The 71,334-nt window shown below is 49.2% G+C and overlaps 1 protein-coding gene across 5 annotated transcripts; it reads right to left on the minus strand.

Annotated features, from left to right (window-relative positions):
- Positions 1–12,452: 12,452 nt before the first annotated feature.
- On the minus strand, positions 12,453–39,279 carry Ankdd1a (ankyrin repeat and death domain containing 1A). Of its 5 annotated transcripts, none has more exons than XM_076576526.1 (15): positions 38,600–39,279; positions 33,451–33,554; positions 31,194–31,292; positions 28,933–29,031; positions 24,523–24,627; positions 23,719–23,817; positions 22,707–22,805; positions 21,656–21,754; positions 21,256–21,354; positions 19,695–19,793; positions 19,098–19,196; positions 17,704–17,799; positions 16,956–17,160; positions 15,487–15,618; positions 12,453–13,522 (listed from the first exon to the last, which is right to left on the minus strand). In XM_076576526.1, exons 2-15 carry the CDS (start codon positions 33,496–33,498, stop codon positions 13,461–13,463), a joined length of 1,440 nt encoding a protein of 479 aa, XP_076432641.1. In that variant the 5' UTR covers positions 33,499–33,554; positions 38,600–39,279; the 3' UTR covers positions 12,453–13,460. The 5 variants fall into 5 exon arrangements, with proteins under 5 accessions (XP_076432641.1, XP_015853501.1, XP_015853502.2 ...); XM_015998015.3 differs by lacking the exon at positions 38,600–39,279 and adding an exon at positions 37,212–37,426; XM_015998016.3 differs by lacking the exon at positions 38,600–39,279 and having other exon boundaries at positions 19,695–19,790; positions 33,451–34,282.
- Positions 39,280–71,334: the final 32,055 nt, after the last annotated feature.

Here is a 71,334-nt window from a genome sequence, read left to right on the forward strand (position 1 = left end):
AAGGCTAACTTTGAACTCCTGATCCTCCTGCCTCCAACTTCCAAGTGCTGGGATTAACAAATGTCATCCTGAAAGATCACCTGACTCCTGATAGAAATGTTTTTAATACAGGGAGAAAACAGTTTAATAAACTGCCTTCATCTATTGATCCAACTTAAAAAATTCCCAAGCTGTGGCCGGGCTTTGGTGGCCCATGCCTTTAATCCCAGCACTCAGGAGTCAGAGGCAGGCAGATCTCTGTGAGTTTGAGGACAGCCTGGTCTACAGAGTGAGTTCTAGGACAGACTCCAAAACTACACAGAGAAACCCTGTCTCAAAAACAAACAAACAAACAAAAAAGCCAATCTGTGGCTAGCCTTACCTATCTCCCCTCACTTTTCCAAACACATTCCTACTCTGGATTACTATAAAGCCTTTTCTGATACCATATAATTTCTACATGTACTTTCAAGAGATAAAACAGGTTGAGGGGCTGGAGAGATGGTTCAGTGATTAAGAACAACACTGGCTGCTCTTCCAGAGGACCCGGATTCAATTCCCAGCACCCACATGGCGGCTCACAATGGTAAATCTAGTTCCAGAGTATCTGACTAGCTCACACAGACACACATGTGGGCCAAACACCAAGGCACATTTAAAAAAAAAAAAAAATGTCATTTGAGAAGCCAGAGAGATGGCTCAGTGGGTAAGAATGCTTCCTGTACAACCATGAGGACCTGAGTTCGGGTCCCCAGTGCCCACACAGGCCTGCAGCCTCAACACTGAGTGCAGGGCATCCTCTGGCCTCTGCACCCCCTACACACACACACAGGCATGCATATGTGTATACACACTGGTCACACACAGTTTTTTTTTTATATATATAATACAGGTTAAAATGTCTGTATATGTAAGAGATTGTATTCAAATCACATATTAGCTATAATCAACATTTTGTAAATAAGGTATGGAATATTATCCATATAAAGCTAGAAGAAATTAACACTTTAACTATAATCATAAAGATGATCTTGGGCCAGCAAGATGGTTCAGCAGGCAAAGCCCCTGTCGCACAGCCTGATGACCTGCCTTCGGTCCCTGGAACCCGCCGTGGAAGAAGACAGGCAATGCCTGCAAGTTGTCCTCTGCCTCCCACATGTGTGACATCACGTGTGCACACCCACATTCATACACATATAATAAATAAGCTGGGGGGCGGGAGAGCTGGTTCAGCGGTTAAGAGCACTGGCTGCTCTTCCAAAGGACCTGGGTTCAGTTCCCAGCTCCTGCATGGCGGTTCACAGCTGTCTGTAACTCCAGTTCCAGGACATCTGGCACCTTCACACATATGTACACGCGGGCAAAACACCAATGCACATTAAAAATAAAAAAGCTGGCATGGTGGCATCATCTTTAGCACAGCAGAAGCAGGCAGATGTGTGACTGAGGCCTTCTAGTCTACAGAGTGAGTTCCAGACTCATAATGAGACCCTCTCTAATAAAAACCAAGGCTCATTAAATAAACTATCTACAAGAAATTGAAAAATTGTAAACAAAACAAAACACAAAAAAACCAAGGTTCTTGACAGGCAAGATGGCTGCTTCAAAGCAACAGGTTTACAGCTGTGTACTGAGGTGAATGACGGCAGGTGACCTGAAATTCACTCCACTCCCCGTGACCCACCCACAGGGTGCTGTAGCTGGGAGCCATCTTGAGGGGGAACGTACTATCTCAATTTGGACTGCATTGGAGGTCAGAAATACATGCACTTTCTCATCTGTGGGACCCTACAAACTCTCCACAGCTTAGTAGATGGCTGCCTCACAAACCAGGGCTGCCTTGGAGTTGTAATCAGCACACGCTGAGAACGCTGTGTGGTGGGGAGCTGGCGGTGTGATGCTGAGCGGAGTAGAGGGTGCCATCCATAAGAACCAGGGGATTCTGAGACTGGGGACATGACTAATCACCTGTGGTTTTGTGCGGGTTCCAAGACCAGGAACTTATCTCCAAGCGCCTCTCACCAGGGCACCCGTGACGCCTGCTGCCAGCGGTGCAGAGAAGGAACTCAGTTTTCATCACTCCCCACCTACAGAGGTGTGCTGGAATGCCGCTCTGGCTCTGGCTGTAACCCCGCCTCCAAAGTCTACAGCCTAAGAAGGTCTGGAGAGAAACCCCCTCCTTGGCCATACATGCCTTGCCTCCCTTTTATGCATGCATCACAGCTCCAGCTGTGACCCATCAATTGGATCTCTGGTGGCCACAACAAATGAAGAAATTGGCAGGAGAAGAGCTCCAGTCCTCCCCCACCTCCCCCGACTCCCCATCCCCCCCATCCCAGGTGTGCATTGCCGTGGGAGCTGAGGACCCCACCCTTTGTCTGATTACCACTAATAAAAATGTCTCGGAGGTGGAACTGATCCTTACCCCTGCCTCTCCTTGTGAAGTATCTGTCCCCAAACCGGTAGCTAATTCAGTGGAAACGTGTCCTTGGTCACCCACCGCTGGAGCAGCCTTGGGAGATCCCCATCACTCAGTAGAGCCCACCACCCTGTTGTAGGAACAACCACAGAGTGCACCCCCACACTACCTACACCACACCTGCTTGAGCTGCCTCAGTGAATTCACTCGTGGTGCACAGTAGGCCTATTCAACTTGATACTGTATGAACTGTGTCCAGACTCACTAATCATAGCTAAAGCTTCAGGGAGATTACATTACGATGTCCAGCTGGAAATAAACAACACTGTAACAGACTGATAACCCCAAACACCTTTATAAGAGAGCCACTTACTAAGAACACCACTAAGGTGTAGTTGGTTGTTATTTTTTTCTTTACTCTTTGGGGGCTGGCCACCACAGAGACTTATTCTTACTTACAAATGCCTGGCCTTAGCTTGTCTTGTTTCTAGCCAGCTTTTCTAACTTAAATTATCCCATCTCTCTTTAACTACATTTTGCCTCTGAGCTTTTTAACTTTCTTTATTCTATATATCTTTTTTTCCTTCTTACTCTATGGCTGGCTGTGTGGCTGGGTGGTTGGCCCCTGGTGTCCTCCTCTCTTCCTTTTCTTGCTCCTCGCTCTTCACTAGATTTCACCTCCTATCCATTTTCTCTGCCTGGCAGCCCCGCCTATCCCCCTCTCCTGCCCTGCTATTGGCCGTTCAGCTCTTTATTAGACCAATCCGGTGTTTTAGACAGGCACAGTAACACAGCTTTGCAGAGAGAAACAAACGCAACATAAAAGAATGCAACACATCTTTGCATCATTAAACAAATGTTCCACAGCATAAAAGAATGCAACACATCTTAAACTAGTATTCCTCAACCAAAGAATGAATAAAGTGGTAATTTACACAGTGGAGTATTACTCAGCTATTAAAAACAATGACATCAGGAGAATGGATGGAACTAGAAAAAAATCATCCTGAGTGAGGTAACCCAGACCCAGAAAGAGAAACACAGTATGTACTCACTCACAAGTGGATAATAGTTGTAAAGTAATATCCATCAATCTACAGACCCAGAGAGACTAGGTAACAAGGAGGGGCCCAAGGGGGGACAGACACATGGATCTCTCTAGAAAGGGGAAATAGAAGAGATCTCCCGGGTGGACAGGGGGCAGGTGAGGATGAGAACTTGGAGGATCCGGTTAAGAAGTGGACAGGGAGAGAAAGAGATGACTGGAAAGTGGGGGAGGGGGCATTTGGGGGTCAGGTAGTGAAACCCGATGCAAGGGAAACTCCCACAAATCTACGAGGATGACCCCGCTAACACTCTTAGCAATAGTGGGTACGTACGTAGCCTGAACTGGCCCTCTTCTGTGATCAGATTGGTGATTATCCCAATTGTCATCAGAGAGGCTTCATCCAGTAACTGATGGAAACAGATGCAGAGACCCACAGCCAGACAAGGCTGAGCTCAGGAAATCCTGCTGAAGAGAGGGAGGAAGGATGTAGGAGCCAGAGGGGTCAAGGGCATCACAAGAAACCCACAGAAACAACTAACTTAGCTCACAGGAACTCACAGAGTCTGAACCAACAACCAGGGAGCCTGCATGGGACCGACCTAGGCCCTCTACATATATGTGACAGTTGCGTAGCTTGGTCTTCTTGTGGGACTCTGTGGGAGCAGAGGCTGTTCCTCATGCTTTGGCTGGCTCTTGGGAACCTATTCCTCATACTCGATTGCCTTGCCCAGCCCTAATACAAGGGGAGGTCTTACTGCAACTTGATAATGTCATGCTTTGATAATACCTATGGGAGGCCTGCCCCTTTCTGAACTGAAAGAGGAGTGAGTGGGTTGAGGTGGGGGCGGGGGCAGAGGGGAGGTAGGGAGGTAGAATGGGAGGAGAAGAGGGAAGGGAGAATTCGGTTGGGATGTAAAATAAATAAATCAATTAAAAAAAAAAAAAAGAATGCCACTAAGGGGCAATGAGATGACTCAGTGGATAAAGGCGCTTGCAGCCAAGCCTTACAACCCGAGTTCAATCCCTGGAGCCCCCATGGAAGAAGAGAACCAAACTGCAGCAGGCTGTCCTCAGACCTCTACATAATTTGCTGTAGCCCACACTTGCATATCCACACTTAAACCCCCACACAAAAATCAGTGTTAAAGGCCAATGAGACGGCTCAGTAAATAAAGAGCTTGCCGTTAAACCTGGACCTGAGTTCGAGTCCCAGAATCTACATGGTGAAAAGGAGGGAGCCAGGAGCCAGTTCCTATAAAGTGTCCTCTGAGTTCCACACACACAGACCACGGTTAGAGCACATGAAGACAGAGAGAGAGAGAGAGAGAGAGAGAGAGAGAGAGAGAGAGAGAGAGAATAAAATGTAATACATCTTAAAGAATATTGAAGGCCTGGCAGCAGCGCACACCTTTAATCCCAGGACTCGGGAGGCAGAGCCAGGCGGATCTCTATGAGTTCGAGGCCAGCCTGGTCTACAGAGCGAGATCCAGGACAGGCACCAAACGGTGTGGCTGGTGTGCCGACATGACCTCTGTCAAGCCTGAAGCCACAGCGCTTCCTCTGACTAAGGGTTTGACACCTCTTGTGAGCACCAAGCCACAAAGGCGGGGTTTGGCATTTTAACTGGTTGCACCTAGAGCCCCAGGCAGGCCTCACAGTTTCTCTGTGCCTCAATTTCCCCAACCACACATGGAGCTGCTGTGAGCCGTCGTCACACAGCCAGAAAACGAAGGGACCGCCGGGCTGCCCCGTGCTTCCTTTCCAAATCCTCCCAGCATGAGTCCACTCCCCCTAACAACTTTTCCTACCTGCTCTTACACTGGGGAGCAGCTGCAAGCTGCCATTTCCAGTCCTGACTGGTTTGGGCACTGGCATGTAATGATTTTTCAGGCCTGTCGTCGAGGCTAGCCTTCTACTGGAGCCTCAGACTCCTCCAGCCAAAACTACCATCATTTCTCAAAACGCCTGTCAAACCTGCCCCACCCCTTCCCTCAGGCATCACGGAGCCTCTGAAACTCCCACCCAGACCAGACTGCGAGGCTCAGAGTGAAGCCAATGCTTAGGTGAAATTCGGTGCATGAGATTTGAAAGGAAGATGGATGGGCCAGGAGGCAGACTCTGAAGGGGCCAACAGTGGGAAGCCAACCCCCCCCACCCCCCCACCCCCCCACCCCTGGCACTCTACACTGCCAGGCTGAGCCCTTCCTTGAAGAACAGGGGTCTAAGTAGCACGTTCCCACACCTACCACATGCCCAGACTCTCAGAGATCTGCCGACCACCCTCCAGACTTCCTGCCACAGGCCAAGACTTGGCATTTCCTGCCCAAACTACCACAGTGGCCCCCTCACTGGCTGCCCCACCCCCTCCAGCCTCCATGCCATCCCCAGACTGGTCTGATTTTGCCACTTGCTGGAGAAAACAACTGGAACAACAAATGTGAAATAATATTGTAGAAATAAGGCCAGTTTCTGAAATTCTAAAATAGGGCTCTTGGTCTGGACAGATGGCTCAGCTGTTAAGAACACTGTCTGCTCTTCCAAAGGACCAGGGTTTGATTCCCAGCACCCAAGGGACAGTGCACAACCTTAACTCCATTCTAGGGGATCCAATGCCCTCTTCTGGCCTTTGTGGGCAATGCATGTACATAGTAAACAAACAGGCAAAACACCCATACACATAAAGGTTAAAAACTAAAATTTTATATATGAATTTTCACTATTTACTGAAAAATTGCAGAGGAAAAACATTTAAAAAGCAACTTCAGTCATACCATGCCTTCACCCCAGTTCAAGGAGTTATATAGATGTTCTTCAATATATGATATGACCCCCAGGATTGTCCCCACCTTCCATAAATTACCTATCTTGAGACCCCTGGGAAAAAGATACCCAACTGTAAATATGTAAACATATAGCATATACTTGAATAAATTGCATTTTGTGCTTGCACATATTTTAAAAATACATGTGTATTTTTTACTGTATTTGTGTTGTAATGAATTTGTATTATATGCATATATATTAGACTCCCCCCCCCCAGGTTGCTAGAACCCAGGACCTTTGCACATGCTAGGCAAGCACTTTACCTCTGAGGTGCAAACCCAGCCAGAAAAAGATTTAAATACTTTTGAGGAGTGAAGTGAGACAGGGTTTCTTTGTGTAGCCCAGGCTGTCCTGGAACTCAGAGATCCACCTGCCCCTGCCTCCCAAGAGCTAGGATTCAAGGCGTGCGCCGCCGCCGCCGCCAAGCTAAATACATATTTTTAAAACAAGAAAAGTCACAGTTAGAAGGTGACCAGCAGTCTGAGGCAGATTAGCATTTGTTCCCCAGGAGGGAGAGAAAAGTCACAAAAGGACAATTTCCTCCCTGCCGGCTGTGTTTCCTGGTCATAGGCACAGAATCCAAAGATCGCATGAGCTTAACAGCCTGTTGGACCCCAGCCTGACACAGAGGGGAGGGGGCACCGGACTTCACCGAGTGAACTACAGACAGAGATGGCTGCAGAATTATCCCCAAGTTCCACCTGGGCAGGGCCCCAGTTTCCCCTTTCCAGACAGCCGACTTCCTGCCTCCCCTGGCCCCAGGCCACGTAACTGCAGATCGGAGAGGTCATTCTAGCTTGCCTCCTTGCCTCTTGCCGGTTCACAGCCACAAAGCTCTTTTCGGAAAAACTAAGAGTCTTGATTTCGGCTTCTGTGTCTCTTGTGGAGCAGGTTCAGTATCAGCCGTCCTCCGGTCCTGGGGCTGGGGGTGATGGTGGGGTGGCTCAGTCTGTGAAGTGCTGCTCCCCGAGAAGGACTCCTGGGGTGGCAGGTCCGCTCAAGCTCCCATCCCACTTGGTTTTTGTAAGTTTTAAGTTTATTTTGTGGCTTTGGGAATCGAACCTGGGCCCTTGTGCTCTGCCAGCGAGATACATCCCAAGTGCATGGGGCTTTTTTGAGTCGGGGTCTAAACTGGCCTGAAATTCCTGACCCTCCAGCTTGCTCTGCCTCTCAGGTGCTGGGACTACAGGTGTGCTCTCCCGTGCCCTGCCAAGTTTTCAGTTATGGAGGAGGAAATGGATTCCCAGCATGCCTCCTGTGGCTCTCATGTCTTTCCTCTCCTCTCCGATCCTGCGTTCCAGACACATGATGGACTCCCGGATGAACCTGTCTCCCCACCCCCGTGGCCCTGCACAGACCTCAAGCACCCTTAGCTCTGTCTGTCCTTCCGTCTGTCCTTCCTGCCCCATCTGTCCCTGAGCCCCCACTTTCAGCTCCTCTGTGGGTGTCTCAGATACCCCGTCCTACTTTCCCCAAGGTGGAAGAAATCTGATCATTCTTTGCCCCCACCCACTACAGGATAGAGACTTTAAGAATTTTTGTCTCAAGAAAAAAATACGCGAAACTCATTTAATAAACTTCATCCAGATCTGTCATCTCATTCCTGTGCAGTGTGAAATATCTTTCCCAAATAAAATAGGTGGTTGCTGTGAGATGGGTCTCTTTGAAACCCCAGGCCTTCAGAGATCCTCTCCCACAGCCTCCAGAGTAGCTGGGACCATACCTGTGCTTCACCAAGCACAGTTTCTGGTTTGTTTTTTTTTATGAGACAGGGTCTTACTATGTTGCCCAGGTTGGACTTGAACTCCTGTTCTACTGGTCACCTTTATCACTGACAAAGCACATACAACAGGAGAAAAGATCTCAGCTCACGGTTTCGGTCCGTAGCTCTCGTTCCAGTTGCTGCTGGCCTGCGGTGGGACAGAGCGTTACCCAGAAGGTGTGCGGAAGAGAGCAGGGAGAGGAAGGAGGGGCCCGGAGTCCTTATGTCTTCCAAGGGCGTGCACCTACTGATGTAACTTCTATCAGTCCACACCACTAAAGGTTCCTAACCATCCCCGAGTGCCATCAGCTGGGACCAAACTGTCACCACGAGCTCTTAGTGGCCACAGCTGTGTCACATGCAGACAAGCCCACACAGATCCAAACTGCAGCACCTGAGCTCAGGCAAGCCCTGGCCTGGGCTTCCCAAGGAGCTGAGACTGTAGGTGTGTGACCTCCTACCTGTCCCAAGTGGCTGGGTTTAAAGCCTCTTTTTCTTTTCGTTATTTTTAAAGATTTGTATTATTTTTAATTATGTGTCTGTGTGTGGGTACATGCACATGAGTGCAGAGGCTCTCAAAGACCAGAGACTTTGGACCCCCGAGGGACAGCCACAGGGGGCTGTGAGTGATGGGACGTGGGACACAGGCACTGGGGGCTGAACTCTGGTCCCCTGGAAGAGCAGCAAGCATTCCTTTTTTTTTTTTTTCCGTTGTTTTTTTGGTGGGTTTTTTGTTGTTGTTGTTGTTTTTCAAGACAGGGTCTCTCGGTGTAGTTTTGGTGCCTGTCTTGGATCTCTCTCTGTAGAACAGGCTGGCCTCGAACTCACAGAGATCCACCTGGCTCTGCCTCCCTAGTGCTGGGATTAAAGGCATATGCCACCACTGCCCAGCTGTGATGAATTTTAATATGGAGCTATGAACTCAATAAATCATTTCTCCCTTAAATCAATTTTTTTTTTTTTTTTTTTTTTTTTGGTTTTTCGAGACAGGGTTTCTCTGTGTAGCTTTGCGCCTTTCCTGGAACTCACTTGGTAGCCCAGGCTGGCCTCGAACTCACAGGGATCCGCCTGCCTCTGCCTCCCGAGTGCTGGGATTAAAGGCGTGCGCCACCACCGCCCGGCCCTTAAATCAATTTTGTCCAGGTATTTTATCACAACAACAGGAAAAGAAACTAAGATATTAATAAATCCATATTTATTGACAGTCATTGGGAATATTTTGTAGATATTTTATATTATGTAATGAATATTTTTTTCATAAAACAGTAGTGAGAAAATGAAATAGCCATATGCAGAAGTCTAAACATTGAATTCTTATATAGAAAAGTTTAATACAATAGTTTAAAGGACTGAATATAAAACCAAAATTATAAAGCTTTTTTTTTTTTCTCAAGACAGGGTTTCTCTGTGTAGTTTTGGTGCCTGTCCTGGATCTCGCTCTGCAGACCAGGTTGATCTCGAACTCACAGAGATCCGCCTGGCTCTGCCTTCCGAGTGCTGGGATTGAAGGTGTGCGCCACCGCCGCCCAGCCTGATGCTCCTCTCTTTCTTTCTTTGTTTCTTCCTTCCTTCATTTATTTGTTTGCTTGCTTGGGGTTTTTTTTGTTTTGTTTTGTTTTTTGAGACAAGATTTCTCTGTGTAGCCCTAGCTGTCCAGAACTCACTCTGTAGACCATGTTAACTCTAACTCTGAAATCTACCTGCTTCTGCCTCCTGAATGCTAGGATTAAAGGCATGCACCACCACTGTTAATATTCTGATCAGACCCTTGAAATCCCACCCCCTTGGTGCTTGCCTTGCATTCTGATGTAAAAGCCTCATTCTGAGGAAAAACTCCTCCTCTTCCTCTTCCTCTCCCTCTCCCTCTCCCTCTCCCTCTCCCTCTCTCTCTCTCTCCCTCTCTCCCTCTCTCCCTCTCTCCCTCTCTCCCTCTCCTATCTTTCTCTTTGTCTCTCTATTATAATAAACTCTCCACGTGGATGCAGCCTCTGGGTTGTGAATTACTGGCCCCCACTGCCACCACCATGCCCACATGGTGGTGCATCTGCCCAGCCAGTCGCTACATTGGCCCAGCCTGTTTCCATGCATGCGCGGGATACCCTTGCCTCCCCCCTCACCCCCGACCTCCGTGCAATAATTCATAATAACCACTGCCTGCCTTTTTTTTTTTTTTTTCCAGATAAAGTCTCATGTAGCTCAGTCTGGCTTCAAACTCACTATGTTGCTGAGCCCACCACCACACCTGGCTCAAGCCAGAGATGGCACCAAAGATTTCGTGAATGGTAAGCCAGCATTCTACCTACTAAGCCACATCACCAGCCTGTACTAAACATTACTAACTAAAGTCCATAGCTTGCATCAGGGCTGACAGTGCTGTATGTCTCGTGGGTTTTGAATACTGTTCAATGTCATGTATCCACTATTACCAGGAAGAACAGCTTCCTCATCCCAACAGTACTCTGGATGCCATCTACTGATCCTTCCTCCTCACCGAGCCCCAGTTACTACTGACCTTTATACTGTCCATCATTTAACCTTTGCCAGAATGCCACATTCTTTGATGCACCTGCACGCTTTGAAAGTTAAAACAGGTGGTGCAGGCCTTTAATCTCAGCACTCAGGAAGTCAGAGGCAGGCAGATCTCTGTGAGTTCGAGGCCAGCCTGGTCTACAGAGTGAGATCCAGGACAGCCAGGACTGTTTCACAGAGAAACCCTGTCTCGAAAACATAAAAACAACAACACAAAAGAAAAACTGGATAAAGCTGAAAATTCCGTTCCTCGGCCTTACCCACTGTACAGTGCTCAGCAGCCACAATAGCAACTGGTCCATCCTGGGCGTGCAGCTGTGAAGCATCCCTGCCAATGCAGCCATTCCACTTCTCACGGGACTATTAAAGATGAGGTGAGAGGCTGAGAGATGGCGCAGCAGTGAAGGGTGCTTTGTGGCTCTTGTAGAGGATCTGGGTTCAGTTCCCAGTATCCACAGCGTGGATCATGACCTCTGTAACTCCAGTTTCAGGGAATCTGATGCCTCTTCTGGCCTCCTGGGGCACCAGGTACAGATGTGGTGTGCATACGTACAAGCATGCAAATCATACACATAAAATAAAAATTTTAAATCTAAAAAGAAAAACTGAAGAGAGAGGAGATAGGGGTCTAGCCAGATAGCTCAGAGGGTGGAAGTGTTTGCCATCAAGTATGATGTGCTGTGGAGTAATCCTTCTGTACACTGTGGGAATATATGTCGCTACGATTGGTTTAATAAACAAGCTGACTGGCCGATAGCTGAACAGGATAAAGTTAGGTGGGAAAGCCAAACTGAGAATGATGGGATGAGGAAGGGCGGAGTCAGAGGAGTTGCCAGCCACAAGGAGACTGAGTCAGACACACAAAATGGGTTAGATGTAAAAGCCACAAGCCTCAGGGAAGCACATAGATTAATAGAAGTGGGTTAAGTTGTAAGAGCTAGTTAGTAACAAGCCTGAGCTATTGACAGAGCATTGTAATTAATATTAAGTCTCAGTGTGTTTATTTGAGAGCGGCTGTGGGTCAGGAAAACTCTGCCTACACTGATGACCTGAGTTCAAGCCCAGGACCCACAAGGTCAAGGGAGAAAATTGACTCTGGCAGGCTGTCCTCTGACCTCCATTGACTAACAGGCTGTCCTCTGACCTCCAAAGGTGTGACACACACAATAAGTAAGTAACTGTGTGGCAGGGGCAGGTTTAGTGGTGCATACCTTGTAATCCCAGTATTTGGGAGGCTGAGGTGGGAGGTTCTCAAGCTTGAGGCTGGCTCGGGCTACCCAGAGAGACCCTATCTAAAACACAAACAAATGCTGAGGGTGTTAACTCAGTAGTATAGCATGCATTTAGCACATGTGAGACCCTGCGTTCAGTCTCCAGCCCCAAAGAAACACAATAGAATGACAATTAAAATGTCTAAATGTAATCTGTGATCCCGGACCAGATATTAGTGCCGGAGATGACAAAACATTTACAAAATTTGAATGTGGTCGGGGATTAATGAATAATTTGTAAACATTGTTAGTGTCTTAATTTTTTAAAAGAAGATTTCATGTGTATGAGTGTGTACCTGAACACACATACACCCAGAGTTGTGCATGCATGTACACACACACACACACACACACACACACACACACACACACCCCACATACAGGCAGTAATGTTGGAGGCCAGAAGAGGGCGTCAGATCTCCTGGAGTCAGAGTTAGAGATAGTTGTGAGCTGCCATGTGGGTGCTGGGATCCGAACCCAGGGTCCTCTGCAAGAACAAGGGCTCTCAACCACTGAGCCACCTCTCCAGCCTCTGACTTCCTGATTTTACAAAAGCACATGGTAGTTGTGTAAGAGCAAACGTTTACAGAAGCTTCATGCAGAACACTTGAACATTCTCAGTACTGTTTTGCAACTTTTGTAAGTCTGAAATGATTTCAAGATAAAAAAAACATTTAAAAATTATATATCCAATTATTCAAGTAGAGGGAAGAAAAGGAAGTATATGAACTGTCAACATATACAAACGGACTTATAAATACAAACAGCTATGGGATCAGCATGGCAGTTTCTGTCTGTGTGGCACTGGAGATTAGTGAGTTGTCCTTAATGACTTAAGGACAATCCAGTTTGAAGGTGATGAATGAAGCCCTTCCTGCAGGCTGGGGTTGGAGGAATGCAGGTTTCATACCACTTGATTTGTGGTATGACCTGGACAAGGGGCTTCTCCTCCCTGGACCTCAGTGCCCTAGCTGTAAAGACACCCCTTGCACCTCAAGGGGGTGCTTCATGATAATCTAAGATAATGGAAGAGAAAGTGAGCTGAGAGGCCTGGGAGACAGCTCAGTCTCTATACTTGCCATGCAACATAAGGACCCGAGTTTGACCCTCAGAACCCACACAAAAACCAGGGCATGGTGACACACACTTGTAAGCCCGGGACTGGGGAGGCAAGACAGGAGGGTCACTGGGCTCACTGGTCAGCCAGTCTAGTTAGGTCAGTGAGAGATCCTGTCTCAAAAAAACACAAGGTTGTTCCAGGACTGCCAGGAATATAGAGAGAGACTCTGTCTCAAAACAAAAACAAAAACAAAAAAACACAAGATGGACAGTGCCTGGGGAGGAATACCCACCAAGTACCCTCTGGCCTCCTTCACACCCATGTGAGGCATGTACACACATATACACCCCCAGGAATACAATAAAGTGAGCTGAGAGGTGCCAATTTCCACGCCCCTGGGATAGGATGAGTAGAAAACCTAGAAGAGACCCATCTCCCATCCTCCAAAAAGTACTCGAGTTTCCTGCTGGGGTCTATGGTTCAGTAGATGCGGCCGGAGGTCTGTGTGCTGGGACGGCTCTGAAAGGAGATCCTCTTCCATGCTGCGGCCCCGAGGCGTGCCCACAAGCTCACATGGCTGTACACCTCCTGGGGGCCCTGGGCTCGCCATTTGCCATCTTCCTGGTGCTTTCTGTGGAACACAAGACCCCTGTTGCTGGAGTTGCTTTAGCTCTGCCTCCCAGGGTTGGTTTATGTCCTAATTTCCTGTGAGGCTTGTGCTAGGGAAGACAATTGCTGTTCTTAAGAACATCTGTGAGGAAGCCAGGCGATGGTGGTGCACGCCTTTAGTCCCAGCACTCGGGAGGCAGAGCCAGGTGGATCTCTGTGAGTTCGAGGCCAGCCTGGTCTACCAAGTGAGTCCCAGGAAAGGTGCAAAGCTACACAGAGAAACCCTGTCTTGAAAAACCAAAAAAAGAAAAAAAAAAAAAAAGAACATCTGGGAGGGCTGGAGAGATGGCTCAGTGGTTAAGAGCACTTGTTACTCTTCCAGAGGTCCTGAGTTCTGTTCCTAGAACCTGAATGGTGGCTCACCGCTGTCCCTTCCTGGTGATCTGGCACCTTCTGATGCACATACAGACACGCAAACATACAGATAAAATAAATATCTAAAAAAATTTAAATAATATGTGAGGGACCAGACGTGGTGGTGCACACCTTTAATCCCAGCACTGGGAGGCAGAGGCAGGTGGATCTCTGTGAGTTTGAGGCCAGCCTGGTCTACATAACAAGCTCCAGGTGGCCAAGACCCTGTCTCAAAAAAGCAAAGAACCCCAAAATAACAACAACAAAAATAACAATTTAAAAAAAACTGAGTTGGGTGGTGATGGCACACACCTTTAATCCCAGCACTTGGGAGGCAGAGGCAGGCAGATCTCTGTGAGTTCAAGGCCAGCCTGGTCTACAGAGATAGTTCTAGGGCAGCCAGGACTGTTACACAGAGAAACCCTGTCTCAAATATCAAAACAAAAACTGTTAACATCTTATTTACTACTTATGTAAATACAGGAGGCCAATAATAAAAGTAATTTTACAAACTTAAATTTTTTCCAAGCACTTACATGTAGATTATTTTGAGACAGAGTCTCACTACATAGCCTTAGCTGACCTAAATTTTGCTATGTAGACCAGGCTAGTTTGGAACTGGTAGCAAGTCTCCTGCATCTGCCTCCTGAATGCTGGAATTAAAAGCCAGATATTTTTGTTGTTGTTTAAAGAGTATTTTGGAAAATGAGGTTGAGGATCTGGCTCAGGTGGTGATGTACTTGTATATGAAGTACATATACCAAGCCCTAAGAGCTCTCCCCAACAACATATAAAACGGGGTGTGTTGTTTATCACTCACCTCTAATCTCAGCACTGCCTCTGTGAGGCAGAGGCAGGAGAATCACGTGTTAAAAGTCACCCTGGGCTACAAATTGAGTTTGAGGCTATCCTGGGCTACATGAGACCGTATCTCAAAAAGAAAAAAAAAATGTTACTGGAAAACAAAAGGAGCTATTTCCTAATCCCTGCACCTCGAAATGACTGCACTTCCTCACGTGACCTAGAGGAGTTGTGGGACAGCCACCATGCAAGAACTATTTTCCCTGTTGTCTCATAAATAAGGTAGCCTTCATGGCTGCTAGGAACTGCCGATAGCCCACGCTGCAGCTGCCCCAGGCTGCCCACGTTGATGGACACTCCATTGCTTAAGACTTTTTCATTAGACAATTTGCCTCTAATGAGGGATTGGTTCCATTATTATGCTTTTGGTCCTGCTTGTCTGAAAGTGGCAAGCCATTATGGGGGTCTCAAGTTAGGCTTTTGGGAGTGGCATGGTTAAGTACCTTATGCTGGCCTCGGAAGGCTCGACTCAATGTTTAAGCCTGTCTGCGGCTCATTTCAGGGCTGTTTCAGCATTATTCCAAACTAGAAGGCAGAGACAGTTGGGGAGGTAAAGATTATAGTGCCATTGGTGACTTTGGTGGCTATGAAGGAAACAGGGTTCACTGGTGATATTACTTCAAGACAGGGTAGGGAGCCCTTAGTTTGCCCAGAACCAGCCACCTGCTTGGCCCTTCAAGGGCCCAAGCATTCCAGCCATGACTCACTTACCAGCCAAGTCTCTCCTGCCGATGGCCACTAGGCCCTCAAACAGTGCTTTGCTGGGGTTCTTCCCAGCTGTGGCCATACCATGCAGCCAGATGAGCAGCATCCGGTGACCATGCTCCTGGTAGCTCCTGGTTCCTGCAGATGATGAGAGTAGAGGCCACCATGGTACCTTCCCAGAGCATGCATATGCCATCCTCCACTGCATCCTAAATGCACCCGGCAGGAAAGAGGCCTTTCTCTGCTATAGGAGGCCTGGGTTGGAGGTTAGGGTTAGGGTACAGCTTTTCAGATGGAGTGGGCTTGTGATTGGTGTCTCAGGCTGAAGAACTTCCATGGCCTCAGGTTTTCTCTGAGGCATCTACCTGTCTACTCTAAAACAATGGCTTATGTCTTCAAGGTACTAGGATACCAATTACATGCTTCATCTCTAACCGATCACAGTCCCTGCCTCAGGCACATGCTGGATCTAATATACAGATGAAAACACAGCCTAGTGAGGGGCAGCTGGCCATGCTTTTACCCCAGTGCAGGTTCATGGTTCTCAGCCTTAGATGCTCATTAGAAATCTCCAAAAATTCTATCGACTTTTGGCCCATCTATTGACAATGCAAAGTGTTTGTATATTTTATCCTGTATTTAGCCATTTCATTCAGTTATCAATTCCGTTTTTCATTTGAGTCTTCTGGACTTCCTCATGTATAGGAATTATAACATTTGAAGAATTGGCTCTTTTCCTTTCTAGTATTAATGTTCTCTCCCCCCCTCTCTGTTTATGATGTATAGGTGTGTGGTGTACATTAGCGTCTATGCAGGTGCATATAGTGTGTACACCTGTGCCCTTGCATGTGGGGGCCAAAGGGGAACATCGAGCGTCCTGCTCTATCACGTTTCCTCTTACTCGCTCGAGACTGGGAGGGTCTGACTGAAGGTGAAGCCTGATGTGTTTTAGCTAGGCTGGCTGGCTAACAAGCGCTAACGACCCTTCTTTATCTGCACACCCACCACTCCCAGCACTGAGGTTAAAGGTGCACCTAGCCATGCCCAGCTTTTACCTGAGTGACGTGGATCTGAACTCAGGATTTCACATTTGCACACCGAGTGCTCATACCCACCAAGTCATTGCCCCAGCATGATAAGCTTTATGTCTTTTTCATGCCTTTGTGCCAGGGTCTAGATGTCTAAACAGATGTTAAAAAGGAATGCCAACAGTGGCCTCTCTTTTTTCCACAGGGAACGGAGTTAGCTGAGTGTATAAACCATGGGTATGGGTTCCAGCTGATTCTGCAAAATTCAAGGTCACAAAGGAGGCGGAAGAGGGACGCACAGCCTGTGCAAGAAGCCAGGAGGAGCGCTTTGGAAGTCGAGTGGGGTTGGGTTGTGGGTCCCACAGGCGTCTGTCCCCAGCAGCACAGAACTCAGAACGCATCTCACGTGTCCCCACCCACCTGGTGTAGGGCGGGGTAAGGCGGTACCTGTCCACTGCTGCTCAATGGCACAGACGTGAGCCTCTGTGAACTCCCAGGAATACGCCAGTTTCTTCCACTCACTGGGCCTCAGACACCGGGAAGCCAGTCGCCACAGCACGGAGCGGAGCTGCTGAGTTTCCTGCCGATGGTCTTGCTTAAAGGTCAGGTTCTTTCTAGAAGGGTTGCTGGTGTCCCTGCATGAGAGGTGGTCCTGTGGGGCAGATCCCAGAAGTGCAGGAGCCGTCTGGGGCCTGCCTCATGATCTTAGATACAGGCCATGGAGCCCGGGAACCTGAATCAGCATGGGCCTGTGGCTTCATGTCCACCACCCTGTCTGACTGTGTCTTGCCTTGACCACTGGACACCACCACACCATTCCTCCATCTAGAACTCATCTCCCTGACTTTTAACGCTTTGCCATAGTCAAAAGAGCACTATGCCACTTCCTCCACAAAGCCTCCAGCCAGAGACCTCTCTGTTTCCACCCCATTTCTTTATCCCCCGTGAAGTTTATATATTCAAACCAATTCATTCCTTGGCCAGGATCTCACCAGCACAGAACTGAGCCAGCCTCATTTCAATATGTCTGGGTGCTTGCCCATCTCCAGGTCCTCACAAGCTTAGTGGTACTCAAGGCAGAGATGACCACCCACTTAGAGAGAGGGTCCCCAGAATCGGTTGAGGCTACGACCTTCAAAGCCAGCTCCATGCACAGCCAAGGCTTTGCAACAGGAGAGATTAATGGAGGTGGTACCTTCTCCCATCTGTAGAAACGCTCGGCTTTGATGATCATGTCCACCAGGTTGACGTGGTTGCTGCGGGCGGCCACTGCCAGGGCTGTTTTTCCTTGCTGTAAAGAAGAGGCAGAGGGGAGCTGGAGTTCCTACAGGGTGGTGCAGGGCTGCCTCTAGACTTACTGTTATTCCAGCAACCACCTCTGATTTCATCAGACTGACTGTGCCTAGAGCTGGGCTGGAGAAATGGCTCAGGGGTTAAGAGCACTAGCCACCCTACCATGAGGACCATTGGATCCCAGCACCCACATTGGGTGGTTCACAAATACACTTCTGATTACCAAAGACGTGCGCGCGCGCGCGCGCACACACACACACACACACACACACACACACATACACACACTTATGGTCTCCATGGGTACCCAAACACACGAGCATATACACTCACACAAACATACATATATACAAGCCTAGAAGAGTGGTTCTCAACCTTCCTAATGCTGTGACCCTTTAATACAGTTCCTCATGGTGTGGTGACGCCCCCCCAACCATACGTTGCTACTTCATAACTATAATTTCACTACTGTTATGAACTGTAGAGTAAATATCTGATATGGTAGGTAACCTCATTGGGGTCACGACCCACAGGTTGAAAACCACAGGTATAGACCTTATCACGTGGCCTTCATTCACTCTTTAAGCCCATCTATGACATGAGGTCCCCGCTCTCATTTCTCAGATGAAGAAATCAGAGCATGTGAGATGGCATGGGCCATCCTGCCACATCTGCCTACCCATCCCCAGGCACCAGACAGACCCTTTGCTCCAGGCCTCCCACACGGCCAATCACTTGCAGGGGTCTGCAGTGAAACAGGAAGCTGCTCTTTACCTGCAGCCGGCTTCCTGGGTTCAGCTCAAAGCAGTGAGTTCCTCCCAAGTCTGGCCTGAATATGACCCCCAATTCTGGCCTTTGCCTTTCTGACTGACCTCCCTAAGAGACATGCAAATGCCCGTTCCTCCGGCCTCACCCCACACCTTCAGCTCCCCTGAGGCCTCCAGCCATCTAAGGAAGGAGCTACCCTGAGGCACAATAAACTGGGGAAATTTAAATGCAAATTCTGTTGCATGTGCAGGGAGGTGTTAGGCAGTGTGGTGCTGGCTGGTCCTGCTACCCCTGCTGCTAACCACATGACTTACAGAACTAACAGTCTGGTGGGGGAGGGGTGAAACAGGAGGCCACCAGGGCACAAGCTGAGGGGCCCCAGAGGACAGAGGGTGTCCTGGGGACAGACTTCGGAGCCACATAGGAGGTCCTCAGCACTCCCAGAGCAGGCGCGAGGCATTGGCGGCAGTGTCTCTGACCCGAAGGGAGGGAACAGTGGAAACTTGAGAGAGGGGCCGCTTAGAGTACCTTATCTCTCAGGCTTAAGTCAACTCCAGCAACGAGGAGCATCTCTGCTACATCCTGCCAGGCATGCTCGGCAGCGAGGTGGAGGGGAGTCTGCTGCCTCTGGAGAGAAGACAGGGGGAGGGTAAAGCGTGCAGAAAGCACATGGGAGCCATGCGAGGTGGCACACGCCTTTATCCCAGCACTCAGGATCTCTGTGAGTTCAAGGCCAACCTGTCTATACAGTGGGTTCCAGGACAGCCGGGATTACACAGAAACCCTGTCTCAAAAAATACAATAAAATAAATAGGGGCTGGAGAGATGGCTTGGTGGTTAAGAGCGGGCACTGTCCTTGCAAAAGATCCTTGCAGAATTCCCAGCACCCACATCGGATAGCGCACAGCGGCCTGGAGCTCCAACTCCAGGAAATCTGATGCTCCTATGGCCCCCCAGGGTACACACGTAGCTTATCCTCACACAGACACTCTCATGCACATACACACATAAACACACGAATCTAATAAACCAACAACCTCGGAAAGCTAAAAAAGGGAATTCACTTCTCAAGTCTAGGTCATGCTGGGAGACCCCTGGGTCTGAATGGTTTCTGCAGTCACTTACAATGTCCGTGGCGTCCAGATCACTGTGGGCTTCTATGAAGAGCTGGACCAGACCAGGGAAGTTGTGCCTCACAGCAAGGTGTATAGGAGCAGTGCCCTGCTGTGGGAGAGACATGGAGATCAACCAGTAAGCCCCTCCGAGGGCTGCAGATTGGAGGTGGGGTGGGGTTAACTTGGCGATTGTAGTCTCTCAAACAATACAATACGGGTGACCTGAGGCAGCCGGAGGAATGGGCATTTGCATGTCTCTCAGGGAGGTCAGTCAGAAAGGCAAAGGCCTAAAACTGACCCATAAGGAGGGTGGTATCTTCTTGCCAGATTAGAGGCCCCGCTATGCCAGCCTTGGGTATATGTACACAGCACATTTAAAAGATTTAAAAGAGAAGTGCATATTTTTGTAATATATCTCCTTATTTACATAATAATTCATATATATGTGTACATATATATGAAAGCAGGTTTAGTAAGGTCAGTTTGCAAGTGACAGATAGTACCAGTACTCAAGGCCAGGTTCTCTCTTCCCCCTCCCACACACATACACACATACACACACACACACACACACACACACACACACACACACACACACACGCACACACATGCACCCACATATACACACACACTTTATTTCTGTGTGCCTCTCTCTGTGTGCCTCTCTCCATTTCCTGTCCCTGTCTCTGTCTCTCCCCACTCCCAGAGCAAACAGATTGATTTAGTAAAACTGAGAAGACTCCCAAGGTAGAAAGATCTGGGCTTTCTGATAACAAAATCTGTCTGGACCAGGGGATTACACAGACCCTGATGATTTCTAATAGGAAAAGAGTTAACACCTGGCCCGGAGAGACGGCTCAGTTGGTAAAGCATTTGCCAGCAAGCGTGAGGACCTGAGTTCAGATCCCCAGCACCCACATAAAAAGCCGGGTGTGGCAGTGCACACCTGGGACCCCAGTGCTGGGGGAGCAAAGCCAGAAGGACCCTGCTGACTCAAAGAATAAGATGAGGAGTGACTGAGGAAGACGGCTAATGCTGACCTCTGACCTCTCCATACATGTATACACAAACACACACACACACACACACACACACACACACACACACACACTCAAACACGACAGAAAGACAGAATATAACTAAGTGGTAAGTGGCTGGGTCTGCAAAAATTAAAGATTGCCAGGTGCAGGTAGTTCAGCTGGGAGGATGGCCAAGCTCACTTTCAAGCCTGCTCCTGATAAACCATCAGAAATGAAATGCTGCCAGGCGGTGGTGGCGCACGCCTTTAGTCCCAGCACTCGGGAGGCAGAGCCAGGCGGATCTCTGTGAGTTCGAGGCCAGCCTGGTCTACCAAGTGAGTTCCAGGAAAGGTGCAAAGCTACACAGAGAAACCCTGTCTCGAAAAACAAAAAAAGAAAAGAAAAGAAATGAAATGAAATGAAATGCTACTACTATTCCTTTAGTCTGTGTCCTACCCCATCCACAAAGGTGTGTCTAGTTCTCGTTCCTGTGCTTAACACATTTATGGGAGGCTGCAGTGTGGGTCCTTTCAATCCAGGCCCAATACTTACCCTGTCAGCCACATTTGTGCACCCTCCTGCCTTGATGAGTGCCCGGGACACATCCTCAGAGCCACCGAGGGCTGCGTAGTGGAGGCAGCTCAGCTTTTTCTGGAGAGAAACAGGCATCAGGACACTGTTCCAGGGATCTCTTATGTGACAGGGCACCAAGAATCACATTCCACTCAAGTCTCATGCCAGGAGCTGTGGGTGATTTGCCCAGGCCAAGCAGTTCATAAAGAGTCCTCTGGGGCCTTTACGACAATGACTTGTCCTAGGCCACATAGCTAAGCCGTGGGGAAGCCAAGACCAGAACCCAGGGTGACTGCCTTAAAGCCTCTATTCACAGAACATTTAGGAGTCTGATTGGCATCAGACTAGGGAAGCCATCAGTCTCAGAAGGGCTAGCTACCTGGGTGAGGGCATTGACGTTGCTCCCGGCACTGAGGAGAAGCCTCACACAGTCAGCGTGGATCCCTTCAGCAGCTGCATGCAAAGCAGTCAGACCCTCCTGAAACACACAGGGAAAGGACTGGAGACGGGAATCTGGAGCCAAACCCGGAGCCCAGAGCACACACCTCTACTCTGGCCCCGGAGCCCAGAGCACACACCTCTACTCTGGCCCCGGAGCCAAGAGCACACACCTCTACTCTGGCCCCTTGAGCCAAGAGCACACACCTCTACTCTGGCCCCGGAGCCCAGAGCACACACCTCTACTCTGGCCCCGGAGCCAAGAGCACACACCTCTACTCTGGCCCCGGAGTCAAGAGCACACACCTCTAATCTGGCCCCGGAGTCAAGAGCACACACCTCTACTCTGGCCCCGGAGCCCAGAGCACACACCTCTACTCTGGCCCCGGAGCCCAGAGCACACACCTCTACTCTGGCCCCGGAGCCCTCAACCACGTACTAGTGAGGACGAAGGGCTTGGTTACCTGTGGCTTCTGCACTGATGGTCCCGTGTGTGGAATGCAGATGACACGATGACCTCATCAACACCTCTGTCCATGTTCTACTTGCCTTTTAACCTCACTAATCTGTCCCTCCTATGTCAGAAAGTCACCCTGATCACCGGGAAATGGAAACGTCTCATGGTTGGTTTGTTTTGTGTGTGTTTGTTTGTTGAGACAGGGTTTCTTTGTGTGGCCTTGGCTGTCCTAGAACTCGCTCTACAGGCCTTGGCTGGCCTTGAACTCACAGAGATCCACCTGCCACTGCCTCCCGTGCTGGGATTAAAGGCGTGGGCCACCACGCCAGCTCATGGTTTGACAATCCTGTCTGGCTCCCTGCTCAGCCAGGTCCCTGGGGCTGCTGTTAGCTTCCTGTCGGTGGGTGTCAGTGTGAGAACGTGCCATGCTCCAGGTCTCCACCAAGACAAAGTCCACTGCACCACAGGCTGGGGGCTCCTCAAAGACAGAGTCAGCGAGCATCTCATCTGTCTGTCTCCCCAGCTGCTGACTCACCGCGTTCTGCTCTTCCAGGTCTAGCCCGATGTCCACAAGTCTCTGCAGCACGGCTATGTGACCCTGGCTGGCAGCCAGGTGCAGGGCGGTGTTCCCCTCCTGCAGGAAGACGATGGCTTGAAGGGCTTACAGACCGAGTCCTCAGATTTCAGCATGTCACAGAAACCCCGTTAGAGCCGTCCCCTCATTTTACAGACACAGAAGTTAAGGTCCAGAGTGAAGTGTCCAGGGTTACAGAACCAAGTCTGACCAGCTTCATGCCTGTCACTACCAAAAGCCACAACCAGGGGCATCCTCAAGGTCCAGGTCCTGCACATACTCTTGCTCCTTATGATTCGAAGCAGGTATGTTTCTTTAAAAATAAGATAAGGGCTGGGGATGTTCGTCAGTTTGTAGGGTGATTGCCTAGCCTGCAGGAAGCCCTTGGTTCAGCCCCCAGAACTATAAAAACCAGGCATGGCAGTGCTATCTATAAGCCCAGTGCTTGGGAGATGGGGCAGGACAAGTCCTAGATCATTTTCTGATACAGCCTGGACTGTATGAGACTGTCTTAAAGAAAGAAAGGGGCGGGGGAGAGAGAATAAGAAAAGAAATTTCATCTTGAACATCTCACGCCCACCAGCTGGCCCCCATGTACTAAAGTGTCCTAGAAGAACATCAGACACATGACACATTCCGGCCTTTGGGGCTCTTCCCCCTAGCGGAACTCGAGTCAGGGGTAGGCCCTAGGAGGCCGGAGAGATGGCCCAGTGGTGAAGAGCACTTGTTCTTCCAGAGGACCTGGGTTCAATTCCCAGCACCTCCATGGTGGCTCACAACCTTCTGACACCCTCTTCTGACCTCTGAAGTCACCACGCCTGCACATGGCACACATAGATTCAGGAAAAACATTCATGCACATAAAAGAAATCTGAAAAAGAAAAAGTAGGCTCTAGGAGGTGCCAGGACCAGGAAGGCACAGGAAGTTCTGCAGCCTGGTCAGGGGTGGTAGAGTGCCTCTCGGTCACAGTACCTTGTCTTTGACACTGTGGTCACAGCCAGAGCCCACGAGGAAGTCCAGGGCATCCAGCTGTCCGTGCTCGGCAGCTCTGTGAAAGGCTGTTCTTCCCAGCTGACCAGAAGGGGAGAGACAATAAGCCTCCTCACGTTATCAGTGTGCACACCTACCCCGCCGACTGGCCGGGCTCCTCATCTCTCTGTACTTGTAGCGTACATGGGGAGAATCCCACCCCATTCTCCCTGCCACTCAGCCCCAGGTTCCAACAACAGCCCCTCTGTGGGGAGGAGATCTTCTTCTACTCCAGTCCTTCAGTGCCTCTTGGCCGCCGGCCATATGAAGAGAGAACCCTCAGGTTGGAGACACATCTCCATGGGGACCCCCGGCTCCTTTGACTTCCCTTCTCATGATTCCAGTCTCCCAGAAATCACACACTCAGAGCTCTTTCCTGCCTTCAAAGTTCCAAAGATGCTCTCTACCCCTTTCCAATTACTTTAAATCTCTCCCTCCCTAACTGCCCCCTTCTCCAGGAAGCAGAAAACAGGCTCTTTTCTCTCTAACCTGTCTAGTCCTTGATGGAAGGGAGAGTCAACCATGTTCTGTTTTCATCCTGCCCATCTGTGTACCTGTCACGTCCCCTCCAGGGACAGTCAAGGCAGAATACAGTTTTCCTCCATAATCAGAGATGCCCTCCAGGTATGCAGCAGTCCCAGTAAAGCCTGGGCCAATAAGACACGTCCAGTAATGCCCTCACTAACAGGGTACACCCAGCAAAGTCCCAGCCAATGGGAGAACTGAATAGCTTTGCATGGGTCTTACCTTGTCTGCATGGTCCAAGGCCACATCCTCCAGGTCTTCCATGACGAAGGCCAACACAGGCATGTGGCCTTTCTGAGCTGCACAGTGCAGTAAGGTCAGGCCGTCCTGGAAACAAGCCCAAGCGGGTCCCCGGAGTCTGTGAAGGGCCCCTCTCTCATACACTACCTGTCTCTTGGCACACAGCTCCCATGGCAACAATGCTCTCAATGATGAAGAGAGTCCACGCCTGACCCAGCGAGGCAGCCAGCAACCAGGATGCCAGAAGCCAAAAGCCTGGCTCCACGCTCCTCAACTCTGGCTTGGGGCCAGTTGTCTTCACCTCTCTGAGTCTGTCTGCATTTATGCATAGAACGCCTCAGTGCAAGTCAGAGCACAAGAAAAGTATTAATGTGTCTCTAGCTGGCTTGGAACCTGCTAGGTAGACAGGTCGGCCTCGAACTCATAGAGATCCTCCTGCCTCTGCTACCCGAGTGTTGGGAAAAAAGGTTTACACCACCATGCCCAACTAGGAAACATTTTATAAACAGAAAAGTGATTTCAAACTGTAAGGCCACAGCCCTTACAATCCCAAGAACATCCCACGGAGCAATTGTATGAGGATTCTAGGCCCCGACCTCCTTCATACAGCTGCAAATGAAGAAGCCAGTAACAGGTCTGGAGAGATGGCTCAGCAGCTAAAAGCAGGCTTTTCTTCCAGAGGACCCAGGTTCAAATCCCAGCACCCACATCAAATGGCTCACACATGCTTGTAACTCCAATTCCAGGGGATATGATGTCCTCTGGCCTCTTAGAGTACCTAAATGCATATGGTACGAATAAACATGCGCGCGTGCGCGCGCGCGCGCGCGCACACACACACACACACACACACACACATAAAAATGGATTAAAAAATGAAGTTGGCAACTGAGTGCTCAGTGTAAGATCACTAAGACCTAACCTCCCAGGGAGAACAAAGGTCAGATGTACAATGCTGGATCTGGAGTCAAAGCCTTTGAGAGGGAGGGGGAGGTAGGAAGAGAGGTCTCCTGAGTGACATTTAAATGAAGGAGACTTGCAAGGGACTAATGACCCAGAACTTCCACCCCTTCCCCCATTAAGGTTGGAGTCCCTGGAGCACTGTTTGTCTTTTTAAAAAGTATTTTAGAGACGGAGATGCTCAGCAGTTAAGAGCACTTGTTGCTCCTGCAGAGGACCCAGGTTCCCAGCACCCACATGGTAGTTCACAGTCATGCATAACCCCAGTTCCAGGGGATTCAATAGGCATGCGTGTGGTACACATGCATTCATGCCAGCAAAACATTCATCCATGTAAAGCAAAGATTTTTTAAAGAAATGTGTGTATGCTCTGCCCTCCCACCTACCCGCTTTCTTCCCTCAAAGGCCAGAAGAGGGCATCAGACCCTCCCGGATCTTAAGCTACAGGTAGTTACGAGTTTGGGTCAAGGAGTGCTTGTAACCTCGGAGTCATCTCTCCGGCCCCTGGAGCGCTGTTTTTTAGTGCTCACCATCCAGTGTTGCACCCTAAGAATCAGCAGAGCACTGGTCTACAACTCGATAGTGGTCAGATCTCAGTGAGTCTAAATTTGAGGTCTGTGGCTCTCACTGTATGTAAACTCTAGTTAATGATACGCATGCTGAAGAAATTAGAGGAACATAAACAGCTGCTTGAAATTTAAGTCAAAATGCATCCAAAATATATAAAAACACTCCAAAAAGCTCATCAGTGAGAAATTAACCCAATTAAAAAGTACTTTAGAAAAAAAGTCAAGTATGGCACATGACTGTAGTCCTCCTTGCTACTCAAGAGGCCCAGTGGGGAGGATCACTTGAGACTAGGAGTTAAGGGCTAGCCTGGGCCATACAGCAAGACACCCTGCTGTGGGATGGTCTGTATGTCAAATGCTCTGGTCAATAAATAAAACACTGATTGGCCAGTGGCCAGGCAGGAAGTATAGGCGGGACTAACAGAGAGGAGAAAGGAGGGAACAGGAAGACAGAGGGAGACACTGCCAGCCGCTGCCATGACAAGCAGCATGTGAAGATGCCGGTAAGCCACGAGCCACGTGGCAAGGTATAGATTTATAGAAATGGATTAATTTAAGCTATAAGAACAGTTAGCAAGAAGACTGTCACGGCCATACAGTTTGTAAGCAATATAAGTCTCTGTGTTTACTTGGTCGGGTCTGAGTGGCTGTGGGACTGGCGGGTGATAGAGATTTGTCCTGACTGTGGGCAAGACAGGAAAACTCTAGCTATAAAACCCTTAACAATAAACAGCCTAGGCTAGCCTCAAATTTGCTGTGCAGCCAAGAATGACTTTTAACTTCTTACCCTTCTATCTCTACCACCAGGGGGACCACCATGCTTAATTTGTGTAGTGGTGGGGATCAAAACCAGGATCTTGTGGATACTAGGAAAGTGTTCTACCAACTAAGCTGCATCCCCAGGCCTGTTCTTATTATTTTGTTGCCTGCGAGGAAGCCACATAGAATGTCCAGGATGGCTTCTATGAGCCACTGGAGAAACTGGGGACATTATCCCAGTGTCCCTCAGAGGTTCCAGATACCCTACAGTCCAGCCAGCCCAAGCATATCCTCATGGGTTAGCCTGAGCAAAACCAGAGGGATGGCCTAACCAGCCATGGAGCTATGAACAATATCAGCAAGAACCTGAGGAGGCTGAGGCAGGAAAAGAACAAGTTCAAGGACAGGTAGGGCTATGTAGCGAGACCCTGCCTCAAACTGAAGAAAGAAAAGAATCCCAGGTACACTGACTGACACCTATAATCCACTTAAGAGGCTGAGGCAGGAGGATTGCCTTGAGGCCACACTGGGCTGGCTACACAGTGGGTTCCAGATGAGCCTGGGTTAGAGTAAGACCCTGTCTAAACAACCAAGAAGACAAAAGGAGAGAGAGGGAGGGGGAGAGAGGAAATTAAGAAAAAGAATAAGTCCTGGTTATCTTAACTGAAGTCAGTTACACTGGTCACTAAACTTGAGAGTGTTTTGTTGCCAAGATTGTAAAAGCGGGGTGATCCTGGTGGAACCTATCTGGAGATTAGAATCTAAACTGGGGCCTGGATAGATGCCTCAGTAGGAATAGCCACCTGCATGCTGACAGTCTGGGTTTGATCCCCAGGTGCCATACAGTGCAAGAGCAAAACCAACTTCTGCAAGTTGTACACACACACACACACACACACACACACACACACACACACACACACACACACTGAAATGGGTGGGCAAGGGCACATTTCTTCTAGAGGCTTCGGGAGAAGGTTAGGTTAGGATTATCGGAGTTCCAACAGTTGTGAGCTGCCATGCGGGTGCTGGGAACTGAACTCCAGCCTCAGCTTCCTTTACCCGTCCTTCTCTGCCAATCTCTTCCTGTGTGAACTCCTGTGATCACAAGGGGCCCATGTGGATAACCCGAGGGGGGAAAAATCTTCCCATTTCAACATCTATAATCTTATTTGCAAAATTCTTTTGTCATGTTAGATTCTGGGAGTTCACCGGTCTGAGATTAGGATATGGACACCTTTTGTGTGTGTGTGGGGGGGGGGGGGGGTTGGCACCACAAAAGGAAACCGATTTTGACTAGGGATGGAGCTCAGTGGGTAGTGCCAGCCTAGCAGGCATCCCAGCACAGAATAAACAGGATGTGATGACGTGTGCCTGTAATCCCCGAACTTGGTTGGTGGAAGCAAGAGGATCAAGGTCACCCTCTGCTACATAAGGAGTTCAAGGACAACCTGGGCTACATGAATCCTAGTGGAGGGATTCCAGGCATCGAGGTTTGTGGGACCCTGCTCCCTTAAGTCACTCACATATCAAGTATGGCCAGGTTCCCAAGGGGCCAGCACCCACCCAGCCTGGGACATTCCACCCACTACTGCCCTTGTTTTTCCCACCACTTTGAGGTAGCTACACACACACACACACACACACACACACACACACACACACACACACACACACACCATTTCCAAATGGGAAACCGGCGTGGGTGATAAAGTTATCCACCCAAGGTGGTACCCTGGGTTCGGATCCTTCTATCCACCACCCTAAGGATAAGGAGGGCAGAGCTTGGCAGAAGGTCTAAGAAAGACCTCCTGCCTTGGTGCATCTTCCCAACTGCCCTGTCTGTAAATATGGAAGTCAGCTGACCAGACAGCTGGAGAATTTTCACCCAGGAGCACAGAGGGGTGGAACAATGAGATGAGAGACAGTCTCCCGATGAAAACACTCCCACCCTTTCTCCACCCTAGGAAGGGTTTCCAAGGGCTCAGCTCAGCAGGGGTGGGGGGGGGTGTACAAGTTTCCAGAGGGCCGGGCAGAAGCAGGCAGGAAATGGAGGGGAGAAGTGGGGAGGCTGAGGGGCGGGGGCTGCCAGCTGCGGCCTTACCTTGCTCTCACAGTGGACCTTGGCCCCAGCATTGACCAGAATCTGCACAATCTGCAAGTGGCCGAACCAGGCAGACAGGAGAAGTGCATTCATCCCAAACTGGGGGAAAGGACACAGGGAGGTGAGGAGAAAGGGAGGAGGCAGGGGAGTGGCTGTGTCCACACGGCCAAACCATTCAACTATAGATGCCACTCAGTCCAGAGAACCCCACGCTGAAGGCACTTAAAAACTAGAAAGTTTTGCTCGCTTTTTAAAATATTTATTTGTTTTGTTTATATGTATGGGGGTTTTGCCTGTGTGTGTGTGTAAGTGCACCACATGTATGTCTGGTGCCAGAGGAGGCCAGAAGAAGATGACAGATCCCCTGGAACTGGAGTTAGAGATGGCTGTGAGCGACCATGTGGGTACTGAGAATCAAACCTGGGTCCTCTGCAAGTGTGACAAGTCCCCTGGCCCACTGAGCGTGCCTGCAGCCCCAGTTCCGCTGTTTTTAACACAGAGGTGGATACATTATTGGAAACTTTCTGTTGGATGAAACCGGAAGTCGAAACGGCCACCATCTACTCTCTTTGCTTCTTCAGTAGAAGGGACCACTTAAAAAAAAAAGATCATGTTTGGAGGGAACAGAGCTCAGGTTTGCTTGGTGTTGTTGTTTTGAGATAGGTTCACATGTAGCCCAGGCTGGCCTCAAGCTACGTAGCTAAAGATGACTTTGAACTCCTGATCCTCCTGTCTCCCCCCCCCCCATCACTGCAATCGAAGGTGTGCGTCACCACGTCCAGCTTCTATTTATTGCCCGCGCATGCGGTGGAGCGCGTGTGGAGGTTGTAAGAGAACCGTGCACTTGGCTCTTTCCGTCTACCTTTTTGTGGCTTCCATGGATTGAATGATTGAACTCAGGCCACCAGGCTACATAGTAAGCACCTTTACCCACTAAGGCATCTCCCCTGTCTTTACTTTTATTTATTTTGAGATAGGGTCTCACTATACAGCCCTGGTAGGTCTGGAACGCTGGCTTTAAACTCACTGAGGTTGTCTGCCTCTACCTCCTGAGTGCTGGGATTAAAGGTGTGCGACACAATACTCAATGGGTTTTTTATTTATTTATATGTTTGTTTGTTTGTTTTAAATTTAGTTTGGGGGCTAGGTGTGTAACTCAGTTGGGGAAGAGCTTGCCTAGCACATATGAGGTTCTGGCTTAATCCAGAGTACCTCATAAACTGGGCATGATGGTTCACACCTGTAGTCCCAAGACTTTAGAGCATTCTGGGAGTGGAGGCAGCAGGAACAGAAGTTCGAGGTCATCCTTGAGTTCGAAGCCAGCTTGGGCTCCCTGAGACCTTCTCGCTATATATTTTTCCTTCCTTCTTTCTTTCCCTTTCTTTCTCTCTTTCTTTCCTTCTTTCCTTCTTTTTTTCTTTCTTTCTTTCTTTCTTCCTTTCTTTCTTTCTTTCTTTCTTTCTTTCTTTCTCTCTCTTTCTTTTCTTTCTTCCTTCCTTCCTTCCTTCCTTTCCTTATTTCCTTCCTTTGTTCCTTCTTCTTTTCTTCCTTCCTTCTTTTTTTTTCCAGTGCTGAGGATAAAATCCAGGACCTCATGCATGCTGGACAGTCACTCACTCCCCAGCTGAGCCACACCTCTAGCCCTAAGTATCCATTTTTAATATATCTGTATCAAATGGCACTGTCAGATTCAGCCCTTCCTTCTCCTAAACCTGGGGAGGCAATTCTGTAGATCTTTGGGACTCCCTCCCTTTCAAGTAGAGTGCCTTTTACTGATTTGCCCAATCTGCTCCAGGACAGTTTCTTAGCAAGTTGTCTGTTCAGGTGCTGACCAGGGCAGAGCCCCATGGCCTATCACAGGGGACCCTCTTCTTAGCCCCTTTACTAAGCAGACCACCATTGATCCACGTGACTATTTGCTCTATAGTTTACCAATCTCCCTCATCACATGGTATCATGAAGGACCGAAAATGTCCCCAGAATGGAAAGGCCATTGATAATAGAGAGCACTTTCTTCCCATGCCAGGGAAAATGGAATGGATCCAATGTCACCAATCCCTAAGACTGACTTGGGCCCAGCCTGTACCTAAGCATCTGCACGTCAGTGGCAACAGTCTCACCAATGACAGCTTGTTCACAGGTCAGACAGATTGAGGATGTCCTTGCCCCTGAGGGGCAGGAAGGCAGGCAGACACACACACACACACACACACACACACACACACACACACACACACACACACAGAGGCAGACCTCCCTACCGAGTCCACGTCATCCACAGCAGCCCCACGCTCCAGGAGCAGCCTCACAGCCTGCTCGTGTCCAGCACCTGCAGCCCAGTGCAGGGCCACTCTGCCCACCTGCCAGGAAGAGGGGAAACTTGTCACTCTACCCGGCTGCCTGGCCTGCCCCCAACACCCTCTCTACCAAGACAGCTGGCCTGCAGGGAGGAAGGGCTGTTGGTGGCTCTGGTGACCAGCTGGCTGGAGATCCAGCCCTTCTTGAGGTCCCTTTTCCCTGGTAGGGTACAGCCAAAACAAATATCATAAGATACACTGACTGGACCCATCTGTCCCTGTCTTCGCAGCTCCCACTGCTCTTGGGGCAAACGCCTGAGCCTGGACCCACGAGCCCCTGTGTGGCCTGGCACTGCCCCCAGCTGCCTCTCAGAGGGGCCAGATGGTTTCCAGCTCCAAATCTTTCTTCCTACTGGGAAGCCACATGTGACCTAAGACAGCTCTCAATGTCCCCAAGGGAAACAGAGTGTCTGGTTCTTCCCTCACAATGAGTCGAAAGGGCCTGACCGTCTGGCTCGCTCTCCGCCACCCTGGGAGTTCATCCTGGTTTCTGGCCCTCCGTCCCTCTGAGCAGGCTGGGCCGCCAGCCTCCCTCTGTGTAGTCCACTTTGCTACCATCTCAGCTCATGAGAGGCAGTGAAGGGCTGCACTACTTTCCAGTGTAATCTTCGGACGCCAGCTCTCTCTTCTCGGGGCTTCTGCCACACCATTCCCTCTACCTGAAACACTGCCCTTCGCCTCACTCCATGGAAGCCTTCTGGGATACCTCCAGGTGGGACAAAGCCCCTTGGACCCCTCCCTGTGCTTATGGGACAGTTTATCACGGTGGGGATGAGATAGCTAGCTTGCTGTCTTTGCCTCCACCACCACCACCACCAGACTCCATGAAGTCTGGGACCACAGCTGCCATGGGTTCTGTTCTGTTCCCACCACCTAGCATAAAGTATGCCCTTCATAAATTCTTAGTGAAGGAACACATAAGCCAGTGTTCGTGAGAGAATACATTTAATGAATGAATGAAGACATCAATGAAGTATGTATGTAAATATAATTAGTGGATGGATGGATAGGTGGATGGGTGGATGGATGAACGGACAAACAGCTAAAGCACTGTCATAATGACTAGGCCATGCTTCCCTGCAGATACTTGTTCAAGAACTGAGACCAGCCAGGCGGTGATGGTGCACGCCTTTAGTCCCAGCACTCGGGAGGCAGAGGCAGGTGGATCTCAGTGAGTTCGAGGCCAGCCTGGTCTCCAAAGCAAGTTCCAGGAAAGGCACAAAGCTACACAGAGAAACCCTGTCTCAAAAAACCAAAAAAAAAAAAAAAGAACTGAGACCAAAGCATCAGTCACCAACCCCATGCTGTGTGACCTAAAGTGACCTGCCACTGCCCCCACTGCACCTGCCTGGAACTATACACAGGGCCAACACTTCCCACTCTCCTTACCTCTTCTTGGTGACCGAATGACAGCCACCAAGAAGCTGGTGGATGAGTGCTCCGAAAACCAGAACACAGCAGACACACTCCTAACTCTTGTTACTATTCCCACACCTCCCAAGCTGGCTCTGAAGACTGAAGTCATACCCTATCACATCACCCTAGACAGTGTACCCTCTGCTGCAGTCAAGGTTACTGCATCCAATGCCCGCTAACCAAGCCTTAGTATAGCATCCAAGAGGTTCCTCAGAGGCAGAAGCTCTGAGTCAGAGAGGAGCTACCCTGCATGGTCTCTTGGCCTGTCTTCGATGTCCACTTAGAAGACATGCTTCCTCCTCTGTCCTCTTCCCCCAGGGCCATGGACCCTACTGCTTCCCTGCCTCATTAGTAGACTCCCAGAACGGGCCTGTGCCTCCTGCAGCTTGTCACACAAATGGGGACAGCAGGTGTTAAGAGAGCTGAATTCAGCTGCTGCCTCACATACGCTCCCGGTGTCTGGACTCTGGTCCCTCGTGGTCCCCAGAATCCTGCCCACATGCACCTTACCACCTTTGTTCCTTAGATGGGCCTTCCAGATGGGCTACAACAGGTTCAAAGTCTGAGCTCTGGACTTGCCAAAGCCTGACTTGGAATCCTGAGGCCAGCTCCAGAGATGAAGACGGAGCATAGGTCCTCTCCTCCCAACTCCATCCTCAAGTCAATGCACACAAACGCAACACACCTCCTCTGGCCTAGTGACTTGTCCCACGGGGTGGCAACACCGTATGGTACTCATACTTACATGGTTTCTAGCCCTGATGTTAATCCTCTTCTCAAACAGTTCCTTCATCCTCTCCACCTGATTCCAGCGTGAGGCCTCGTGAAGCTGTCTCTCCAGGGGAAGCACTGGGGAGAAAGAGGGATTTGGAGTGAGAGGAAGGGACCCCATACTCTTAGGGATGCACTTGGGGAAGGATGGAATTCATTGCCACTGGAGTCAGTGACCACCTTGGCTAAGATTCTACCCAGTGTAGAAGCCAGTGAGGACTTAATGTGCCGGAGGTGGGATCTCCCACCTTTAGACCTTCCTATTCCTCATTTTTCCACCTCTTCGCTCCTTGCCCCTAAATTCTAACCCTTTCACCTCCACATCTGGAGCTAATTCTGCTTTGCCTGGTTGGAAGGCTCCCTTCTCTCTATTCTCTCTCTTTTCTCAAAGCACTTTCAGGGCACGGTGAGAAGGCTTAGGTAAAGTGCTCACCTGACAAGTGTGATCACCCGAGTTCAGATCTCTAGAACCCAATTTAAAAAAAAAAAAGACTGACAAGATGGGTCAGAGGGTAAAGATACTGCTGAGCCTGATCCCAGGACCTACACGGTGGAGGGAGGAAGTTTTCTCCTGCAAGTTGTCCTCTGACATCCACAAGAGCACCCTGGTGCAAGCATACTTACACATACACAAAATAAATCAATAAAAATGTATGTTAGGCCGGGCGGCAGTAGTGTACACCTTTAATCCCAGCACTCGGGAGGCAGGGCCAGGCAGATCTCTGTGAGTTCAAGGCCAGCCTGATCTATAGAGTGAGATCCAGGACAGGCACCAAAACTACACAGAGAAACCCTGTCTCGGAAAAAAAAAAAAAAAAAGGAAAGAAAGAAAAAGGAAAGAAAGAAAGAGAGAAAAGATGGGTAAACAGGTAAAGAACACTCACTGCTCCTTCAGAGAATCCGAGTTCAGTTCCCAGCACCCATGCTGGGCAGCTCCAACTGCCTGTCACTCTAGCTTCAGGGGATCCAAGCTCTTTTCCAGTCTCTGCAGGCACCCACCTATGCATACACACACACACACACACACACACACACACACACACACACACACACACAGAAGAAAACAAAAATAAAGTCTAAAAAGGTCCTGAGAGGGCTCAGTTGGTAAGGATATTTGCCACCAAGCCTGACAACCAGAGCTCAATCCCTAAGACCCACATAGTGAAAGGAAAGAACTGACTCTGGAAAGTTGTCCTCTGACCACACACACACACACACACACCACACATACCACACATACAAACACACACCACACACATACATACCACAAACACACACACACACACACACCACACCACACCACACACACATACCACACACACACACACACACACACACACCACACATATACACACCATATACATACATACCACACACACATACCATACACACACACACACACACACACACACACACACACACACACACTAAATAAGTAAATGTAAAAGAAAGCTCAAGATGGCCCAGTAAGTGAAGGTGCTTGCCTCGCAAGCCTGACGCCATGAGTTCAGTTCCCAGAGCCCACGTGAAGAACCAGACGCACTGGAGTACTTCTGCAATGTTGGCATTAGATGGAGGAAGAAACGGGAAACTTGTGCAGAAGCTGGCAGGTCAGCTAGTTTGGAATAGGCACCACAGTTTGGCAGAAACAGCAAAAGAGATGCTGCCTCAAAAACAAGCTGGAAGGAGAGACTGGACTCCTGAAAGTTGTCCTCGGACCTTCACACATGAGCCTAGTCCTTTGTGCATCCGGGGACAGATGGCCAGTGTCTTAGCGGGAAAGCATGCACTGAAGTGACAAAGTTAGAATTGAAATCTTATCTGTTCCATCACTTCACCCCACACATTCCCAGCCTCAGCAATGCGCACCAGGCTCTCTGACAGCCGAGCGTTGATCAGCATTGGGTTCTCTGCCCCGAATCCCTCTCTCACACCCTCAACACTCCACGACTCTCCCTTTGGCTGTGAGAGTCCTAATGATCCCTTGACCCCAGCAGAACGCTGTGACCCCTCAGAATAAGCAGCACACTGCTGGGTGTCGTGGCACTCACCAGTAATTCCAGCACTTAGGAGATGAAGGAGGGTCAGGCATTCAAGCTGACTTAGCGAGCTGAAATCCAGTCTGGGCTACATGAGACCCTATCTCATGAAAAGGTGGGAGTGAGGAGATCCTGGAGAGAGATGGCTCAATGATAAAGTGCAGTTGTCGCTCTTACAGAGGCCTTGAGTTTGGTTCCCAGCACCCACATCTGGTGGCTGGCAACTGCTTATAACTCCAGGTCCTTGGAATTTGCTGCCCTCTTCTGGTTTCATCTTTAGGTGTACACACACACACACACACTCAAATAAAAATAACAAAGTAAGGCACATGCCTTTAATCCCAGCACTCAGAGGCAGAGGTAGGCAAATGAACCTGGTCCACATGGTAAGTTCCAGGACAGCCAGGAATACACAGTGAGAATCTGTCTCAAAAAATCAATTAATTAAGCTGGGTAGTGGTGGCTCACACCTTTAATCCCAGCACTCGGGAGGCAGAGGCAGGTGGATCTCTGTGAGTTCAAGGCCAGCCTGGTCTACAGAGTGAGATCCAGGACAGGATCTAAAGCTACATAGAGAAACCCTGTTTCTGGGGGGAGGGGGGTTAATTAATTAAAAAAATAAAAGTCTTAAAAGCAACCCTTATGCTTAATGGAGCCCAGAGCCCATTTCTCATTCATCAGGGCAGACTGCACAGCTGGCTTCAGCATTTTGAAATCCAGTGGGCAGGACAATGGGGATCTGAGAATGTACTCCCGGGTTCAGTGGTCAGGGCTCAGCCTGGGCAACAGGGCTAAGAATTCTCGGAGGAGGCAAAGGCAGGTCCTCTTTCCTCTCCTAGGCAGAGCACCAAAGGGCTCCCAGGAGAGCTGATGGCCACATGCACACCTTCCCCACATCTAGGGAGCCTGGCTCTGGGTACATTCTGAAAGAGGTTCTGAAGTTCCTTATTTCACTCAGGGATGGAGCTGACCATAGCACCTTTTTTCTAGGTCCCGGTTCCTCCTTTGATATGGTGTCTACACCCCATTTTATTCTGGGCGAACTGGTGGTGGCGGTGGTGGTGGTGGTGGTGGTAGTTGACAGAGTCTCATGTAGCCCAGGCTGGCCTTGGACTCCCTATGTAGCCAAGGGTGGAAGATGATGTTGAATTCCTGATCCTCCTGCCTCTACCTCTCCAGTACTAGGATTACAGATGTGTGCCACCGTGCCTGGTTTTACATGGCTTGTGAAATGGAACCCAAGGCCTTGTACATATTAAACATTCTACCTGCTAAACTGCGCCCCTATCCTTAATTTCAGCATTTCTATCGCTATACAGTCATGTGACCTCATCCTGTCCCTCAGCTTTCTCATCTGAAAAATGGAGATGACAGTAGGCCCTACCCACATGGTCGTCTACAGTCTTCTACCGGCCTGACCTTACTCAAAGCCTGACACACAAAGCGCGTTATTAACAAGGATCGCTGTCACCCCTGGCTTGCCCCGCCCGGGATACCCTGAGTCCCAGATGTGCAGCCACTGTGCCCTACCCCTGTGCAGCCTGTGCAACGTTCCTCACGGAGCCACAGAGAAGCCCGAGACCGCGGTGGCCTTGTGAAGGGCCAGCCTCTCCCTGGGCAGCCCTCTGTGAACGCGGCGTCTCCCCACCGGCCTCGGGCCCCCACCGTGTCCACCTGCCCTCGCACTGGGACTCACAGCCGTCGGTCTCCCAAGCCAGCTCCTCCTCCATCCCGCTGCTCCGGGGGCTGCAGGACGTACAGGGCGCGTGCCCGCCGGGGCGAGGAGTGCGCGGAGGAGCCGGGAGCGCGCAGAGCGGGGGAGTGGGCGGCAGAGGTTCCGCGTCACTCTGTAGACCCTGCTCGCTATCTGCCCAGCTGTGAGTCTGATCCGCACATCCATATCTCACCTCCAGCTCCTACTTCCTCTCTGTGCCTTCAAGCTGCCCTAGGTCCCCCACCCCCACCCCCACATGCTGCTCCCCTGGGACCCTTCTAGCCTTGATGTCTCCACCAGCCCTTGCACTCTGGACTCTTCAGACCCCACTACCCCACCAAGCCTGCAGACATAAGACAAGAGTGAACAGATGTGTTCACGATCAGAAAAAAAAAATCAGGTTACAAGGACAGTGAGATAGCGATTACACAACTTAGATTGGCCAAAACACGAAAGCAAACAAACACACAAACAAAAACCACAGAGAAAGCTGGACGATGCCAGATGTCAGGGCAGAAGGTGCCGATGTTCCGGCCAGTGCGCTCTGCTGGTAGCAGCAGCCTGAGGCTGGCACTCTGGAATCCAGTCTGGCAGCAAGGGAGGAAATACTTCTTAACCAGAAGGAAGAAAAATAAATCAAAGCTAAACAAAATCAATAAAATTAATGTTGTAAAAATTCCTCCAGCAACATGAACCATCCTCTGGACTGCCTAAGGGTCTGAGAAACTGCTATTCCCTTCTGCATGGAACAGCTCTGCCAACCCTCCCCCCTCGGCGGGCTAGCTCCTTGTCACTCTTTACGGAGACTGGCTGAAGTGTCATATTCCCACCGTTAACTGTACCACCTCCCTTATCCACCTCTCCACAGCAGCCTTTCCTCTCCAGAGCACGGTCACAATTTTATAATTCCGTGACTAGGCCCATTGCGCCCCACTTTGAGCCCATTTCCCTGTCATTTCATACTCAAACAAACAAACAAAAAAAGGTTTTTTTTTTTTCCTCCTTTGTTTATTGTTGTTGTTTGGTTGGCATTTTGTTTTCTTTTGAGACCAAACCTAGCTATGTGGCCCAGGTTGGTCTCCAACACATGGGCTCATGTGATCTTCCACCCCAGCTTCCCTCCGGAGTCAAGTGTGTGTACCCTCCGACCACCCTGCAAGATCCTGGGATACCCTGGAGCCACCCTGTGTCCTCCCGGGAAGCTCAGAACTTCACCCCAGCCAAAACTTGTGAGCATGGCAGTATTCCATGCGCTGAGTTCTTTCGTTGCCTTGGTTCTCCTTCTGCTGTTTTATTCTGCTGGGTGAACAGAAGGAGAAAAGGGAGCAGGATGGAAAGTGAAACTCAAATCTAGGTGATGGTAGACTGACCTATGATGGGAGCCCGGATGCAGATGTTTGCAGTTTCACGTGTTCATGTGATGTTCGGACACTGTCCAGATGTCTCTGGATTTTAGTCTTACTCTGTCCTTGCTGGAGGGGATGCTCTAACTGGTGGCATGTGGCCAGAAAACTTATCTCAGCCCCAAAAGACTGCTCAGAATGGGCCCTGGGGACCTCAAGTGCTAGGCTGTGGGGCCTCCCTCTAGAACAGATAAATTAAAGACAAGGAAATGATTTGAGGGTGTTGAGAAAAGATCTCTCGATGTAGAGAGATGATTTTTGCCCTGTCCTTCTATTTAGAAAAGATCAAATCTATAGAAAAGATAAAAGGATAGTGCCACATATTAGCATTTCTCCTCATTTCAGACTTGAGGTTATTTATGCATATGAGTATTTTCTCTGCAGGTAGGTTTGTATGTGCACCATATGCATACAGTTCCTGTGGAAACCAGAAGAGAGCACAGATTCCTGCCCCCTCCTATCCCAAGTGAAGTTACAGACAATTGTGAGCTGCCATGTGGGGGATGGGAAGGACGGTCCTGGGTCCGAAGCAATAGCAGTAAATGTTCTTATCTGCTGAGCCATCTCTCCAGCCCCAGATGTGAGTTTTGTCTTACATTTTTTATTACAGAAAATGACAGATGTGCAAAAAAGAGAAGAGAACATGAACACACACCGCCGCCGCCGCCGCCGCCGCCATCACCCAGCTTCAGCCATGAACAGCTCAAGCACAACTTCCTTTTCCTCCTCCCAAAGTATCCTAGAGCACTTTTTTAAAGATTTACTTTATCATTCTTAATTATGTGTAGATGCATATTATTGTTTTTAATTATGTGTTGATGCATGTGTATGTGTATGGTTATGTGCATGTGAGGCCAGAGGTATCAGGTCCCCTAGAGCTGGGTTACAGGCAGCTATTTGCCAGCTGACATGCGTGCTGGAAATTGGATTCAAGTCTTCTAAAAGAGCAGGACTCATCCTTAGCCACCGAATCATCTCTCCAGCTCCCAGAAAATTGGTTTTTATTTTGTTTTGTTTTATATTTGTTTTTGAGACAGGGTCTCATTACATCTTGGGCTGGTCTGGCACTCACCATGTCATTTAGACTGGCCTCAAACTTTCTTTTCTCCTGCTTCAGTCTCCCAAGTTCTGGAATTACAGGTGGCAGATGTGTGCCATCATGTCCAGCAAATTACTAAACATTTTATCTGAATGCCATTATCTATCTCTATAGACAAAATGTGTTTTAAAAAAACAACCACAGCCAGGCAGCCATGGTGCATGCCTTTAGTCCTAGCATTCAGGAGGCAGAGGCAGGAGGATCTCTCTGAGTTCCAGGCCAGCCTGGTCTACAGAGCAAGATCCAGGACAGGTACCAAAACTACACAGAGAAACCCTGTCTCGAAAAACAAAAAACAAAAAACAAAAACAAAAAACAAAAAATACAGCACCAAGGCAGTGGTGGTACACACCTTCAATCCCAGCATTCAGGAGGATCTTTATGAGTTCAAGGCCATCTTGGTCTACAAAGCAAGTTCCAGGATAGCTAGGGCTGTTACAAAGAGAAACCCTGTCTCAAAAAGCAAAGCAAAACAAAACAACAACAACAAGAAAACTAACCATGGGGAACTATAAAGACGGCTCAATGGTTAAGGTACTTGCTGCTCTTCCAGAGGACCTGAATTTGATTCACAGCACCCACATGGCAGCTCCAGTTCTAGGGGATCTGATGCCCTCTTCAGACCTCCTCCAGCATCAGGCACACATGTGGTGCACAGACATACATGCAGGCAACACATCCATACACATAAAATAATAATAATAATCACAATACTATTTGCACTGCTAAAAATTATGTCTTCATTCTTTTTGTTTGCTTTTGTTTTGTTTTTTTCAAGACACGGTTTCTCTGTGTAGCCCTGGCTATCCTGAAACTCACTCTGTAGACTAGACTGGCCTCAACTAGGCTGGCCTCGAACTCACAGAGATCCACCTGGCTCTGCCTCCCAAGTGCTGGGATTAAAAGCATCCGCCACCACTGCCCGGCTCCTCTGTAGTTTCTTAAGGGTTTTTTTCCTTTTCGTTTAAAGATTTTTATTTTTTTTTAATTTGAGGTGGTGGTGCACACCTTTATCCTTGCACTCAGGAGGCAGAGGTATGTGAATCTCTGTGATTTCCAGGCTAACCCAATCTACAGAGAGAATTCTATGACATCCAGGTATACACAGAGAAACCCTGTCTTGAAAAAAAAAAGCCTATTTTTTTTAAAATTTATGTGTATGTGTTGTCTGTGTGTGTATACATGTGTGTATGTGTCTCTGTGTGTATACATATGTGTATGTGTCTGTAACTTCAGAGACTAAATGAGGGACTAGTGACTGAGCTCAGATCCTCTACAAGAGCAGTACATGCTCTTAACTGCTAAGCCATCTCTTCAGTCCTCCACTGTGGGAGCCAGTTTTCAGGTTCCTCGTGGCTTTACCCAGCAGGTCCGCATAGAGAGGATGATTGGGCCACGGGCCTGAGTGCAGGTGTCTGAAACATTCTTCACTTGGCTGTGCTAGGTGGGAGGTCTTTTGCTCCACCCCTTGGCATCTCTATAAATACCCTAGGGCAGAGACAGTCAGGGCCCATTGGAAAAGGTTCCAGGCCCTCTCGAGGCTATCCTTTATTTTCTACCTGTTTATCTCCACAATCTAAATCCTTCTGTCTAATATTTCCTGCTGCTCACATTCAAGAAAACTCTGGGGAGTTGTGGGGTTGGTGGATAAATGCCCCGCACGCCACCTTTAAAATTATATTAAAATAACTATATATATTATTTTAATATAATTTTAAATTATATATATATATATTTGAGGCAGCATCTCACTATGCAGCCCTGGCTGGCCTGGAACTAGCTTGTGAAGACCAAACTGGACTTGAACTTACAGACATAGAACTCCATCTGCCTCTCCCTCCCCAATGTAAGGATTAAAAGTATAAGCCACCACAACTGCCTAAAATATATTTTAGCTAACACATGGTAGTTGTATGAATACAAGGCACATTGTAACACCCACATGGTAGCTCCAGTTCTAGGGGATCTGATGCCCTCTTCAGACCTCCTCCAGCATCAGCACACATGTGGTGCACAGATATACATGCAGGCAACACATCCATACACATAAAATAATAATAATCACAATACTATTTGCACTACTAAAAATTATGAGTCCTCATAATTTGTTTGTTTGTTTGTTAAGACAGGGTTTTTCTATGTAGCCCTGGCTGCCCTGAAGTTCACAATGTAGACCAGGCTGACCTCAAACTCAGAGAACCGCTTGCCTCTGCCTCCTGAGTACTGGGATTAAAGGTTCACCCTACCATGCCTGACTTTTTATTTTATTTTGGAGATAAGATCTCCAGGAAGTCCAGGCTAATTTGAACTCAAGATCCCCCAGTCTCAGCTTCCCAAGGGCCAGATTTCAATCATGTAGTACCATGCTGAGTCCTAGATACGTCGGAATGATAATTCTATTTATCATGATGTGGAATATCTACGTGTTTCAGAGTTGAGTTTCTGTTTTGCTTTGGAGACAGAGTTTAACAGTGTGACTTTCTAAGAGGTGTCACCCTCCGCTGTGATGACAAAGAGGGGTGGACCACTTCCGGTTTGTCCTTGCCTTCTTCCCATCTACATCCAGTTTTATTTCCCACCAGAAGACATTGTTGACCCACAGTGGCCTCGGGCCATCACAATCTCAGCTAAAAGCCAGAAGCATGGTGATGTGCTGACATCCCGAGACCGCCCTGAGAGAATCCCCTTGCATCCTTTTCAGGAGATGGATATAGTTCTCTGAGGCAGTGACCACCGAGTCCGTCTCCAGCCTCAAGCCCCCTCTTTTCACACTCCTCCCAGCTGTATCCACAGTGGCTTGAGGCCATGCCGGATAAGGAGTACCCAGCCTCATTACCTAAAGGTGACTCCGTTCCCCCAACTGACAGTAGCTGTTTCTGTGGCCTCCCGTTACAGTATTATAGAATACAGAACAAACCCCGTATTCTACCTTTCATACACATCAAAGCCGCTGAATATGTAGCTTGGTGGTAGAATTCTTGTCTACCATGCACAAAGCCTTGTCTTCCATCTCCAGCACCACATAAAAGCATGGACTTTTGTGCAGGATCCTGGCCAGAGTGGCTGGGAGCGATTGGGTTCTGGGTTTGTTTGTTTGTTTTTTTCTACAAAAACTCTTAAGCAGCAGGGCAGAGCCTGTTAGGCCTGCCGCAGTTCAGATCCTCGACACACGGGGGAGCCAGATTCAGCAGAGCCTTGCAGCTCGTCATCGCTGTAATAAGTGTAAGCTGCACACAAGGATCTGTCCTCAACACTAATAAGGCAGTGACTCAGGCCACAGGGACAGGTGGAGGGAGAAGCTATGGGATCTCCTGGTGAAGGAGGAGACTCAGTGCAGGTCAGGAATTCGGGTTTTTTTTTTTTTCTTTCTGTCATATGTGTCTTGGGAATTAAACACAGGTCTTCAGGCTTGGCAGTAATACCCTCATCTGCTGGCTTTGCTTTTTTTGTTTTTAACAGGGCTTCATGTAGTCCGGGGTGACCTCTGTCTCAATATGTAGCCAAGTATGGCATCAAACTGGTATGGCATCTGGTCCTCCTGCCTCTGCCTTTGATTGTAACAAGGCCTGAGATTCCAGACCTGGGTTTTTTGAGTGCTGGAGGCTGAACCCAGGATTTCATCTAATCACTGACCTTCTTCCCCAGTCCTGTGTTGGGTTTTACTTTTTCTTTCTTTCATTCTTTTCTTTCTTTCATTCTTTCTTTCTTTCTCTTTCTTTCTTTCTTTCTTTCTTTCTTTCTCTCCTTCCCCCCTTCCTTTCTCCCTTCCTTTCTTTCTTTTGCTCTTTTTTAGATAGGTTTTCACATGGAACAGGCTGGCCTCCATCTGGTTATGGAGCTGAGGATGACCTTGAACAACTGGGCCTCCTGCCTCTACCTACTTGAGTGTTATGATTGCACCATTTCTGGCTTAGTCTGTCTTTTTTTTTATTATTATTATTATTATTATTATTATTATTATTATTATTTTGAGACAGGATCTCATGAGATTACTGAGGCTAGCCTTGAACTCACTCTGTAGCCCAGACAGGCTTTAGACTCATGAACCTCTTGAGGAGCTAGGATTACAGGCCTCCAGCCTGGCTCCAAATGAACCTCTAAAAGCCTAATTTCTGATGCTGACAAACAAGAGGGAAAGAGATGCTTGCCTAGAAAATGGATGAGCTGACACAGACACAAACACATAATTTGAAAATACACATAAAATAAAAATGAAAAGATAAATTAGGGCTTGGAGAGATGATGCAGTGATTGAGAAGTACTTACTGCTCTTACAGAAGACCCAGGCTCAGTTCCCAGTAAACAAAAGGTCTCATAACTGTCTATAACTCCATTTCCAAGGGATTCAACACTCTCTTGTGGCCCTCATGGAAACCAGGCATGCACATGGTACACATACATACACACAGGTAAACATTCATAGACATATTTTTCATTTTTAAAACTAAAAAATAAGTAAATCTTAAAATAATAATGCTAACAATACCTGTGCAGACTAGTTTTATATCAAATTGACACAAGCTAGAGTCATCAGAAAGGAGGAAACCTCAGTTGAGAAAATGCCTCCAATGATGAGGTTATAGGCAAGCCTATAGGGCATTTTCTTAATTAGTGATTGATCAGGGGAGGGCTGAACCCACTTTGGGTGGTGCCATCCCTGGGCTGGTGGTCCTGGGCTCTGTAAGAGAGCAGGCTGATTAGACCATGAAGAACAAGCCAGTAAACAGCCTCCTCCGTGGCCTCTGCATCAGCTCCTGCCTTGTTTGAGTTCCTGTTCTGGCTTCCTTCAATGATCGACAATAATTAAAAAGTGTAAGCCAAATAAACAAATAAACCTTGCCTTCCCAAGTTACTTTTTGGTCATGTTTCATTGCATCAGTAGAAACCCTAACTAACCCAGTGTTTCAGCAAGTGTTCTAATCCTGACCCAGTGTTTCAGCAAGTGTTCTAATCCTGACCCAGTGTTTCAGAAAGTGTTCTAATCCTGACCCAGTGCTTCAGAAAGTGTTCTGCAGCCAGTGCAAAGCTGAGGCCTAGGAGGCCTCCTCCCGGATTGCTCCGAACCGAAGACACAGCTCTTCTCTGGAGGCTCCTGGTCTGGTGTCGGCTGCAGACGACGGCTTTGCAGCCTCCACTGCCCTCCCTCCCCAGCAGGAGGATCCCCATCCAGCTCCCTGCCCGAATGCGACCTCCTTAAGATGGAGGTCGTGACTGATCACCCCTGCGTTCTTTCCCGAGTTGCTTTTTGGTCATGGTGTAACACCACCTGGTAAGATTCAGCCAAATTATACTAAAGCTCATCAAAGAGAAACAAGTCTGTAAACACCGACAATATGAGGGAAACAAGCAGGGTGTGGGGAGACTTGTTTCAGGTACTGAAACAAGTGGAGAGGAGCTGATAGATTTTCTTTTTTAATATACGAATACGGAAGGCCCTGGCTCAATCCCCATCCCTGGAAAAAGAGACAAAGTGCACACTCTTGATGACAACTGTCTAAGAATCTGTCTCTACAGGTATGTGTGGGGAGGAGGTGTTTGGTTTGGTTTGGTTGTTTTTTTAAACTGTAGCAAAGAACTGGAAACAACCCAAGGGTCCATCAATAGAACACATCGAAATCAAAAGGTTTTATCCTTGCCTCCACCCAGCCCAGTGGTCATAGCCTCTTTTGCTGGGACCTATGCATGCACACGTCTAGTACCCAAGACTATGTACTCCAGACCTAGCTCCCAGGCAGGTCTACAAAGGCACCAGCCTTTTCCAGGAAAGCATCCTGCCATGAGCCACAGCTGCTCTGCTTGTGGCTGGCTGCCTCCTGGTGTTAGCCTGGGATGGCATGCAGACTCAGCCTGTCGGGTACTAAGAAAGGAACCTAGGACCTGATCCTAGAGGCTGCCCCAGGCTGCTGCATTAGTGCCCTGCTTCTGGATTCCCAAACCCTTGCGCTCCAGCCTAGATCTCTAGGTCAGCTGAGTGTGACCAGCATCCTGTTCCACTTGCTCCAAAGCCTTGAAATGAAGAACCTGCTCAGAGGTGGCCCAGCCCCTTTTTCCTCAAGGTCTTGGACAACCCTCTCCTCTCCTGTTGGATAGGGCCTTTCAGAACCCTATTTTGGAGGCCCTCCTTCTCGGCATCCTGTTTAAAGCGCCCTGGCTGGGTTCCCACTGCCTGAGACCCTGCATTCAGGGCAGCAGTGTCTTCCGGTTGGCAGGGCCTGGCCTCCATTGATAACAGCACTACCACCCAGCTCTGGCCCAGAACTGGCTCTGCGTTTAGCTCATCCTCTCAGGTCTGCTGGCTCTCCCTGCTGGTGTCCGCACAGAAGGTTCTGGAGTCTGGTGGAACGGCACACACCTGTGTGAGGCCTCGGTCAGGAGGTTTGAGTTTGAGACCAGCCTGAGCTGCTTAATGAGACTCGCAAACAAGGAGCTCTGTAGACAGCTCCGTGGGGAAAGGTGTTTGCTGCCAAGTCTGTGCACCTGAGTTCCAGCCCCAGGACCCAGAATGGTGGAAAGTGAGAACTGACCCGATTGTACCAAGGTATCATCTGATCTCCATATACACGCCAAGGCTCACACACATACACGCACCTGAGCAAATAGATAACGTAATAAAGAAACACGGACGGATGTCCCTCAGTTGGTAGAGTGCTTGCCTAGCATCCGGACCACCTGAGTCAGAGCCCTAGCACTGCGTGTAGTGGGCGTGGCGATACATGCCTATAATCTCTGCCCGTGGAAAGCGGTGGCAGAGGGATCAGAAGTTCAAAGTCAGCCTCAGGTACATAGCAAGCTGAGGCCAGCCTGAGCTACATGGGACCCTGTCTCAAAAACAAAAACAAAAAAAAAGTAAGGAGGGCTGGAGAGATGGCTCAGAGGTTAAGAGCACTGACTGCTCTTCCAGAGGTCCTGAGTTCAATTCCCAGCAACCACATGGTGGCTCACAACCATCTGTAATAATATCTGGTGCCCTCTTCTGGCCTGCAGTCATACATGCTGTATATATAATAAATAAATAAATCTTAAAAAAAAAAAAGTAAGGAAATAAATGAGAATGGACTGTGGGTATGATGAGCTGGGCCACTCATATGTATGTGACTTTGGCCAGTCACATGACCTCTCCACATCTTCACCTGTCTGGTAGTATCCCTAGCACACTAGAGGCGCCTCTAAGTCCTTTCTGTATTTCCTTTCTGTATTGCTTAACCAGAAGCCTTGCCTGGAGCACAGGCACAAAGTCAGCCACTTCATCTCCACCTGCAGATGCAGACACAGACTCACAGGGAGTGCTGTGTCTTTAGGGACTACAGGCTGGGGAGTGATAAGGCCCAACTTGCCTGTGTCCTGACTCATCACCCATCAAACCTGCATCTGCCTTGTCATTTTGGCCCCTGGAGGCGAGCACATGTGTTGTCAACCCAGGATGGAGAATGCAGAAGCTGAAACTCGGAGAACCCCTGAGGGGATGTCATCGAGGGAGACAATTGGAGAGGGGTGTGGCTGTCATCTCTCCTGTTTAGGTGAAGCTCCTGCAAGGTGAAGCATGCAGGAAGGCCTCCAGGTTCACCGTTGGTCACGGAATCCGCAATGTCACAAGAAGGGCCATGGAGATGGTTCATCAGGTTAAGGCACTGTCGTCAAGCCTTCAGATGAGAGTGCCAGGAAAGAGAAAAGTGAGAAAAGTGATTCCCACAAGTTGTTCTCTCTCTCTCCTTCCTCCTCTCTCTCTCCTTCCTCCTCTCTCTCTTTCCCTCCTCTCTCTCTCTCTCTCTCTCTCTCTCTCTCTCTCTCTCTCTCTCTCTCTTACACACACACACACACAAACATATAAATAAATAATTTTTTTAAAAGATTTATTTATTTATTATGTATACAGTGTTCTGCCTGCTTGTATGTCTGCAGGCCAGAAGAGGGCACCAGATCTCATTACAGATGGTTGTGAACCACCATGTGGTTGCTGGGAATTGAACTCAGGTCCTCTGGAAGAGCAGTCAGTGCTCTTAACCTCTGAGCCATCTCTCCAGCCCCAATAAATAATTTTTTTAAGGCACCAAAAACCAGCTATGGTGGCGTGTGCATGTAATTTCAGCACTCGGGAGGCTGAGGTCTTAAGTTTTAGGCCAGTCTGGGTTGTACAGCAGGACTTTGCCTCAAGTGGGTTGGGGAGCAGGAAAAATAGCTAAGTTACAGAACCAATTTAAGTGTCCAACAACAAAGGAATGGATAAGGAAAGTGTGGCAAATGTACAAAATAGAAAAATAAGGTTATATTGTCTCCAGGGAAATGGACACAACTGGCATCCTATTAAGTAACTGAGTTTCAGAAAGACAAACACTGTAGCTTTTCCCCCTTTTTTGTTCTTTCTCTCACAAAAAGGAAAAAAAAGATGTGTGTGTGTGAAGGTAGGGGTGTGTGTGAAGGTAGGGGTGTGTGTGAAGGTGTGTGTGTGTGTGTGTGTGTGTGTGTGTGTGTGTGTGTACCTGAATGTATATATGCACACATACCACATATATGTAATGCCTGAGGATGCCTGAAGAGGGCCTCAGACCCCCTGGCCCTGGAGTTACTGATAGCTGAACTCTCCAGTGTGGATGCTAGGACTAGAACCCGGGTCCTCTGCAAGAGCAGTGATTGTTCTTAACCACTGAGCCATTTCTCCCGCCCTGGTTTTTCTCTCTTTCATGATTCTCTAGATTTTTCTTTTCTCTGTTTTTGTGAGACAGCGTTTTTCTGTGTAGCCCTGGCTGTCCTGGAACTCACTTTGTAGACCAGGCTGACCTTGGACTCACAGAGATCCACCTGCCTCTGCCTCCAAGTGCTGGGATTAAAGAAGTGCACCACCACCACCACCACCACCACCACCACCACCACCACCACCACCACCACCACCCTGCTGATTTTCTAGACTTTTTTATATAGTCATATACAATCATGTCTGTGTGTGTATGTATGTATGTGTGTGTGCATGTGTGTGTGTGTGTGTGTGTGTGTGTGTGTGTGTGTTAAATGAAAGTAGAAGTAAAATTGTCTAGGGGAACAAAGGGGATTAAACAGGAAAGGGGAGGGCAGAGAAGAGGAAGACGGGAAACTAGGCAGGAAAGAGGATATCTCACGAATATGCAGAGGGATGTGAATTGTGACCCAAGGTCTTTTAGGTGCCACAAAACCGGACCGAGAACCATGGATAGCAGGCAAGGCCCCCCAGCTCCCAGCCTCCCTCCTGGCCACCTAGAGTTACCTGACACTCTGAACACACTGCCACACACTGCCACATCTCCTTTGCCAGCCTCAGTTCCTCCGGGTCACCTGCCTTGCCCTCCCTCCTCAGAAGCATGAAACCCTGCACATTGTTTAGAAGCTGGCTCAGATGTCACCATCTCTGCCCCACCAGCGAGCAAAGAGCTTCTCTGTGGGTACCTCAGCCTGAGTCTCACAGCATGAGGAGCATGGTGGTAGAATCGGTAACTATCCTTCCGGCCCCAGGGCCTCGTCTAAAACATGAAAGAAGGAAGCCATTTCCACCTAAGAGGTGGACCAGGCATCCATCAAAGTGACCAGCACCCCTTTCCCATCCCCAAACTCGGCACGCCAGCAATTCCAGCCACCTGAGCCTGCACAGTGGAGACGCTGTGCCAGGCAGCCTTTCAGCCTCCTCGATGAGCAAACAGGCTTGTCCCTCCCCTCCCCTCCAGGAGCTGCTGAGGAAGGCAGAGGCCAGGGTCATCTCTCGGGAAGCCTTGTGCCCGCCTGTGTCCTAGCAGCGGTGATTCAGGTCAGCTCCCTACCCTTTCCCTCGTGAAGAGGCCCTGTCACCTTCTCAGTTGTTCTGGGGCTGGGGCGATGGCTTAGTCGGCAAAGTGCTGGCAGCCTAAAGATGAGGACCTGAGTTCGATGCCCAGCACCCACATAAAAGCTGGGTGCTACGCCGGGCAGTGGTGGTGCACGCCTTTAATCCCAGCACTCGGGAGGCAGAGCCAGGCAGATCTCTGTGAGTTCGAGGCCAGCCTGGGCTACCAAGTGAGTTCCAGGAAAGGCGCAAAGCTACACAGAGAAACCCTGTCTCAAAAAAAAAAAAAAAAAAAAAAAAAAAAAAAAAAAAAAAACAAGGTAGAGAGGGCCAGTGAGACGGCTCAGTTGGGAAAGGGCTCTTATCACTGACATCTAGGTTTGATTCCCAGCATCCACACGGTAGAAAGAGAGAACTGACTCCTGCAAGTTGTCCTCTGAGCTCCATCGCGGTTTGCCCCTACCCACACAAATAAATAAATAAATGTAAATAAAAAATAAACAACTCAGAGCAATTGAGGAAGATGTCTGACATTTTCTCTGGCTGCCATGTACATACACACACACACACCACATTACCTCATGGATATAGGAAATGAAGGAAGCCATCCCCACTGAGGGAAAGGGAAAGCGTTCTCCTCAGCTCCCATCAAAGCAGATCTCCCAGGGCAGGCTTGATCAGCTGCTTCCTGCTCAGCTTGAGGGCTGTAGACTTTTCGCTCATTTGCAACCAGTTTTCACACATTTTTTTGAGCTGGCTGAGGCTGTTGTACCTGGGCTGAGACAGGGGGGGTGACTCAGAGACCACTCAGGAAACAGGCAGTCCATGAGCTGTGGCCTCTGGCTTGTGCACCCGCATCTGTCTCCTTCAGAAACCACTGTGGCTACCAGCCAGGACACCAAACAAGAGAACAGAGGAAGGCTGAGGCCAGCCTGGGCTACATGAGACTCTGGCTAAATAAATAAATAAATAGCAAACAAACAAAACACAGAAAGGCTAGACAGAGCTCTTGTTGTATGCCAATTGTAGGCACTGAGATAAAGCAGGGAACAAAAACCAGGTCTACTTCTTCCCACGTGGAGGGGAGAGTTTATGTCTTGTCCAGGTTATCCTCAACTCTTCATCTGCCTACTTCCACCTCCCAAATGACAAGATTACTGGCAAGGATACATAGAGTTTACTAGGATGACAGCTTGCACTTACTGAGCAGTGTGTGTGTGTGTGTGTGTGTGTGTGTGTGTGTGTGTGTGTGTGACTGTTTGCATGCAGGTGTGGCTACTTGTGCTTGTGGAGTTCAGAGGTCAAGATAGGGTGTCTTCCTGAGACAGGTTGTTGTTGTTTTGTTTTTTCTTTTCAAGACAGTTTCTCTGTGTAGTCCTGGCTATAGTGGAACTCACTCTGTAGCCCAGGCTGGCCTCGAACTCAAGAGATCCGCCTGCCCCGGCCTCCCGAGTGCTGGGATTAAAGGTGTGAGCTACTATTGCCTGTTTTTTGTTTGTTTGTTTGTTTTTTGTTTTTTTTTATTATTATTATTTTTTTTTTTTTGGTTTTTCGAGACAGGGTTTCTCTGTGTAGCTTTGCGCCTTTTCCTGGAACTCACTTGGTAGCCCAGGCTGGCCTCGAACTCACAAAGATCCGCCTGCCTCTGCCTCCCGAGTGCTGGGATTAAAGGCGTGCGCCACCAACGCCCGGCTTTTTTTATTATTTTTTTTTTAACTGCACCCACAGCTCACTGATTCAGCTCAGCTGGCTGACCAGCAAGCTCCCTTGATCTGCCCATCCCTGCCCCTATCAGCATAGGAGTTGCTGACACATCACAACTCCCAGCTTTTCATGTGGGGTCTCAGGTCCTCATGCCTGCCTAGTGAGCACCTTACTAATGGAGCCATCTCTCCAGTCCCTTAAGCATTATTTTTTTAAATTTTTTTCTTTTTTATTTATTTATTTTTTTAATGCTGAATGCTGTTTATTGAAGGAGGGAAGAGGTCTTAAATACAGGCTTACAGCACAATGGGAGATCCCTGGAGGGCAGAAGTTCGCTACCGAAGTTTTACAATCTTGCATCTAAGCTGTTAACACCCATTATGCAGGATACACAGACGAGGAACTTCCCTTAAGCATTCAGGATGGTGGAACTGGGCAGGGAATTAGCATAGGGAGGATATCAAGGTCAAGGTCAGCAAGCAAGGCAACAGGGGGGGCCAGGGCCCTACAGGTCCCCCTTTTACTAAAAAATGAGCTTCTGACTTAGGTTGTGTGGGACATCAGCAGGTCACCTTACCCGTCATGGAGACGCCTGCCCAGGCCACACAGGCGCTCTGTCTTAGGTTGGTGAGTGCCCCCCAGGCATTACCCGTCTCTGAATACTCATTATCATACAGGCTCAATCGTGTGTGTGTGTGTGTGTGTGTGTGTGTGTGTGTGTGTGTGTGTGCTGCAGAGTTAACTGCTGCCAAAGATCTCAAAGTGGCACTGGGCTTGCAATCTGTGTATTGGACAGAGAAAAGACCAACAGAGGTCTTAGCATATTTTTTAATATTCAGTACTTTGCAAAACACATTACATGGATTATATGATTTAATTCTCACCAACATCCCTATGAGGTAGCATCATGGAATCTGAAAGTCCTTCCTAGGTGTGGGAAATTCCCAATTCAAGAAAGAGTCCAGTTTCTACTCTGGAGATGAACCATACCCGACACACCCCCTTCCAAGCTGCCCTTGCAGCTAAGGCACGGGTCCAGGTATGGCCAATCACTAGGAGCACCCCAGACCCTACGCTGGAGACGTGACTGTCCAGATCACTTAGAGCAGGGAGGACACAGGGCCTGTGGCTTTCTCACTCACTGCTGGTGCAGCCAGCCTTGTCCCTCTAGTTCTGCCGGGGGAGGTTGAGTGTGGCATCTTAAGTAGTAAAGAAGAACGGAGCCCTGCCCTGCCTTGGGGGAGGGGTGACGAGGGTGGGTAGGACCCACAGACAGTAGGGGGTCTGGGTGGAACTTTCTCTAGGGCCTGCTGCTCTGAGCCTAGGGTCCTGAGCTGGACTAGAGGTGGACACTGTGGTCTCAGAAGCCCTGCCTGGTGGCTGCATTATCATCCCGGCCAGGAGCCTGAGTCCCCCAGCATCTTCACCCCCAGCTCCATCCTTTTGCTGCATCGTCATCCCCACCAGGAGCCTGAGTCCCCCAGCATCTTTACCCCCAGCTCCATCCTTTTGCTGCATCGTCATCCCCACCAGGAGCCTGAGTCCCCCAGCATCTTTACCCCCAGCTCCATCCTTTTGCTCTCCTGCCTCTCCATCCCACGGCTGAAGGCCTGCTTCTGGCCACATGACCTTGGCCTCGACACCTGTAACAGCTCCTCTTTGAGCGGCTTTTGGAACATGGGGCAGACAGAACCACACCCCCCTCCTTCAGGACATAGAAGGAGACCCTAAAACCTCAGCCTCATCCCAGAGCTCTCCCTGTAGCCTGGGCTGACCTTACAGTATGAAGCTGAGGATGACCTCCTGCCTCTACTTCCCGAATGCTAGGATTTATGGGTATGTCCCATCATGCTGCTCCACTTATAAGACTTGAACCCAGGGTTCCAGGCATGCTAGGTGAGCCCTGTGCCAGCCGAGCCACATCCCAGTGCCATCTATTCATTCCAAAGCAGCTTCCAATGTCGTCTCATCCAGACGCTTTTCTCACAGCCACCAAGACTCCCAGGACCCTGCTCCCTCTCTCTTGCCTAAGGGAGGTCCTGCGATATTGTCCAGGCTCACAGAGAGCCACTGTTCAGATCAGCTGCTTTACCATAAAGATGAGTGTATCTGACCCCGGGTTCTAATCCGGACTTTGCCATTTACACGCTGAGCCACGGCAGGCAAGCCCCCACATCTCTGACGTCTCTGATCAGATGGATCAAATGCCGTGTCTGTCACTGTGTGGTTCTAAGTATACCACCTGAGCAGTACTCAGTGGGTGCTTTTCCTGTCGGTCTGTCCTGTTGGGGCATGAGACGCTCCCCCAGGTTCCAGGACTGGTGGACACCAGCCGCGAGACCAGGCTGGTGTGTGGGGACCTTTGCTGAACTGTGACTACCCATGGGAGGCCTGCCTGGTGTCCTGGTTTCACTTCCTCTCCTGGAGCCCATTCTCTACCATGAAATGTGATGTGGGTCAGAGGGCATGGAGTGTAAGCCTCAGCAGGGCATCTGGGACCAGTGGGAGCCACAGATGTGTTTCCATCTACGGTAATGATTGCACACTAAGAACGAATGGGCGGCTCTGTGTATGTGTGCAAGCAGCTGTATTCAAGGGAGGGCGTGTGTGTGTGTGTGTGTGTGTGTGTGTGTGTGTGTGTGTGTGTAGCTGCTGTGGTTGTCAACTCAGAGTGAGGAACCCACACTTCCTGTTAGAGTCAGAGCATTTTCACAGCAGTCCTGCTCTCCCTGTGCCACGCTGGGGGTGGTTGCAGGGAGGAGGGTTTCCCCTAAGCAGTCAGGACTCTTAAGTTCTTGCCCCTCAGTACTAAGTGCTAAGTCACTGCATGGCCTAAACTGGCCATATTTCTCTGGGCCTCAGATTCTACTTCTGTGAAAGTGTGTATGTGTGTGTGTGTGTGTGTGTGTGTGTGTGTGTGATGACCTCTGACTTCCTCCCTCCTTGGAGACTCAGATTTGGACCCAGAAGGTCATCTGGGGATGGAGACACCAGGCACGTTGCCCTCCCCCACCATCCTTGGCGACACCTAAATCCTTCTCTCTGAGGTCTGAGGAAGAGACAAAAGGGAGTTTCCAGTCGGGGAGGGCTCCCTGGCAGCCAGTCTCCTACCCTCAGCAGCAACTTCCTCTCCACCCCATCCATATCTAGGTCCTCATCCTCAACCGGAAGAGAAACAGAAACCAGTAGCACATAGGAAAATGCTAGAGCCCTACCCTGACTCGCCCTGCCTCTGCAGGGAGGGAGAGGCGGCGGAAGGTGGCCCATGTCATAGAGCTGGCTCCTTCATTTTCAACATGAGAAAATCCGTGTCCAGAGAGAGGTAGTGGCTTTCTCAAGGACACCCCGCAAGACAGAACCGGTGTGGGAACTGGCTCCAGCCACCCCTTCTGAGCCTTTACCCAATCCCAGGTCCAGTGAGAACAAAACATGGGGACAGAGCTGACGCTGCCGGAAGGGGACTTAGGGAGGACCCCAGGAAGCACTTCCCCTTGGGGTTGGTAAACCTGGGCACAAAAGCGAAGGTGCACTCACCTCATGCCAGGCACACCTGGAGAGCAGGACCTCAGAGGAACGCAATGACTATCGGCGATCAGGAAGAGGGCTGAGTCTGGCTGCCAGCTCACATCACCTGCAGCAACAGTGACAGGAGCCTGAGGCAGGAGGAAGGCCCCCATGGCCAAGCTGTATGCTCAGAGTGACTGTACCTTACCACAGATTGGGGGAGAAAGGAGCCCATTGTGCAGATGAAGAAAGTTCGAGGCCAGCCTGGTCTACAGAGTGAGTTCCAGGACAGCCATGGCTACCCAGAGAAACCCTGCCCCCCCCCATCAAAGAGAGAGAGAGAGAGAGAGAGAGAGAGAGAGAGAGAGAGAGAGAGAGAGAAGAAGAAGAAGAAGAAGAAGAAGAAGAAGAAGAAGAAGAAGAAGAAGAAGAAGAAGAAGAAGAAGAAGAAGAAAGAAATTAAATTCCAGAGAGTCTAAGTAACATTCCCAAGATCGCACAACAAAGTAGAGGGACCTATGTGGCCTGACACCAGGACCTTTATTCTCTCCACTCATTCCCAAGACATGGACTACAAGATAAACTTTAAAACATGGCCCATAGGAGCACACAATCCTTACAACCCTCACACTAAGGAAGCAGGGCCAGGCAGACTCTGTGAATTCCAGGCCAGCCAGCATGGTCTACATAGAGTTCCAGGCCAGCCAGGGCTACATAGTTTGACTTTGTCTCAAAACAAAACAAAACAAAACAAACAGATATAAACCATGAACCAAGTGTGGTAGCTCATACCTGTAATGCCAGCCTTTGAAAAGTCGAGGTAGGAGGATCTAGAACTCAAGGTCATTCCCAACTATGTAGTGAGTTCAAGGCTAGCCTTGACTGCATGAGACTCTGTTTCAAACAAATAAACAGGGGTGGCGGGGGGACATCCACAAAGCAAGTTTGTGGGTGAGCCATACATTGATTCAAACGTTGTTAATAAAAAAAAATCAGCTCCTCGACCAATGATTTTACAGACAGATGGCATAGTTTGGGGTTATGGGCTAAATTTTTTTAATAGACTCACTGTATGTGTAATTATGAGGGCATGTGAGAGTGTTTGTGTGTGGGGCATCAGAGGACAACTTGTGGGAGTTATCTCCTTCCGCCTTGTAAGCCTCAAGGTCAAACTCTGGTTATCAGGCTTGGCAGCAAAGACCTTTACCCCCCAGTGGGCTCTCTTGCCTGCCCAAATTTTGTTTTGGGGTCACAGGATCTCATGTAACTGAGGCTGGCCTGAACTTCGATTCTCCTGACTCTACTTCTCAAAGTGCCGAAATTCCATGTGTTTCATCCTGGATGGTCTTTATTATTATTCTTATCATTTTAAAGACCAGGTTTCGTTATGTAGCCCAAGCTGCTTTTGAACGCCCCACAGTTCTCTTGGTTCAGCCTCCTGAGTGCTGAGGTCTTGAGGCTGAAGGGTTCTCAGGTTTACACTCCATGTCCCACCTAAGCGATTTCAAAGGGCTGGCTGTAAAGGAAAATATTAAGTGGATAATAATCTAGGGAGCAAAACATCCAGAACTTGATGAATGGATAGCTGAAGCTTCCCAGTGGTGCTTAGAATCCCCTGGGTCCGAGGCAGCTCATATGATCCCCCCTGGGCCCTACAGTGGCCATGCACAGTGGCTTAGACATGGTCAGCCTGTTTGTGGGGGTAGGCCATCCTTGGTAATGCCAGCCCAGGGAGACAGGGTAAGAGCCAGACCCAGTTGCTGGCCTGAGGTGGGCAGAGGGGGAAAGGGTAAGGCTGTGGTGCTAAAAGTATGGCTACCTTGACTTGGTTCTGGAAAGCAGTGGGGGAGAGCTCCTGGCCCGCCTGTGTGGGTGCCCTGTCCTCTCTCAGTTTGAGCTCCTCATTTTGGGTCCCAGTTCCTAGTCTCTTGTCAGGCTTAGTTTCAACTTTGCTCACTGTCCACAGCACGAAGGGCAAGAGACAGACACTGGGCCTCCCTGAGGAGGCAGTTCGTTCCTGGGCCTCCCACACGAGCCTGGAGGTCTAGCCAGAAATCCAGTTGCACGGAACTGAACATTGAAACTGGCAGCCAGCCACCTTTGGGCCCCAGGGACTGAGGGAAGACTCAAGGCTCAACCAGAGCATAACCCTATAACCCTGAAGTCTTCAGTCATCCCCGGAGGGACAGGCCATTGGGAATGTCAGGCACACTTGTTCCAAGGCTTGACACAAGAGAAGCCTCCAGGGAAGTGTCTTCCCTGTCAGAAAGAAACTTCAGGATGGAGGCTCTGTCTTCCTTGTGTGATGACACACATCTTCAATCACACACATAGGAGGCAGGGGCAAAAGGCTCTCTGTTTGAGCTAGCCTGATCTACATACCATGTTGAGACCCTGTCTAAAGAAAAACAAAACAAAAATCAGATGGTGATGGTACACACCTTTAATCCCAGCACTCAGGAAGCAGAGGCAGGTGGATCTCTGTGAGTCAGAGGCCAGCCTGGTCTATAGAGCTAGTTCTAGGACAGCCAAGGCTATATAAAAAAAAAAAAAAAAAAAAAAAAAACCCTGTCTAAAAGGAGTAAATCAACTAACTGGCTTTCTTTCTTTCTTTCTTTCTTTCTTTCTTTCTTTCTTTCTTTCTTTCTTTCTTTCTTTCTTTCTTTCTTTCCTTTCTCTCTCTCTCTCTCTCTCTCTCTCTCTCTCTCTCTCTCTCTCTCTCTCTCTCTCTCTCTTTCTCTTTCTTTTGGAAACAAGGTCTCATATAGCCTAGGTTAGCCTCAGACTTGTTCTGTAGCCAAGGATGAACTTACTGATCCTCCTGCCACAGCCTCCTGAGTTTTGGGACCACAGGCCTGGGCCACCACCACACCCAGCTCCAATCTAAACGTGATTGCCAGTTTACAAACAAGCCCAGAACCCCTGGAGGAGAAGCCAGCCTCAATGTGCTCTTGGCCGCAGGCACTTGGTATCAGCGAGCTAATGATTACCGTGGCCTCCGATCATAAATGTTTCCCCAGTGACCACATCACTTAGTCCATGCCAACAGAAAGAGACATCACTGCTCCCCGTTCCCAGATGAGGAAGCTGAGACTGAGAAAGGGGCCTCCACCAGAAACCACTACCAGCCGCTTCCTCCCCACCACCAGCCCCCTCTCACCCCATTTTTCAATAGCAGGATGGGCAGTAGGGTGAGGACCCAGGACCCAGAACAGTATAGGCAGCTATAGGGTAAAGCAGGCCATCTAGAAATCCCCCAGTTGTCCTCATTTCCAACATCAAATCCCTTTCCCAAACATTGCAACTCAGGCCTTTAATCCCAGCCCTCAGAGAGGCAGGCTGAGACAGGAGGCCTGGCATGAGTTCGAGGCCAGCCTGAGCTCCATAGTGAGTTCTAAGCAAGCCGTGCTTCAGTGGGTGGGGTGGGGACTGTCTTGTGTCCTCCCCCCACAGTGCTCCAAAGAGCCACCTCTTTTCTGGCCAACATCCCCGCTTCCTTTAACTCTTCCTCTTGTGACATTGTTTCCTGGTGACTGTGCCTGTGCGTGAAGAAAAACATGTGAGAGCTCCAGGCTAAACAATGTCAGTGCTTTGGGGAAGGGAAGGTTTGTGATGGACTGTTAGCAGCAGGGAACCGGAGAGCTGAGGATTGCTCACAGTGATGGGTGTCTCAGAGCTGAACTGCATTCCACTATTTAACTTCTATAGCCAGATCAGCTCGCAGCCTTCTGGTGACTAGAAAATGGCCTTTAAGAAAATTAGAACATGCCAGGCGGCGGCGGCGGCGGCGGCGGCGGCGGCGGTGGCGCACACCTTTAGTCCTAGCACTCAGGAGGCAGAGGCAGGCGGATCTCTGTGAGTTCAAGGTCATCCTGGTCTACAGTCAGAGTTCCAGGACAGTCAGGGCTACACAGAGAAGTCTGTCTCAAAAAAATAAAGAAAAGAAAAAAAAAAAATCAGGACCTGAGTTGGAGATGGCTTAGTGCTTACTGTTTTTTGTTTTGTTTTGTTTGAGAAACCAAGACAGGGTTTCTCTGTGTAGTTTTGGTGCCTGTCCTGGATCTCGTCCTGTAGACCAGGCTGACCTCGAACTCACAGAAATCTGCCTACCTCTGCCTCCCAAGTGCTGGGCTTAAATGGAGTACCATGACCACCCAGCTGCTTACTGTTCTTGAAGAGGACCTGAGTTCAGTTCTCAGCACCCAGGCCAGGTGGCTCACAACTAACTGCCTGTTAACTTCAGTTCCAAGGAATCCCACTTCTGGCCTACGAGGGTATTGAACTCACATACCCAAACCCATGCACTGGACCTTGGTGAATTCAAAGTCAGCAAGGGCTACATAGTGAGAGCCTATCTTAAAAATAAAAAACAGCTGCAGTGGTGGTGGTGCACTCCTTCAATCCCAGCACTCGGGAGGCAGTGGCAGGCGGATCTCTGTAAATTCAAGGCCAAGCCTGGTCTACAGAGTGAGTTTCAGGACAGCCAGGGCTACACCAAGAAACCCTGTCTTGAAAAAACAAAAATAAATAAATAATAAGTAAATGTATAAATAAAATAAAATGTGGTTATCCAGCAATTATTAGTGAAGGGTTATTTATTTTTTTTTTTTGGAGGGAGTTCTAGGGTTCAAATCCAGGTCTTATACATGCTAAGCAAGTTCTCTGCCACTGAGTAACACTCATAACTCAGACAAGTTTGTTTGTTTGTTCTTTGAAGCAGGTTCTTATATGTCCCAGGCTGACCTTGAACTCACTATGAAGCTGAGGATCACTTTGAATCCCTGATCCTTTTGCCTTCCTTTCTCAAGGGCTGAGATTACAGGCTTGGGTGATCACGGCTAGCGTCTACTGTTTTCTATTTTATTTTTTTATTAAATGTAATTTATTTATGGTGGAAGAGGGGCTTGTGCGCCGGGCAGTGGTGGTGCACGCCTTTAATCCCAGCACTCGGGAGGCAGAGGCAGGCGGATCTCTGTGAGTTCGAGGCCAGCCTGGTCTCCAAAGCGAGTTCCAGGAAAGGCGCAAAGCTACACAGAGAAACCCTGTCTTGAAAAACAAAAAAAAAACAAAAAAAAAAACAAAAAAAAACAAAAAAAAAAAGAGGGGCTTGTGTGGTGTGTCTGTGGAGGGCAGAGGAAACCTCGAAGTCTTCCATTCTCCCCTTCCACCACCTGGGGCCCTGGGAGCAAACGCAGGTCGCAGGCTTAGTGGCAAGCGTCCTTGCCTGTTGAACCATCTCGCCAGTCTTTATTTTATATATGAGAATATCAAATGCAGTGTCTGCTTGAATTTCTATGCAAGTAAATGCCTAGCAAATAGGAAATGCCTAGCAAAAGGTGTCAGGAAACGAGCCCATGTGCCCAGGCCTAGGCTTTTGCTGTGGTTATACCATTTGGCACCAAGCCAGGTCTTTCCTCATAATCAACGGCCTTTGTTTCTCTCACACTGACGCTTGCCCATCAGGGAGCTATCACTTCAAGGTCGCCCATATTCTTTGCATTGGCCCACAGACCTAGGGATGGTTTCAGAGTCCAGCCCGACAGAGGCCCAACTTCCAGCACATCTCAAGGCCTTCCTCCCCCAGGCCCTCAGCTGCCTGTATCCTGGGAACCCCCTCCCACCACTTCCCCTATTGACTCATCTCAGGTCACATGAGGAGCACATTTGTGAGCTCATGACTCAGCCCGTGCTAACAGGCTAATGAACCTCCCTGAGCACCTAGCCTGTGTCAGCCAACAGAGATGGCATCCTCAGAGCTCAGAAGACAGCTGGAGCCTGCAGAAAGGCTTCTACCCATCCGGCTCCCCGGAGCTGACAAGCTACCTTTGCCTCCTGCCAGACCCTCCAGACCCTGGGGACCCATGCTCTCCGTTGGCCAAGCTCTGTCATCCATCCGTCCTCTCGGCTCCAGAGCCTGTCCCTCCCAACCCTCTGCTTTCCTTCCCAAACCTGTCTGTTCCATTCTCTCAGCATCTGCAGCACATCTGCAGTACTGACAGAGGGCAGAAAGACCTACGGACAGATAGCAGCAGAAAGACCCACATAAGCTCTGATTAGCTAGGAGAGTCCTCTGCCTCCCTCAGTGACCTCATTTGTCCCATGGATGGGCTGAAATTGCTACTCTACCTTTCACTGCTGTTAAGAGGACCCAAAATAGTTTAACCACAGTATGAGGAATCATCTCAAACCAGATAGAACGGCGAACGCCAAACTAAATAAATAACAAACGAGATGTCAGAAAGGGGAACTCTCATACACTGTTGGTGGAAATGGAAATTAGCGCAGTCACTATGGAAAACAGTATGGAAGTTCCTCAAAAACTAAAAATAGACTTATCATATGATCCAGTTATCTCACTCCTATGTGTCCAGGGGAAAGGAAGGGAAGAAGTACGAGGAGGAGATGGCTGTGCTCCTGTGATCACTGTGTCATCCACAAGAGCCAAGCTACAGAATCAACCAGGTGTCCATGGATGAATGGATACAATGAAATGGAACACACACACATACACACACACACACACACACTCACTCACCCAGGCACACACACACTATTTGACCATAAAACAATGAAATTCTATAATTTGTGGCTCCATGGATAGAACTGGAGGATGTCAGGACTTAGGAGGTGGCTCAGAGGGTCAAGTGCCATCTCTGCAACTTGAGTTTGATCACCGGAACCCAGTGAGGATAAAAAAAGTCAGTTGTGGTGGCATGACATCCTCTCCCGGTGTCAGGAGGTGGAGACAAGAGGCTCTCCAGGGAGCAGCAGCCTCCAGCCCAGCCAATCAATGATCACCAGGTTCAATTTAAGACCCTATCTCAAAAGGTAATGTGAAGAATGGTAAACAATACCCAGTGTGGACCTCTGGCTTACATATACACATGTATGGACAAGTACATATGTATATGTATACCACACACACAAACCTATCAACAATAACAACAACAGGAGAATGCTGGGGGATATCATGTTAAGTAAAATAAGCCAAGCACAGAAGGAGAATAATCACCTGTCTCTTATCTGAAAGCTAAAACAGTTCATCTTAGAGCCAGGAAAATAGCTAACTGGGTAAAGGTGTCTACCTCCAAGCTTGATGACGAAAGTCATCCCTGGGACCTACATGGTGGAAGGTGAGAACTGATTCTCAAAAACTGTCCTCTAACCTCCACATGGTTGTTTTTTTGAGACAGGATTTCTCTGTGTAGTTTTGGAACCTGTCCTGGATCTAGCTCTGTAGACCAGGCTGGCCTTGAACTCACAGAGATCCGCCTGGCTCTGCTTCCTGAGTGCTGGGATCAAAGGTGTGAGCCACCACCACCCAGCTAACCTCCACATGTATCCATGGCACATGTGCCTGCCCACCCACTTACATAAATAAATAAAAATGTAATTAAAAAAAATACTTGTTTTCAGATAGGTTCTCACTATGTATCCCTGGCTGGCCTGGAACTCTCTATGCAGACCAGGTTGACCTTGAACTCATAGAGAACTGCCTGCTTCTGTTGGGATTTAAAGGTGTGAGCCACCACCTTTAAATGTCTGACCCTAAGGATTTTTTTTTTAATTTGATATCAAGGCTGGAGAGATAAATCAGTGGTTAAGATTGAGTACTGATCTCTCTTTCAGAGGACCCGAGTTCAGTTCCCAGATGTCTCACAACTGCCTATAACTCCAGCTCCAGGGGAGCTGATACCTCTAACCTCTATAGACACCTGGACACAGACACATAGAGGCACATAATCAAAAGTAATACAAATCAAATTTTTAAAAATTGACTTCAGAGAAGCTAGAGAGATGGCCCAGGGCTCAAGAGCACAATAATGTCCTTCTAGATGACCTGAGTTCAGTCCCCGCACTCATGTTGAACAACTCACAACTGTCTTAAGCCCTGGTTTCAAGGGCTCTGAGGCCTCTCCCAGCCTCTGTGGGCATCCATCCATACAGATATAAATGCATACACATACATCAAAATAAATCTTAGTGCTAGGCAGTAGTGGCTCACGCCTTTAATCCCAGCACTTGGGAGGTAGAGGCAAGCGGATCTCTGTGAGTTCAAGGCCAGCCTGGTCTACAGAGTGAGTTCCAGGACAGCCAGGGCTGTTACACAGAGAAACCCTGTCTCAAAAAAAATCAAAGTAAATAAATAAATATTAAAAACAAACAAACCAACCTGTCAACCAGGTTACAGGAGCTAGGGACAGGGAGGATAGAGATGGTGGTTAACCATACAGAAGGGCTTAGAGGTTCCGGTGTTCTGTAGCATAATGAAGTGATTCAAATGGATACAGGCAGAACACTCATACACATAAGATAAAATACACTTTAGAAAAGAAAGAAAAGCTAATTACCCTGATCTGATCACTGCACATCACACACACACACACACACACACACACACACACACACACACACACACACACGCACACACGTGTCAGAACATCAATTATTATGTATTAATTAGGAGTTAGGAAAGTGTTAGGGCTGGACTGCCCAGCAGTGACAGACAACTTACCTAGCACTCTCGGGCACCTGGGCCGGATCCCCAACCCTGCAGAAAGACTAAACAGTTTTATTTACTTATTGGAGACAAGCTCTCACTATGTAGTCCTGGCTAGCCTGGAACTCTCTATGTAGACCAGTCTGGCTTTGAACTCACCAGTGAGCCACCTGCCTCTGTCTTCCTAGTGCTAGGATTAAATACTTTCACCATCACACCTGAATCTAATTCACATGTAGCCCAAGATGCTCTCACCCCATAGAAGAGGCTGACGTTGAGCTAACTGACCCTCCTGCTTCTGTCTCCCAAATGCTGGGATTATGGGCATGAGCCACCACACCCAGCTGTAAATACACTTTAAAAAACGTGTTTAGGGATGGGGAATGTAGCTCAGCTGGAAAAGTCTACCATGCAGGAAACCCTGGGACTGACCTACAGTACAGCATATACAGGTGCCCTGGAGAGGCAGAGGCAGGAAGACCAGCACTTTGGGGTCATCCTTGGCTATATAGTAAATCTGAGGGCTAGCCTGAAAAATGTGAAGACTGTCTCAAAACAAGAACCACCTCCTTCCCATGTTGGTGCCCAAAGTACTTTATAAATGATAACGCATTTTCATAGCTCCCCTTAGGACGCAGGGCTACATGATCTGATGTGTCTCGATTCTCAGGAATCCAAAGGGGAACCGATACAAAGGAAGAGCTTTAGTGGTGAGATTGCAGGCGGACGGGGAGAGCCACATAACCAGTAGGCTCTGCCACATGCTCAGACTCACCCCTTCCTTAAATCACACACCAAGATGCGCCCTTGGAGGCAGAGTATCTGCCCGCTTGATCTGGCTAAAAGCTGGAAATGACTCCGCTGAACTCCAAACAGGAAGTTGACTGGGGAAGCGAGCCTCAGGCCTGCTTCTGCTTTAGATGTGATTCGCACACTTCGTCTTGGCAACCACAGCAGAGCTCAGAAGGCAGTGTGAGATGGAAACCGAGAGTGGACGCCGCCGCCGCACTACGCGGCAGAGCCCGTGTCTTTCCCCAAGCCCCGATTCCTCCCTCTGCTCCGCCACACGCTGTTTGCTGGTGGGGAGATGGCTGGTCATCTCTGGGCCCGCGCGTTTCCTCGGGCTGAAGCCATCCAAACTCAGCAGGGTCTTTCTCCACAGTCGCTGACGCAGCTGAGGCGGGGTGCAGTCCTCATGCTGCCAGACAGCCTCGTCCATCTCTCTCTGCAAGGACTAGTCTAGAACATACTGCGGGGCAGGGCCAGGGGCCCCAGAAGGTCCTCTTCTCCTCGGAAGGCGGACAGTGTGTCTGCATTTCCACTGTTTTCAGAAAGTTCCTTAGCTTTCCTCCATGTAGTCACAGAACACTTCAGGCCCCGCCGGCCCTGGGCCCAGCGTGTTCCATGAGCGCCCTGCTGCCCCTGGCTTTTGTTGTTTTTATTTTTTATCTTTCAAGACAAGGTCTCATGCTGGCCTCCAACTCGCTACACAGCCAACAATGACATTGAACTCCACTTTGAGTGCTGGGGTTACAGGACTGAGTCATCACTCATAGTTCGATGCTGTGCTGGGTTATCAAACCCAGAGTTCCATGCATTAGAGGCCAGCCTCCTACCAGCTGAGCCGCATCCCAGGCTGCATAGATTGTTTTTAAATGAATGTGGAAAGTCCTGCCAAATCCCACAGCTGTATTTCAGGAAGCCAAGGCCTGTGAGTGGATGTCAGGAAGGACAATTCCCTTCTCTTGTTTCCTGATTCCAGACCTGGATGGAGGGAAACAGCCGGTTGGCGTCTGGAGCTCTTAGTACAAATGGCAGGGCTGGGTGAGTGCCCCAATGGGAAGAGAGAAGAATGCCATCATCAGTGCATGCTGGCTTCCGGCTTCTCCTGCATGACCTTAGCCAAGACCCATCCCTGGTCTCTCCGTCTGTAAAATGTAGCTTGGTTGCTCTTTCTCATTCATTTCATTTCTTTCTCTCCTTCTTCCCCACCCCACCCCACCCCACCCCTCAGTGCTGGGATGAACCCAGGGATCACCCACCACCTCTGGGGCCCCACGCTTGTGAAATAAGTATTTATCACTGTGTCCTACTACTGGGCCTCGTTCTTCTCCGTACAGTGCAGGCCTCTAAGGTCCTGCCTCACACTTTACCTCATTTGTTTCTCCATCTCTCTAGCCCTGGGACCACAGGGCTTGCTCATCACTACACCTGGTTTTATATGGTGCTAGAAATGGAGCCCAAGGACTTGTGCATGCCGAATAAGCACTTTACGGGCCACGCTCTGGTCTGCAGCCTGTAGACTCTCTGTCTTAGAGTGGCTGACAGAGATGCCCAGGAGGCCTGAGTGGGACAGACTCTGCAGAGAAGTGCTTTCAATAAATACAGTGGTAGGCCTGGGCAGTGGTGGCGCACACCTTTGATCCCAGCACTCAGGAGGCAGAGGCAGGCGGATCTCAGTAAGTTCAAGGCCAGCCTGGTCTACAGAGAGAGTTCTAGGACAGCCAGAGCTGCTTCCTGAAGCCCTGATGCCAGCACTGTCCAGGTGCAGGTCAGGTATGGCCTCATTCTAGCCTCAAGCCTCAGGTGGATATTATTCTCCCTGTCTACAGAAAGGAAAACAGGACTGCAATAGGGAACATGTCAAAGATCACAGAGCTGGAAGGTCCATGTCACAAATCCAACATGCCACTTAGTCCTGTGGAAGAACTCTAGGATCCCCCTGGGGCTCCAGAAAAGGACAGAATCCTGAGCTCATGGAGACCTTGCCTCTCAGAGCCGCTGTAGGGCTGGCTCTGACTCAGGCCTGATGGGTGATTCTGAGCTGAGTTCCTCTCAGGGAAGAACAGAGGGCTACTTGGTCTGTGGTGTCCTTTGCTCCCCCACAGCAAAGACCCTAGATAGTGTGGGTCTTCTCTTCAGCATTCTTGGAGGCGTCAACACACTCCCTAGCCCACAGGATACTTCAATGCCACCTCAAGCCTGGGGACTCTGAGGACATGCAGACCTCAGCCTCGGAGCAGCCTGGCACTGCTTGCATGGAGCAGGGCAGGTCAGCTTCCTTTCAGACCCAAGGCCACTGGCTAGGAAGGAAATGGAAGTGGGTGGATCCCAGAATGCTGGCTCAGCGAGAAAGCTTCGTGGAGGGAGGCGCCAGAAGGGCTGGCCCTGGTTGGGCAGAGCCCACCCGGCTATCCTGGCCTCTGTAAATTCAGGGCCACAGAGATCACTTGGCTACTTATGCCAGCTGGTGGACGGTGGGGGGGGGGGCATGGAGAGTCCTGATTATGGACGTAAGAAGGTTGACCGGAGACTGGCTCTCTGTGCTGCGTACACTATAGATAGGGATTTCCTGCTACTAGCAACTATGGGGTAGCTGGTAGGCAAAGAAACGCCTGTATCTTTTTAAATCTTCTTTTTAAGAGTTGTCTCGGGTTGGGGATTTAGCTCAATGGTAGAGCGTTTGCCTAGCAAGCGCTAGGCCCTGGGTTTGATCCTCAGCTCCCCCCTCCAAAAAAAAAGAGTTGTCTCAGCTGGGCAGTGGTGGCGCATGCCTTTGATCCCAGCACTCGGGAGGCAGAGCCAGGCGGATCTCTGTGAGTTCGGGGCCAACCTGGTCTACAGATCGAGATCCAGAACAGGATCCAAAATTACACAGAGAAACTCTGTCTCAAAAAAAAAAAAAAAAAAAAAAAAAAACAGCCGGGCGGTGGTGGCGCACGCCTTTAATCCCAGCACTCGGGAGGCAGAGGCAGGCAGATCTCTGTGAGTTCGAGGCCAGCCTGGTCTCCAAAGCGAGTTCCAGGAAAGGCGCAAAGCTACACAGAGAAACCCTGTCTCAAAAAACAAAAACAAAAACAAAAACAAAAAAAAAAAAGAGTTGTCTCAACAATAAATAAAAATAAATTTTAAAAATCCTTTAAATGTGTATGCGCCTATTGCGCATGTGTGCGTGGAGGAAGAGCACAAACAAAGCCTCTGTGCTTCTGTGTGAGAGCAGGGGCCAGTGAAGCTGGGGCAAACCTGACAGAACCACAGATGGGTGGTCTGGGTGTCTGTTGAGTGATCCTGACATCACAGCCTGCAGGGACAGCCTTGCTGTTCATAGTGACAAGCCGAGCCATTCACTCTACGATCTGTCCAGTTATGGCAAAGGGACTATACATTGCCCATGTAGGTCACGGTTCTCAACCTCAGCATTGCTGACATTTTAGGCCAGAGGTTGTCCCACGCGTTACAGCTGGGCTTCCTGCCTCCACTTCCCCAGTGCTGGGATTATAAGTATAGGCTACCATGTTCTGCCTTTTTTTTAATACTTAAAATTTTTGTATTATGTTTAATAATGTTTCTGAATGTATATCCGTGTGGGTATGTGCACATATATGTGCAGTGCCCCAAGGAGGCATGAGATCCCCTGAAGCTGGAGTTATAGGTGTTTTTGAGTCACCTGATGTGGATGCTGGGAACTGAACTCAGGTCCTCTAATAGAGCACGATATAATTTTTTTTTAAAGATTTATTTATTATGTATACAGTGCAGAACACCAGAAGAGGGCGCAAGATCTCATTACAGATGGTTGTGAGCCACCATGTGGTTGCTGGGAATTGAACTCAGGACCTTTGGAAGAGCAGCCAGTGCTCTTAACCTCTGAGCCATCTTGCCAGCCCCCCCAGCACGATATAACCTTAATTGTTGAGCAAGCATCCCTCTAGCCCCTGTTTATTTAGAGAGAGAATTTGGAGCACACATGTGTGGAGATCGAGAACAACCTCTCTTTCCCCCATGTGGGCTCCCAGGATCAAATGCGGGTCGTCAACCTTGGCAGCAGCCGCCTTTGCCCTCTGAGCCATCTGGCTGGCAGGAGAAGACTGAATTTGCACAGGAGAAGCATGAGCTTGGCTTCACTCTCCAGGAGCCACCCTTGGAAAGAACTCTCCTGACAGACATCGTCTTCTTGCCAACCACACTGTGGCCCTAAGTAACACACACAACTCAGTGTGCTTTTCCCCACTGTCTAGATGTCTGTCCTGCCTAGTCCAATTCTGGTACCACCAGACCCTCCATGTGGTCATCATCCTTTCTCATCTTACTTCCCCCCCAGAGTCCCCATCCCAGAAAAGAAGCAGTGGCCCCCACTCCCTCAGAACTGGAAAAGACATTTCTGACTTCAATCCTTTCTACATCCATGAAGCATTCAAGTCCCCCTGGCCCAATTCTGCCTCCTAAGAGAACCTGCCCCTCCACACCACTCTCAAGGTGGTCATGCTCTTCAGGTCCACCACCCCTGACTTGTTCCACTATGACCACCTCCCATTGGGTTTCCTTCTGTCCAGGTTCCACCCCTCAGCCTTTTCCTGTCCTCCTTGACACCTTCAAGGACAAAGTCCAAGCATTTTGGGTGAGCATCTTAACCTTCAGCCGCCTCCTACCTCATTGTCTGGTCCCTCTCCATCCCTACAGGATACCTCACAATGAACTCACTGTAGGTCTAGAAAAATTTGTTCTCTGTTCATCTGTCTCAGACATCCTCCCCTACTCCTGTTGGATAAACTCTTGGTCATCCTACACATCCCAGATAAAGGTCACCTCCTCCATGAGGCCACATCCCATTCCCCCAATCAAAGCAGCCAAGGATCTCTGTCCTTTGCTATAGAATTTGACCATCTAACGAAGACCATGCCCCACTGTGTCTGCTGTCTCCAGAGTGGCAGGAAGCAACACACAGGAGGACCCTGTTTTCTTGTACTTGGCATTTACACACCAAGGCTGGTACTGGGCCCATGCATTACCCACTGACTAAGTCTTCACTGTTTGTTGATAGGCCCTAGGCTAGATATCTTACCAAATGATCCTAAAAAAAAAAAAAAAAAAGAAAAATCCCTCCTTGGGAGATAAGACGGATTTAGAGGGGCTGAGCAGCCAGCCCAGGCCACACAGCTTACGAACATTGCTGTTATCGACCAGTTCTCTGTCACACATGGTTCTCCCTTGAGATATGGCCTCATGCCAATGTTGACCCCCCCCTTCAGTCTCCAAGGAAAACCACTCCCACACCTAACTAGAGCTGAGCGTGGAAAAGACTTTTGCTTCTATGCAGCTATCCATTTGGGATTTTCTCTTTCTTTTCTGTCTTAGTGCTGGGGATCAAGCCCAGGGTCTTTTACCACTGACTCAGGCCCCTAACCTAGTTGGGGATGATTTTTCTTGTTCATTTTTTGAAACAGTGTTTCATGTTTCAACAGATAGCTGAGGATGACATTAAACCCAACCCTCCTGCCTCTACCTCCCAAGTGCTGAGACGACAGGAACACGGACGGCACCCACGCCCTGTTCTGGTTTGGGATTTCTTTAAAAGGAACTTTTAATAAGAAACCAAAGAAAAGCCAAATATACACACATACCACACACATTTTTAGCACAACAGATAAGCAAGTTCGGGTCCCTCCCTCTGAGCTGTTACTTCCTCATCTAAAACTGGTAATTGAGACTAGATGGTCTGAAAGATGCTTATCAATCCCCATATCCTGTGATTCCATGATTGGTTTCTCAGCTGGACAGTGGGCTGGTCAACTCTGGGGACATGAACTTCAGGAGGATGACAAGCTGACACTGTCAACTGGCCAGGGCCCACCCTCTCCCTGCCTAGGAGCCTCCCTGAGCCCTACTCTGGGCCATGAGAGGACTTAGCCAGCTAAGCGCCAGTGGGCTACAGCCAAATCCAGGCCGAAAACCTGGGGTCCAGACCCCCACCTTTCTGCTCCAGAAGCGTTCTGTTACTTCTCTTCACTTCGGTTTACTATGTTCCTTTCTCTGAGCCAACCCTCCCACTCCCAGTCTCCCGGGCCTTGCCTGGACCCTCCTCACATCCCCACTCCCACCAGTGGGCCTTTCTGGAAAGCCCCATTTCTGAGCGGCTCACCCAGGGTGGGGACAAGAGAGGCTTGTGGGTGGGTTCCTGCAGAGGCCTGGGGCTGTCAGCTGTAGCCCTTGGAGCCTCAGTCATTTCCCTTCCCCCGCCCACCCAGCTGGAGACCGTGAGGTTTCATCACAGCGAAGTTGTTGTCCTTATAAGGGAAGGCCCTTAGAGCTGCCGCAGCTCTCTCTGCCCTGGCCTGCTGGTGAAGAGCCAGGCAGGGCCTCAGGGCATCCTCCAGATGTGGAGAACGGAGATGGCCCAAGCCCAAGTGTCTGGGCTGAGCATCCACCTGAAGTACAGACCCTCTAGAGAACTAGAAGGGAGCCTTCAGTCGTGGACCCAGGCTAGGCCCCACCAGAGGGGCAAATCCTCTGGTCCTAATAATAACTTCGGTCTCCTAGGCAAACTGCTTAATCTTTAATGTCATAGGCTGTCAAGTGGGGTAAACATTATGTCTTTCACGTGAGAGTTCTGTGATGAGAAAAATTCAAGAAGCTCAGCAAAAGTGCTCTGTGAGGCTCGAGTGTTGGGGTTTAAGGACCCTGTAGGAGACTTAGCACCCCCACAGAATCAGTCCACATTACAGACAGGAGAAAGAGAGGCACTCTGCCTTGAACTGAGGCACAATTTGTCTTGTTCCCTGTTCTCCTGAGCACTGGGATTATATGCCGCCTGGCTGGGTTTTATTTGGCGCCAGAGATAGAACTGAAGGCTTCATTTATGCTAGGCAAGCCTGTGTGGCTGGGCTACATCCTGGGCCCCATCCCTGGGGGTGGAATCCAGGTATATTCACTTCTAAATCGAAAATCCTTGGGGTTTTTTTGTTTTTGTTTTTTTGTTTTCTCCTTGGACCCTCTTTCCTCCAGAATCTTGTTGTTGTTGTTGTTTGTTTTAGTTTTCGAGGCAGGGTTTCTCTGTGTAACAAACAGCCCTAGCTGTCCTGTAACTCACTCTGTAGACCAGGCTGGCCTCGACTCACAGACAGCTGCCTCCCGAGTGCTGGGATTAAAGGTATTCGTCACAGACCAGGCAGTGCTGGCACTCAGGAGGCAGAAGCAGGCAGATCTCTGTGTGTTTGAGGCCAGCCTGGTCTACAGAGTGAGTTACAGGACAGTTAGGGTTGTTACACAGAGAAACCCGGTATCTATGAACAAACAAATAACAACAACAACAATAAAGGTGTGTGTTACCAATA

Source organism: Peromyscus maniculatus, chromosome 7 (genome assembly GCF_049852395.1).
Source record: "Peromyscus maniculatus bairdii isolate BWxNUB_F1_BW_parent chromosome 7, HU_Pman_BW_mat_3.1, whole genome shotgun sequence".
In the NCBI taxonomy this organism is placed as follows: domain Eukaryota; kingdom Metazoa; phylum Chordata; class Mammalia; order Rodentia; family Cricetidae; genus Peromyscus; species Peromyscus maniculatus.

What these genes read in the sequence shown, in the direction of transcription:
- Ankdd1a (XM_042281142.2), bottom strand. Translation starts at nt 33,597, where the DNA reads ATGGGGTCCCTTCCTCTCACTCCAAATCCCTCTTTCTCCCCAGTGCTT. An exon ending in ACCACAGTGTCAAAGACAAG is followed by an intron (nt 22,806 to 23,718) that starts GTACTGTGACCG and finishes GTCTTCCTGCAG; the next exon opens with GAGGGGAACACCGCCCTGCA. An exon ending in ACTTAAGCCTGAGAGATAAG is followed by an intron (nt 17,800 to 19,097) that starts GTACTCTAAGCG and finishes TCTTCTTTACAG; the next exon opens with CAAGGAAAAACAGCCCTGGC.